The following is a 72089-nucleotide window of genomic DNA, read 5'->3' as shown; positions in this document are numbered from 1 at the left end:
TAGATTGCATCACTTCAGCCTAGAGGAATACCCCATATCTCAGTGATAAACCTACTGAGATCGTAGGGGCCTGCTTAAGCAGGTTTGTGAGGTATTTTTTAGGAATGCTCAGTTTATGTCTATTTTATGTGGACTGAGCTTGAACCTCAGCCTGTTGGCCTGTGCAACAGAATGAGAACATAAGACACAAAAGTAGTGGGTGGGTGTGTGGTGAAGAGGAATTAGAGTGCTCAGTGGAGCGAGGAATCTCATTTCTTGGATTTAAATCCGTTTTTGTTATGTCAACTTGTCTGATATAATTGTCTAAGGAATAACAAAGGCTGTGAGAAAGTAAGAGCTCTGCAGGACACAGGCAGGTCTCATGAGGTAATCATGGCATCTGTTGAGTCCCCGGGTATCAAGTACACCCTCCTCCCCGGATACCTCAAAATGGGGAAAAGTGTGAGGTCAGGCCTATAGTATACATGGCATCTACAAACAGGTCTCATTGATTGCTACTTCAAAATCAGGAAAAATAGCAGTCCAAAAGTTATGAAGATGAATAGAAACTTGTTAGCATATAGATGCAAACTGCTGTTGCTGGACGATCAGCTTGGAAAAAAGGGTCTTTTTTTTTTTTTACTCTTCTTCAAAAGTTTGGATTAATTCCAAATTAATCCCTTCACTAACACATTCAGCTGACTGAAATACGTCTTGTGTCTATTTTTGATGGAAAACAAAGATGAGCCAGATCTTCTCAAAAGCTAATTTCAGGAATTTATAGATAATTGGCTCAGTATGTACAAACTAAGCACCATGCAAAAGCAAATAACATAAATGGGAGCTTTACACCTGCAGATTTGGAGATACAACCTGCATAAACTTTTCACCCTTCCTCACCTGAGAGATTTATTTTCCTGCCGGGAAGACACTGGTGAAGCACCAGTACTGGAAACAGCTCTTGGTTCTTGACATGAGGGGCTAGCCTTAATTTTCACCTTGGCTTTCTGCTGTCACACTGAAGGCACTTTACTCTGAAGATTAATCAGCTCACCCTACACATTCACTGCTAATTTTGGCATCTACTTCTGACCAGGCAGAAATTGTTCTCCAACAGGAAAAGGAACAATAAACATTTGCTTTCTCCTTCCCTCACTTCCAGACTGAGTAATATGACATTACATGTGGGAGTAAGTTTAGAGAAGTGGTAGCAGGCAATAACATCACAGTTTAGCATACACGCTCTTCTGAAACATCCCTTACACAGGGGGTAATTTCTCAAGGTATCAGTTATCACCAATATGTTATTACCTGCTGCCACCAAGGACACAGGTTCATTGCACTCTTCAAGGATAACTTTTAACTCATAACAAGTGTATGTTTAGTTTGGCTTTTTGTGGTTTATTTCTTTCCGATTTGGGTGGTACTTATGCTGCCTAAGCATTTATACAGCTCCCCTTGTTGCTAAAAGGAATACATTACCATTGCAACTGTATGAGCTCCATCATTCACATTAAAGAGGTATTTAAAAACCCTAAAGGCTTCACCGAGCAAAGGCCTCTACGCATACATGCTCATGGGAAAATTGGTGCCTTTTAAAAATGCCCATACAATCTCCATTCTGTAAAGGTGACAGAGTCAAGAAAAGTAGCTGTACCATCACAAAAGAAGTTAAATGCAGGTAGAGTTGAGAATGCACAACTGCAGGTTGATCTTCTCCCAAGATTCCTCCTTATTGACTCACTAAATAGATAGCCCGTGCATAGTCCCAAGCCTTGTATCTAGCACGCTACCCAGCCTTTGCACCAGGTGCAAGTTTCTGAAGATTTTATGAACCTTTTACTACAGCATCTCAGTGCTTTTCTTCTCAATAACTCTAAGCTGAGCAGACACCATTATCCTATTTCACAGTGAATATGTGAAGCAGAGGAAGATGGAAGCCAAAACTGCTGACAGTACATCAACTTTTAGATTCCTGCCCAAAGATCCTGAGCGTCTCATTTGTCAGTGAATTTTGAACTTGGTAGAGCATTTGCATGTTCAAAATATACATCCCAGCAACTGCAGTGCTTTCTGTGAGCACCCAACATCCCTGTAATGTGGGTTTAAATCAGGACATTCAGAAACAGTTTGGTTTTGAGACTGTTGCCCAGGATTATACAATTGCAGTTGCATAATGACAATTACATGGCATACTCAGAAATACTAAAACCAGATCTTCTAATTTAGCTCTTCCTATTGTGAAAACAGACACTGATTTGACAGATTCTGCCTGCAGCCTGGGCAATGTGCTGTAACTGTGCTGCCAGACCTCACTTGCCATGAGCCTACAACCATCTCTGCTCTCCACCACCCCGTCTTCCTCATGGAGATAGCAGCAAGAGTCCTAGTAGACAGGACAGCAGGCAGAAAGCTAAAGGCTGTCAATGCACACACTGCTTTGTAGCAATGATGCGAACAGCTCTTTGTAGCTTATTCTGGGAAGTTGGATGAAAGTCTGACCTCAGCATTTTAAATTTGTTTTTGCATCTTCTAAAATACAGAACCAGATCTCCCAGAAGTGCTTTGGCATAAATAAAGTTGGGGGGTGTGTGTGTGTGTGTGTGTGTATTTATTTTATTAGTTTTGTTCCCCTGAGATATCTCATTTTAAACATAAGTATGAGTAAAGCTAACAAAACAAATCACTATTATAACCTAATAGGAAAATAAAACATGGCTCTATGCTATGATGAACATGCGAGGTTGCTCTGGTTGCAAAAGTCAGCACAAAGGTGCATCTAACCAGTATCTTCTCTCCTTAAGCATTAGCTTAAGTGTAGAACAACACAAGAACATATTGTACTTCTATCAGTATTTTCTGTCTCCAGCCATTTTCAGGGACTTCTTGGGTGGATGTGGCCTCTTTGTACTAGTAGCCCCTAACAGATTTCCATGAACTTGTCCTGTCTGCTCCTAAGCTACAGGGGCCTTTAGCAGTCACAACATCCTTTAGGCAAAGAGTCCAACCACTCCATTAACCATGGTATGAGAATCCACTTCATTTTGTTATTTATTGGTTTCAGCCTGACTCCTGCTAGCTTCACTTGACATCCCACAGTTTTTTAATGAAAAGAGACAGTGAAGTCTCTTTTCCATTTCCACACCATTCACAGCTGTGACCTTTATCATGTTCTCCTCTGCTCCCACCTCTTCCTTAATTTCTGTCTGCAAAGCTGTCCTTCCCACTTAAGAGCCATGGGCAAGTACAATATGATGGCTCTTTGCCACAACAAAGCTTGGTTGGGCAGGTTTTCAAAGAGTGGCTACGCTGCGTCTGGCACAGCGGGTGTCACTTTTCCTTTAGCTGCCTCATCCTAATTGCATTATTCCATTAGCTCAAAGAACAGAGCTTTATCTTGCAGTAATTGATGCACCAACAGCCTGAGCCTGACTTTAACCTGCGAGGAACAGGTTACGTCTGTCAGCCTTGTGTTGTCTTCCTAGACATCCAACCTTCATGACCAAAGTCAATCACAATAAGACCCCTCTGCTTACAACATCCTGGGTAATTCATTTCCCACAGCTGCTCCTGGGTCTTGGTCAAACCCTCAATATTTGCAAATTCAGGACAGAGAAATTGCAAGGTCTTTTCCTGACAAATTTTGGGCCCAGCCTTGTTTTCCGCTCATAGCACTCCTCACGGCCAAGCTCCAAGCACAGCATTCACCTACATAAATGTAGGTATCTATGTGTAACCTCATCACTCAAAATTCCTCTCGCAGGTGGTACAGATCCAGTCAATAGCATCAAAAGCATCTCTGGAGCATTTCTTCTCTGAAAGGAGCCAGAGTAGCTCAGAGGAAACTACAAAGTACCTACTTTTTGCTATTCACTGTAGAAAAACAGATGATGAGTATCTCAGGTGCAACCATTTATACTGCATACTTCTAAAATATAACAGCTCATAACATCAAAAAGGATTATATATGCTGTTAAAATAATGGAAATTTTATCCAGATAAAAGGATATATTAATTTAACAAATACAGATTTTAACAATTCCTACACACTGAGTTTCAAAGTTGTTATTAAATGTAAAAAAGCTTATGATTATATACTGCCTACTCAGTGAAACAAAACCTAAATCATTAAACCAGAAGCCCTGTGCTTTCAGTAGAGCTTTAGAAAACAACTGAGTGCTATAAACCAACTGCAACTATTCTGCCGCTCATTTAGAAAGACACAAACAAGTGTAATTTTATTTATGACAAATAATCTAATTTCTTTTTGATCTTGTATTTAATATCTGCAAAGGAAAAAGAACAAAGCTCCTCGAAGCTCTGTGGATGTTCTGCCCTAGACTCTCAGTCAAAAGAAATTATAAATCATAGAATATCAGGTTGGAAGGGAGCTCAACAATCATCTGATGGAAACATCCTAAGAAGTAAAGATGCTCGGGAGTTGCCACCATGCTCCAAGCCAGCAGCAGGTACCTGGCAGAGCAAGGTCATTCATACTGCGGTATCTCGTAGATTTTTCTTATCAAATCTTTGCGATTTGCCTAATAAGTTTTTGGATTAAAGCCCGTAGGTCAAATTCTCTCATCTCCTTACGTGCGTCTGTTTGCTAATGAGAATGCATAACAACCTGGCCTGGCAAATCTAATGGTATTCATTGTGCCATTCAGCTCCACGCTACCTGTTTTCACTTTAGCTCCTCTCACACAGGTTTTAACTTTCTCATGTAATTTTATGCATGTTTATTTCATTAGGTCTTCTGAGTATAATCACTGGCCTCAGCCCCATGAACTAGATGCAATTTACCCATAATTAAAGTCATTCCTCACCTGTAAGGTTCTATACAGGGCAGTGTAAATGAGGTTAACATTAATTGGAACAAGCTGAAACGTAAACTCTGTGCTATCCCATCTGGTATTCTCAGACAGCTTTACGTAACTTCAGCAATCCAGTTTCCTACTGGGTGGCCTACTGCTATCACATGTTAACATTTTGCTGAAATGGGATGCAGGTGCCACTGAAGAGCTGCTAAACACGAGAAGTTTGAACATGAGGTTGCACTCCTTAAGATTTTTTAATCTATTTCTAAAAGTTTGCACTAATGTTAGCACTGACTAGACTCTAGCGAAGACGCAGGTACCACTATCTCTTGGTAGCGCTACATGCATGCACGCACAGCAGGCCAGCGCAAGCAAACAAGATAAATGAGAGGGTATCCTAATTCAAGGGGATCCATAGCACATGGGTGCAACTGTAGATGAAAAAGCGTGTCTGGGTGGAAAGGCTGAGAAGTTCCGTGGATGAGGGGTGGGAAGAAGAAATGAGCATGAAGTTTCTTAAGCACCTGAAGGGAGAAAGACAACCAGTGACTAGAGAGGGGGAGTACAAGGAGGTGCGGGGTAGCTGGTATCAGCAGTGCAGTGGAAGGAGAAAGCAGCCAATGCATTCATGCTCAGCTCACGCAGAGACCTACAAGGAGTCCTGAAATATTTGCTTTGTTACAGCTTCCAGCTAACATCAAATACAGCATCCAACTAGAACAGGCTGTTCCCTTGCCAGTTCTCTGTGCCACCCCAGTCTAAGACTTTGCTGGTTTCATGTGTATGTTTTTGTTTTAATAATCATGTAAGAGGATTTCAGATATTTTTCCCCTGGTGCTTTCACTTTATTTAGCATTGTAAAATCTCTGCTTTGTAGTTCAGCTCTGCCTAGGGTTTGTGTTTTGCACACTCTGATTGAATTGATTGAACTAATCCAGCAGTGGGGTTGCTCAGGAAAATTTGTTCAAAACCTTTGCCACATGTTATCAAGGAAGAAAATTAAAATCTCTGCTTCTTACAGAGATGGGGATTGACTTTATTAGGCCAAGGTTTATTCAACATTAAAGTACCATATTGCCAAGCTAAACCAAACAGTAACAAAAACTGTGATCCTAAAAGTTCATACATAGAAGCACCATACTTATTTTGATTTCCAGACATTTCCAGATAGGTGGTGTCTCACCTGTGTGCGTGCTCAGAACTGCCTCACTCTCAACAGGGCTAAACAGCTCAGCACTGCAGCCTGAGCAGGCTCCAGAATCGCAAGTCCCCAGAGGGACTTGGTCTGAAGGGCTTTTCTCAGAGCACACAAGATAGGTGCCCTCTGAAGTGCACTGATGACAGATACTTCAATTTAAAATAGAACCAAAGGAAGGCAGCAGCCATCTCATCTAACCTTTTTACTTAATAGCCTGGTGGTTAGAACATACAGCCAGGAAGGAGAAGAACCAGGCTCTATTCCCTAAGCTTAGAAGTAATTCAAAGCAGCCTCTTAGGGGCACCTAACTAAAGGTTAACCTGGAAGTGAGCCCTCTCCACTCCTGCTACTTTGTGCTGGCGAGTATAAAGAAATTCAGGACTCCACCAGGCCAGACAGAAAGCACACCCATTTCTTGGCTCCTGCTCCCAGATGAGTTTCTATTTCCCCAGATCCACAGCACTGTCTACCATGCATGGTGTATGCATAAAATTGCTTAGTTCCACGTGTTCCTGGGTTTGAGGGACAAGGTTTCATTGCAGATTTGGCAGCCTTAGGTTTATAGTTGGACTCAATACCTTAAAGGTCATTTCTGACATAAATCATTCTATGATTTCTTCAAGGACTGTTTCAAGTGGAGCAAAAGACATTATCTGGGAGCCAAAGTGTGCATTCAGGCCTCCCCACTTCTGCACCAGTGACCAGCCCACCAAACCAGGATCTCTTCTTGGTTCTACTTCTGTACACATGTATCTTGAATTCCCATCAGCAGAAATAACTACCATTTAAAGAAGAGGGCAATCCACAGTTAAAACCTGTAACTAATAATTGTTCCAACACCATAATGTCTATTACCTAAAAGACCTGCATAATTAACTGGCCACAAGCTACTCCAGAACTTCTCAGCAATCTCTGCACTCCACTCCAGTTGGACCATGCTCTTCAATGTTTTGAAGAAGCAGAAATCTTTTTTTTTTATTAAGTTTGAAGAACACACGTCTTGACTAAATGGATTTTATATGTAATTAATTTCAAACATCGTAACTCTTGCTTTCTACTTCAGATCTCAAAGATTAATGTTCTATGAACTCAGATATTATCAGACAGCGTCAAAGTCAGGTTTCCTCTCCTTAGCAAAAACAAAACAAAAGACATTTGCAACATATACACTCATGTTCTATCTGAAAGTTCAATGATTAGGCCCCAACTTTAGATACAAAAAGCTCACAGTGCCATCAGAGGGTCACATTGCCTAACCATACTTATTTAATCTCTCCTTCACAGAAGCAAGAATCCTGCAGCTAAGTTGATTTGCCTTACCAAGCTGACACTGAAAATCACAGAGTCATTAGGGTTGGAAGGGACCTCTGGAGCTCACCTAGTCCAACCTGCTGCCAAGGCAAATGCTGCAAGCTATTTCAGCTAGTGTGCTGAAAATGCAGATGAATTTTTGAAGACAAGAAATCATAACATAAACGGTTACATTTTATAATTTTTCTCAGCACAAGGTTGTCCTATGTATTCCAACCAGATTGCTAGATCCAGACAATTAAAAATTATTTCTTAATATTTGTTTTTGCCATAAAAATAGGAAAAAGACTCCAAACCCATAAAGACATTAAAGAGAAAGCAAACAGCTTTGAGCCAGGAACCTCAAAACAATAAGGAGGCATTAAGCAGTACAGCACTAACCTCCTAATGACAGGATTTATTATATCTGTCTTCTATGTCCCACCTTCTCCCACCCATTATGATTTACTGCAGTGTGCTTCAAATGAAAAAGCAGGTATACGTTCACGGTCCATTCCTCTGCTTCAGGGCTTCTCCCATTCTGCCTGGTCCACTTGGGACTCATGTACAACACTAACCCATATCCACAGGTTTGGAAAGAAAGCCTTGTATCTGCAGCTGGAGCTGTCTTTGCTTTTGCTATTTCTAGCTTCTTCCCCAAATAAAGTTTAGATCCCACATTTCATTGACGCTCAGCACCCAAAACTGAGGAGTTTAAACAAGGGTTTAAAATCTCATACCATCAGATACTCCACACAAAACTCACGGGAAGAAGGTTTGGAGTTGAGAAAGCAGCTACTGGGAACTCAAGTAGTAGATTATGGGGAAATCAAACACACAGTTTCTAATTTGAAGTTGTGCTTACAAACTGCCCAGCTGAAGAGCTAGGTTAGAGGTTTTCTCCCACCCTAGACTGAATGCACCACACTTTGAAACACAGAAACTATTTCTGTACCACTAGCTCTGTGTCTGTCCCTCTATTTCATACACCCTTAAATCCCCAAACTGTATTTTCCCCCACCTTTTTAGAGCCCATCTACTGTAACAGTGATTTGACTGTTAAAACAACTTCACACCCGTCTTGTTTCCCAGTCCTTTTCTCTCCCTGTCTTGGCAAGTGAAGCGTCAATACTTTTCAAGAGCTGCCCTGCTCCCAAGCCTCCTCAGGATCAATGGTCACCTCCACCCAGGTGAATTCTAGTGGCAAAAGAAGGGTATATTTTTCTGCAAGATGTGGTATCCTTGCTCCGAAAAGGCATTTAGCTGAGATAAAAAGCATCTTCCCCTTTTTACCCTCCCACTCAAATTTGCTAAGCAGCTGCAGCTGTCCCAGCAGAAATGCATCCCAGGCAAGGTCCTAACTTTCAATCACACCCCTAAAATCATAACAGCATGGAATCAGATGGGTTATCTCTTCCCAGCTCCAAAGTGTGTATGCATAAGTTTCACTGATTCTTTATGAACTGTGCTCTCGAGGCTCTCCCTGTTGGACCCCACAGATAGTTCCCTTTTCTAAAGCATCTGCTAAATGCTGGCTCCACAATGAAGACTATTTCCTTTCCTAAAACGCACTGTTAAAACATACTGGATGCTGCTGCTGTGAGAAGCTGGCTTTGGGACCTGCTGAATCCTAGCAGGCAGGGGGAAACCACAGAGGACGTGGTGAGAGCAGGGAGGAGAGAGCCAGCGCCTCTGCCCAGCTCAGCTCCCGTAGCTACCTCTGCTGGCAGAAGGCTGCAGTGGGGCCTTTGCTGTAGAACAGGCTCATGCACCTAAAATGTCACCACACTACCAAAGGAGAAGCAGTGCATTTTAATTTCTTCATATTTGTCATCCCAGTATTTGACCTTTTCAGCTGAATATATTGTCACACCGTTCTGCTCTCCCCACGGTCACCAGGGCTGAAATGCCTCTAAGAGCAGCAGAGATCCCGCTGTAACAATACATTTTAAGGAAAGTACCCACGTTTCCACAGAGCTGTGATTAAATTAAGAGCAATGCTCCTGCAGAGCTAGCAGGGGAATCACATCATATGAGAGTGGCTCCAGGGAAGATGGCAGCCCACTAGCAGTACCTGCCCCAAGCAGGTTCGATAACTTTCTGCCGCCTTCCCGAAATATTCCCAATTAATTAACAATCCCACTGTGGGAAAATAAAACAGTGGATCTCCCCCTTCCATGCTGCAGCTTCTCTTAGAAATAGTGATTTTAGAGCAGTTGTTACTGAATGTAACTACATTACAACCTCTGAAAGTCTTCGTAGCCTCCAGCAGAGGATGAACTCAAAGACAGCCCATCACAGTTGCTTCCTCCATCACTGCAGATGATGTTTTGAAAAGAAGTTTGTGTTTATGTTGTCCACACTCTTAACTAGTATGTAGATAACTGGAGGTTTTCACAAGCATTTTATACATGCAAAAATGAATAAAATAACCCCCGAAGGATTTCTATGGACAAAAGAAGTTAATTCAAGATATTTTTCTCCAGTACATGAAACAGCAATTGATGGTTTGCAGTGCTCCGAAGGACTGGCATCAAAACTCTAGTCTGCATGGACAGGATTTGATGTGATTTTTAGCTTTATAATTGGTGTTAACACCAGCCACGGCCAATGGCAAACTCCTGCAGAAAACCTGGGTGTGTGTATGGCAAGAAAGAAGAGCTCGATGCAGTGAGATGTACAAGAACAGCTTCTGCAAAGAGAAACGACTTCATTGTGCCTGGAGCTCAGCCAGCCAACCACTATTACAGATGGGGAACAACCTGAAGGCCATTTTAGACAGCATATAAGGAAATTCAGGGAGATGCAAAGCCCCGAGTCCTGCACCAGCAGGACATACAATTTAAACATCCCAAAGAAAACCTCCAAAATAAACCTCTCGATAGCCCTAATTTTCCCAAGTCTGTATTTTATTTTAGAAAGGGACCTAGAAACCAATCAACCAAAAAAAGAAAAAAAAAAAGCATATCTGCATGTAGCATCCCCTTTACTTGATATTTTCATCTTTGTCATTGCATCATAGGACCCCTATAACCTGTTTTCCTGAGCTACCTCAGATAATACACTATTATGAACTTTATCCCATGTTTCTTGGCATTTTAATACACACGGTTTATGATCTTTGTCCCTATATTAGAATTAAGTCCACACATATCACACCCTCCTTTGCCACCCACAAATCCCCACGGCCACAGTGCGCCACCACTAGCAGGGTACCTACTGCCTGCCGTGTTCCCAACATTTCCTCCCCTGCGAGCAGGCGACAGCACTGCCTTTCCCTATGAACCGGCTGGCAAAGCAGGGCCTGTCCAGACACGTAGCCCTTACGCTCAGAGGAGCTGCACCAGGAAGGGAAAGAGCAGATATTCCAGCTCTGCCTGTCAAGTCTGCATTTCAAAGGTTGTGCCTGGGTGTGGGAAAGAATAAAGAGGGTCTGTGGGTCCACATGCAAAACCCCACACTTTTGCCCCAACTGCCAGGGTGCCGCTCAGGACCTGAATACATGTTCTTACTTGCCCTTTCCCACTAAGTTAACGTCCGTCTCACGCAGCGACACAAGCTCCATTTCTCTCCATTCTATCTGCCAACCCACATACGTGCCTTTTAAAATACACATTTTTAAAAACTAAATGCCTGGTCGCATGCTGGAGACATCCAGCACAGGCAAGGCTGCTGCCTTGAGGAAAGAGAGACAAAGAGCACCTAGTACAGTTTCTCCATTGCTTTACTCAGCAACGGATGACAGGTACTAATCTGTGGAGTCTTCTTAATGGACAGAGGTTTCTTGAGGCTAGAGTCTACTTTCATGCAGATGGAAGTTTTCCTTAGCCCAAAATGAGACAACTGCCAGTTCTCAACAGCAAGGTTACATCTTCCCAAATCTTTCACCAGCTGCAACAGGCGCATCTCTGATTCACAACCATGACTCAGATTTTAAGCAGCGCATGCTTTGTAGGTGTACATCTGTTCCTTTTTAGGGAAGAGATGCAGACCTACCTAATTTGAGGCTTCAGTGAGCCTTAGATACACCATTACCAGTACACTAAAACATGTGGCAGCAAACACCCACTCGGGGGAAGGGAGAGGAAAATTTCACTTGGAATCGCTGAGATGAGGCTACAGGTAAGGTTCACGTGACTCATTTTCGTGGCTTTAGATGGCAGTCAGGCAGAACGTACGTGCAGATTCTAAAATGTAGTCCTGAAAGCCTAATTTCCAAGTCTTTCTGAGTCTCCAGGTGGTGAGATGACCCCTAAACTTAAGTGCTCCCATACTCACTCATTACCTGTAACTAGATTACTAACTACCACTTAAGTCTATTATGGATGTCAATAAACGCAGAGGATGAAGTTTTCATTCAGAATTCTGGCCACTGCTGCTTTCCTCCTGCACTGAGAAAGCAGATGGCTCATCGTTAGTGTACCAACACACTGACTGGAACCCATACCCACAGCCACAGCTCCAGCTCCCACAGGAATACTTAATGACTAAGTTACACATCCCTTGTCCCAATTATCGGTTTTTACTTCCTTGAATATTGCAATGAAAAATACACAAAAGCCTTGGGAAGCAGGTAAGAGTTCATCCTTTTGACTTGATTTACCTTCAAGACAATTCAAGTTTGTGCACTTCCAAGAGAGGCAGTAGGCTGTGCTTGTCTTACTGGTTAAGACTAGGGCACTCTCCTGGTCAAGGAAAGAATGAAGACAGGCTCAAAGAGGCCAGGCCTCTTGTTTCTTGAATGCCCACTGGCATCAGTGCTTATGCCCTCTCTTTGAAACACAACAAACCCTAAAAAGAAGGTGTGATGTGCTAGAGCCTGTGCACACAGACACACTAGGTCAACTTCCAAAGCATAAGAGCCAGTAGATGATTCGTACCCTTCCACTGAGTGTCCTGATTAGTTCTAGGCAGCACCTCACTCCATGTACCTCACCACTCTGAAGGAGCCAAATGCCTGGCATTGCTTAAAACAAATCCCACAGAACATTCTGAACTGGCTTCAAATACCCAGATGACTACATAATATCAGTTTCAGATATACTTTTTTTTCTTTCAAACTCAAGTTTTGACAACCATGAATTCTATTAAGCTGGTGGCTGGAAAGAAGAAAGGAAAACGGACCCATGCATAGAGTTTTTAAGAAAGCAGCCCAAGTATATCTTACCAAACTGAACCAAAACTGTTCAGCATGATATGAAAAACTACCCAAGTATTACACTTGTTAGCATACATACCTATTAAGTTATTGATGATATACCCCACAACAAAAGACAGGCAACAGCAATTTGCCAAGGTTCAAAACCGTCCTCAAACCACTCATCTTTAATAACTGTTGGCAACTACTCTGCTACTGTTCACAGCTGCTGGAAAGAGTTTGATACACATCAGAACCACCAGCTTCCACGAAAAGGAGGTGATGCAGTGTTTACCTTTCAATGATTATGATAAGAACAGGCCTCTTTAAGATGAAAACACAGCTAACAATCTACTTATGCAGCTATTACTCCCGTAAACACTAATATATCAAACTTCTGGTTGAAGAACAGTCAGTCCGAAAGAATTGGTGCCTTGGCTATACAGACATTGAGAAATGTTTCATCCATCCTACTTTACTTTCTGACCCAAATTTGTAGTCCCAAATTACATTATCTTCTGTTGCTGGTATAGAACACTACATCAAAGAAGATTAGGAGAGCATTATTTACAGAAACACTAGTGTATGATTTATCTCAGTGGAAGAGTGGAAGGACACACAAAGTTAGTATAATGCTTCTCAATATAAAATACCAATGGAGATTGATGGCTAGACCAGAAGCTCTGGAAAGGATTCATCAACAGCAAGTTCACCAGTGGTTCACGTGTAAAGTTTTCACTTGATATTGTCATAGACTAGTAATATACACACCCATTGCTTTCGCCAGCTGAGCACTGCATTAACTCCACTTCTTGGGGAGTTAATTCAAGCTGTGCGTCACTCCAGCCAAAGCGATCAAGTGAGCGTTTCAGTTTTGCTTAAATCATTGATAGCTTTCAGTCACAGGGTCACAAAGAGGGTGTAGAAATGGACGGTGGGAGTAATTCCCTAAACTGCCGGAACTGTTTTAGAAGTGACTAACAATACCTTTTGACTTGCTTAGTACTACTCCTGAGGTTGAGAGTCCTTCACTTCTCAGAGGCGTGAGTAGATTTACTGGGCAGATTAGGGAGTTTTCATGCAGTCTTGTGCTGCATGCTCCTGGGAGTTTGGAGCACCACCAACACATGGGTATGTCAAATGCATTACTGCTTTGAATACTCCAGCACACTTCTTCCTCAAATGGGTGACAAGTAATCATCAACACTGAACTAAAGATTAATCTTGTTAATTAACACAAGAATGTTTAAACTATTCAAATATAAAGAACACAAAAATACCACTCCATTACTTCTCAAGGAAGACCAACTGGCATGCGCCCCTCTTTCCTTTTGTGGGCTGTTATTTTCTCCCCTTACTGATGCAATTGTGAATTCCACAGAAGCGAGACAGTAAAGAATCCATATCCAAGCTACATGTGCCTAGTTACTTTTACTGTCATACTTGTTTACCCCCCTTCTATAAAAATACACACACACATACTTGCATTTAGCAATCTCGCATTGTTTTAAAACTACTATATCCAAACAATGTTTCTGATTCTTCCTCTTTTGCCCAAAAACTTGCAAAACCTCTGCTTTGTTATTAGCTAGGAAGTGCGGTAGAACTTACCATAGGCAAGTAAGGATAACTTCAGATTTGTAATAAGAGAAAATTCTCAGTGCAAGAACAATTGCTTTGAAAAATATGCTTTTATAGATAATATAATAATATTATAATTAATAATATATTATTAATAATATAATTAATAATTATAATTAGTAATACCTTAGATTAATTAACTCTAGGTACTTACCATATTAGGAAAGCATGGACAGTCCTAATATATTTGCTCTAAAGTACAAAGAATTTATTCAGCTCAAGAATCAATGCTATGTTTCAAGATTTGCTTTTAAAATTGATTTTTTAAAGTTTAAGAAATAGCTTTCTAAGCATAAAGGTATCAGCTTATAAAATGTACTTTCCCTTTAGCCAATTTCTGTACTTTGCTCCACATTTGGAAAAGTGCCATACTCATTGAAAGGTTTCTTAAAAAGTAACGATTCTCTACGCTTTCAAGACTGTTTCTCATGGTATGGTGATTTGAGTACCTTTCCTAGCTCCAGCAGCCCTGTATATATGAACACACGTAAATAAAGGTACACATTTTTGTTTCCTAGAATAAGATAAGCAATCTGAAGACAAATTAAATCATCGTAGAAATACATTTTCAGTTAGCATAAGAATTATCAACAATACTAGAAGTAAAACGCATTTCAACATTATAAGTGTAGGAGATGTATGAAATCATTACGTTTCCAGGGTCAGCCCTGTGGCTCCCAGGAAACTAGTGGGTCGTACATGCCAACGGGCATATAAGGAATAAAACCATCTATACAATTATAGCAGTTTCTTCTAGTGAAAAATTAAAAATGCACAGCATTTTTGGATGTCTTCTCTTTCTGTAACTTGCCCCTCCTGGTAATACCCATTAGCACTTTGTATTTTAAAATGGTGCTTGTCAGATGTGTTGGCAGGCTGTAGCACTACACTATAAACTGCATCATTGTGTGCCAGCAATGACTTCAGTGACCTAACTCTGCTAGAGAAGGCTGAATCTCTGCACTACTTTTTTCCTTAGGGGGAAGGTGTGAGTTATAAAGGAGAATACAAAATGTTTCCCAGCTGTAGCCATGTTTCCCAAGAGGCATTGAAAAGTCTGAGTTTGTGTGTAATTATGAAAGACATTGTCTGGGTATGCCAACTGCACTGAAATATATGAATGTTTTTAACTCGCTAAACATGTCTCAACTCAGCAGCATGCTTATCTAAAAAGTAAAATAGTACTTTTGATGGTTTAGGTATGCAAAAATTCAGAGATAAGGTAATGCTAAAACCTTACACATTTGGGTTAGAGGAATAAAGTTTTTGTTCTGTCTATGAAGTGATTCTGAAACAAAATCTGTTAAGGACTGTTAAACCTCAGTCTTAAAATTTTGCTACTGCAATCTGTATTTAAATAAAGCTTTTATTAGCCCTTTTATGAAGAAACAAGCTTAAAATCTGTTGACTCATACACAAGTTACAAGATAAAACACATTTGTTTCCAAAAGCTTTGGTGTCACTCTTAGTTTGTTTTCTGGAGAAAGGATCTGACAATTCAATTTTCAGGCAAATATTTTTTTCTATTCTGTCACAGAATATTCTATCTTTTTTGCCATAAGAATTAATGAATTCCTTTTTTATAAAGCACAGAAATGTTTCACAGTGAAATAGATTAGAAGCCATTCCCATCAAAATCTATGCTAATGTGTCTCCTGTTTATTACACTTACACTATAAGCATCTTTGCTGTCTCCCAACACAACTCTGAACTACCTCTTTAGACAATGACTTACTGAACCATATTATGATCAGTTAAAAACCCCACTTCTTTAAGACATAAATCCATTTTAAAAATCCAGATCTTAGCATCATGGGATAAAATGGCATAAATATGGAAGAAACGTTTAGTGCCCTTCATTGTTTATTGCCCGTTATCTGCCCTCACCAAAAGCCACATAAGGAAAACACTACCACTTCTTGATGCATTTCCTTGATAAATACAGAAAGTTTACTGTACCTTCCAGATAACATATGAATGCCATGCCCATGCCACTTAAGAAATACGAGACAGCAACAGTGTGAGAGTCAGAGAGAAATCTTTATACAGTGAAAAGCTAGAAAAAGAAAGAAGGAAAAAGCTCCCACCAGAGGGCTATTTCCTGTAAAATTAGTTTGGGATCTCTGGCTTTTAGTAGGTGATGAAATATTACACAATCTAAAAAAATATTGCAAATGATATATATCTACATATATATATTTATATGCACACTAATAAAATCTGGCAAAAATAGAACATTTAAATCCTGTCAATGATAATTGCAGGCATAGCCACGAGGAAGCTGTTTTCTGCAGCAGGCATTCAGCGTGTTCACTTTCTTAACGCTCTTTAAACTCCAATTACTTCCAGTGGTAGAGTTAGTACCTTTTAGAGTGATATTTTGCCTATTTGAGAGTGAGTAGTCACCATGCAACCCATGATGAGAAACACAGGACATGGAACAGCCCATGAATTTGTCTGTCCAAATAGCTAGAAATACAACTGGGGCAGAGGAAAACAAAATACAATAAACACGACTATATGAGTCAGGAGTGGAAAAAAGGAAAAAAAACCCTAGTATAGGCTTAGGCAGAAACAAACATAGGTACCAATCCACACAGTGTTTCTGCCCAATGCATTAGTGAAACAACAGTTTTCAATTGACTGTCTGCTATACTTTTTCCCATTATCAGGGTGGTTTCACAAGCCACTGAACTTTATCTTTGATGTTCATGATAACCATTCTCAACTCTTTGTGCACTACACTACTGAAATCCCCCCAGATGCCTGTTTATTTTCTCTTGTAATGCACAGTGTGAGATTAACAGACACAGAGTAGGCCTTCAGGCACTCAGAATGCAAATTACCCTAATCTCAAGAAAACAAGATGTGCACTTCACCATAAATATTTTTTTTTATAATCACATCAAACAAAACAAACCTTGTATTCAGTTTTATATAAATTAGTTCTTACGTCAGATCTACTTCTGAGGTTATCCAAAACCCAAACACATAACATTATTTTCACTCGTCCAAGTCTGAATAATATTTACAGACATTAACGCTATATCCATTTCTACAATCATTCCAGACACATTATATAACTTTATTTTTTTATTTGACAAGCAGCAGTATCATGTTCGTCATTTTTTTTACATTTTAATGTAGATACAATTATTAGGTTATCTGTCATATTACAATATTTAGGTTTTTTTCTTTTTTTTTTAACTTTGTCTTAAGATACATTAAAAAACATCAACTGCAAACGTGAAAGGGGAGGGGGGGAAAAAAAAAAGCATGGTATCCAACCAATTTTCCACATTTCAGCAATACTTCACTCATTCTTTTAGTAAAGTTTAAGAAATGTCATAATGACATGAGCTTGAAATATCTATAGGCATTTTCATTGACGCTCATGACATGGCACTGGTGATGTTGTAAACAGCAGAAAAACAGGGGCTGCCAAGTGACCAATTATGGAGGCACAGGCCTGCCTCTTCCCACAGGAACACACCAAACAGTGACAGCAATGATCTCCTTACAGTCATACCTGCAGGATAGCAACATCATGCTACATAACTGTATTCGTCTGCAGAGGCCTGGCTTCGTTCTATGTACTGTTTGTCTATCAGAACTTCAATACACTTCTTAATCATGCTGATACTTGGGTTAAACCTAGCCCTCGATTGGCTAATTACCTGCAAGAGAAAGACACGGGGTTTCTGTTATTTTTATTTCCAACAGTTATAAATGCTACAGAAATATTCACTAAGGGTAAATTCCGTACAAACGTAGATAGATATTCAGGTTAAAAATTAATCAAATATTAACACACTTCTTCACTATTATCACAGCTCAAGCAAAGTGAAAATTTTGTAAAACTCTATGTTCCTTTCCATACTAGCCTTGGTAACTGATTTCCCTTCCTAGACTAGCTCCCTTTTACTTCTGTTTATGTATTTTCATTGTTCTGGAACAGTCCTAGACTTGCAAATTTTAGAATCATAGAATCACAGAATAGTTAGGGTTGGAAAGGACCTTAAGATCATCTAGTTCCAACCCCCCTGCCATGGGCAGGGACACCTCACACTATACTGTATCACCCAAGGCCTCGTCCAACCTGGTCTTGAACACTGCCAGGGATGGAGCGTTTTGAGTTACAGTAGTCTTATTTGGAAATGTAATGCCTGGAGAATGTGTTAATCTTAGTTTTTATAATAATTTATAAAATTCTGAATGGTTAAATTTCATTTGATTGTATTTTTCAAAACTACCTCTAAAGTTGAACACAATTATCTCCTCATCCATCACCACTTTTTTATCATAAAAAGAGATGACATTTTCACTTAATAAAGATTTGTGAAACCTGTGTTTTCTTTTTATCATTAAAAAGTCATGTTTAGGAGAACATATAAGCAGGTACATAGCAAATTACCCCAAAATCTGACCATGTTATAAAAGCTTATCCATTCCTGAATAGCACGGTTTAAAGATATTAAAAATGCAGCCTATTCTCTGAGATTCTACTGCACTAGACAATCAAATCTGCAAGAAAAAAAGAATAACACTTTATCAAGCAATTTGCTGAAAAGCCCTAGATGACACTTTTCATCACAGAAGACACAGCTCAAGTAGTAATCATTTTTGTAAAATTACACTATTTCATTGCTGCTGCAGCTGTCAGGATATGAGATGTGAGCTGGATTTGCTGTGTTTTGTTGAAGTTCCAGCCAATGTAGTGCTGGTCCTGGAAGGCACCTGAACTGCTCAGCTGCCCAGAAGGTGTAAATAGAGTTCCCTACCACTGAGCTCCTTTCCTAGGCAATTTGAGACAATCAAGATGAACTTCTTTTTGTTCACTGAAGCCAGACCTATGATTTGGTGAGGTTCATCTGGTTGGAACTTTGTAATACATACAGTAAAAAGTTATTTACTGGGGAAAAAAATAAATAAATCTACATATGCATCGTGGAAGAAACTGCCACTGCAGGCAATACTTCAGATGTCTCTTAATACTTCTCAGTTTTGCCCATTCTCTTGTAGAGAAGAGGAGGAAATGATGCGTAGTTAACAGAATATGCATTTCTATTAACTTAGACAATTTTTCAAACCAAAGATCTTGCTAATCAAGTGTCACAATATATTTTGCCTGTAGTTTCTCATTTGTTCTGTAAAGGAAGTAAGTTTTATTTCAGCTGGATTGCACATTTTCTTTACCACTTTTCAAGGCTTGCTTTGTCCCAGCTGTAGAGCATGCTGGAGCCCTCTATGGGCCAATAGCACTCGCCAGGTAGAGCTCACCCAACAAAGCAAACAATAAGCTCAAACAAGTGAGTTTTGCTGGGCTAGCAGCCAAGGGTCTGGTATGTTCCACAGCAGTACAAATGAGAAGAAACTTGCTGCTAACAAGCTAATAGATCTGCTCAGATTTCACCTAACTTCAGCCCTACATTCATACTGATTGTCATCATCATACTTCATGTATTTACTTAGGAAAGAGAGAACAAAAGATACAATTTTGTATTGGTAAGGTTTTGCTTTATCAAAGATAATACAAATAAGAAAGATGATACAAATACCTGATGGTCAGAATAAAAAAATATCCTGGGAATGACTGCATTCCCAGAAATGACTTTTGCCCTCCACTTCTCCCACTGACCTCGCTCATCTTAAGGGAAAAGCTACCTTGTCCTGCAAAATACTACAGCATGGAGCTAAAAGTAAAACTAACAGGGCATATCTAACACAAGTAACAATTCAGCAAAGACAACAGGCTTACATACACAGGTCTACCGAGAGCCTTGAGTATTTTCCTGGACACCTCAGCCTAAATGAAATGTGTGGTTCTGTAGTCTAACTGCTAGAATTAGAGCTAATTATATTAAGGCAAGGAGTCTCTCAATCATATCTCTAAAAACAGTATACTCCTGCACTTATATCTCAGAAAAACACAATGGGGTGAGAAAATATTAACCATTCATAGTAAACAGACTTCCTTTCAAGTGATTCATTCTTACTCCTAAAGAAATAAGACTAGAAATTTTAAGTGAATACATTACATGTAAGTATATAAACATCATAATAAAAGTAACAATGTGACCATAATTAGTAACAATATCACTAATAGCCACTAAGAAATAAAAAGGCTCTTGACAGTAAATCAAATCTTACTACAAGGTTAACAGGGGAGAAAAAGGAAGTGATAGTAAGTGATTTTTTTTAATAAAGGTCAGTCTAGTGAGAAAGCTGAGCGTGTTCAATTCAGAACCACACGGCAGTTTGGCCTTATTCCTACAACATGAAGCAAAACAAGTCGCTGAGCTAAGTGCAGACATAAATTTCCACTTAACATGAGATTTTCATCTTTGCATTCAAGCAATAACTATATAAAAACTTGTATCCCCACAATTTGCTCTAAAATCTGGCAATAATTTCTGAAATGGCTAAAAAGTACATCTGTATCATAGACTATAGAGAAGACATTTAACATTTTAAAGGTTCCAGCAGCAGTTTAACTGAGGCAGCATGAAAATCGGTACAAATTAATTCAGAGTGCAAAAAAAAGGGAAAAATTACTGCTATTGGATTTTGGTACTGCTTCTCCTTATTGCTTGAGGTTTCACAACTGATCATGTGAGGCTACATCAAGGTCCCGACACTACAGAATAGATATCAATTATTCAGAAGCCTAGCCTTCAGTTTTAAATTCTCTAAACCATCTAAGATACAAGTAGTATTCAAAATTGAGAGCTAAAGACTAAATGATAAAGGACATGATTTTTCAAAAGTGTTAGAAATTTAGTTAAAAGCAAAGGTAAAAAAAAATTCATATAGGTGGATGTGGCTGGTAATAGACAAATAAAGCACCAGCTTTAATTTCTACTCAGTTTTTAACCAAGTAACAACCAAAATGTCCACCTTTCCTGCAAGACATCAAAAAGCTCCTGATGTTAACAGACTATACTGTTCTGCAAGAGAAAAATGCAGTAGAGGCATGTCAGACAGTGCCCCTTGAGTTAAACAAAGGAACTAGTAACCAGAAAAGATTTTTTGTTTCCAAAACAAAAAAATTTGTCATCTATTCCACCCTTATAAACTGATCTCAAGCAAAATACACTTTGAAAACATTTTCTAAGAATTTGAGAGTAGGGAAAAAAAAAATATTTTCAAAGATGGAACAGGGCTTGCCTACCATTTGCTAGCTGTAAATTCTTACAGGACTTCATCATAATCGCATGGATGATTTAAGTAACAGGAAACCAAAATAACCAAAGATTTTGAGAATAACTGGAACCTGCACTGCCTCATCTTTTAGATATTCAACATCAGATTTCTTAAATTAAGCTTTCAGAGTATCTGTGTACAAGAACTATTTCAATATCCAAACCCCTTAAGATGCCTCACATTGCAAGTTCTGGGCTTAGCTCTCTGCAGCTGCCTTTTTCTTAGCAAATAAAAATTAAGTGGTGGGTGTGGTAAACTGTTTCCTCCATCACCACAAGACAGAAGGCACACAGCAGATCTCAAAATGACTGAATGCTTCTCCACCCACATGCTCAAAATGGTTGAATACAGCAGGAATCTTTATTCCCTCTCTCACCAGTCCACTCTGAGGCTCTCCAAGCAAGGCTCAGGAGACACAAGAAATAATTAAACTGGAGAATGAATGCCTTGGACTGCTGAGGAAACTAAAACTGGGAACTGGTTGGCAGGAGCAAAGGTTAAGTTGGAATAAGAAATACAGTTAGGCAGGCAACTAGCACAGATGGGAAAGTGGGAGAAAACTGAAAGAAATAGCACTTCCTTCCCAGCCTGTTCACAGATCATTATCCTAGAATCTAAAAAACCTAGATAACCCTACTGCTTAATGGAAAAGGGAGATTAAGAAGTGCATGTCTCCATATTCAGACAACTTTAAAAATTATGAATTAGAAAAAAAAAAAATCACAATTAGAGCTCAAAATTGCCTATGCTCTTCTGTGGAAATTCCATACTTAGATTATACATACTCAGGTTTTCAACTGAACCTACAGCTCTGGCAAGGATTCTTACAGAACAGAACATCTGTCGGCAAAGAACCAGCCAATGGAAAAGAGCAAGCATAGGGGCACTTAATGCTTTAGTGCTAAGACACATTTACAAGACTGAGGGATCACAGTGCTCCAGTTCAAAGTAGACTCCAATAAAATTCTCACTAATTTCACTGGGGGACCAGTTCTGACATGGGGATGCTTTCTGGTCAGATGTTTTACCCCACAATCCTGAAGATTTTACTGACATCATACAAAAAACATTTTGTCTTACCTCCTGAATAAGAGCATTATGCCGCAACACTTTACGTGCTTTCATGATACGGACTATAGCAGCTTGAAGATACATTTTTCTGTCTTCATCTACAGCACTTCTGGTCTGCTCCATCTCCTGCAATACGGGAAGAACAGTAATGCTTAAAATATAGCAAGATCAATAAATGCTTCATAAAAATACCCTGAATGCATACTTTCTACTTTATTAAAAGTGGCGAATTAATAAAAAAACAAATCTAGGTGAAGTTCAATTCCAGGCAAAGTACTTCCATATATCAAGAATAGCAGGTTTCATGAAAGTTAGGGAGGTAGGAGAGACACATCCAAACCAGTGTTTTCGCTAGGGAGAAAGGCAGGCAGAATTTATTATAAAGTATTGAGTTTGGCAGCATGTACACCTCTTGTACAAAATCCTACGTTTTAGGAGATACAGAAGGAACATGGATTATCAAAACTGGAGTTAATTTTAGTTACCAAAGGACATAAAACCATAGGAAAACAGACTTCATTGGTTCTGCTGCTCCTGGAATAAATTGCTTTTATAAACACCACCAACAAAAAAAGTCTCATTAGCTAAGACAAGCTAAATGTCAATCCCCCTTAGCACCAGAAGACCAGTTCTTGTTTATATTTTTCTTCCACTTTCTTATTCCCTATTCTATCTTCTCCTGCCTATATTTTAAGTACAAAAACCCAACCACTGCTTAAGCTTTAAATTTAAATCTTACACAGGAACTCTTACATCTGCTTACACCAAGTGAATACAATAAATTCAATATTAGAACAATAACCTTCCTAGTCTGTTCAAGCTTCAAACACCAAAGAATACTTGCCTGTGGTGTGTCTTTCTGCATTGATGTAGTAATTTTAAATTTTGTTCGTTTACTGCTGAAGCTCATATTTAATGAAAACGTAGACTCTGCCTCTATGTCTTCCTGCAATAAAGAACCTTTTTAAAAATCAGGAATGGAACCAGAAAATGACTAACAACTTACTTTGAAAAAATTCACAGTTAGGGGCTTGCATACACACAAACAATTTCAGGTTTGTAGCTGGAATTCTAAAATGCCACTTGAACCAGGTCAATTTTTTAAGCAACGGTTTAACTAACCTAGAAATCAAGTCTATTTTAGAAAACACTATGAAGAACTCTGACATACATGAATTTTATTAAATAAGTTAATATGATTAAAGTAATTTCTGATTTAATACTTCAACAGCGTAGTTGCAAACAGTCTCCATTTAAACTCATTTTTCCCTGCAAGGAAAGTAGGATTTGCATTTATTTACAGCAGAAGCTCAAGAGAGAACTGTTGCTTTCATAACTATTACTGATGTTGCCTTCCAGAATGTACAGAAAAACATCTAAGCATTTTGTTATGTTATAGAAGAAAAAGTTGACAAACTGCAACTTGTACGGTTCCACATCTATGTGTACATTTCTGATTTTTTCCTATCAGAATCTCAACTCTATTCCACATGTAAAAGTCCAATTCTTTCAATAAATGGCAACTATTCCCTGCAGCCCAAACACCTTTATATTCAACTGATCTTTGTAGTTTCCAGGCAAAAGCCTGTACAAGTGTCTTGGTTTCAGCTGTAAGAGTTATTTTTTTCCTCCTTTCTAGCAGCTGGTACAGTGCTGTTTCAGCTTTAGTCTGAGAGCAACGCTGATAACACACCAGTGTTTTAGTTGCTGCTAAGTAATGCTTACCCTGATCATGGACTTTTTCAGTCTTGTGCTCTGCCAGTGAGGAGGGGCACAAGAAGCCAGGAGGAAGCAGACAGGACACCTGACCCAAGCTAGCCAAAGAGGTATTCCATACCACAGCATGTCATGCCCAGTATATAAACACGGGGCAGTTACCTGGAAGGCCCAGATTGCTGCTCGGGTTGGGCTGGACATTGGTCAATGGCTGGTGAGCAACTGTACTGTGCATCACTTGTGTTTACTGGGTTTTTTCCTCTCCCCTTTTAGTTTTATACTCTCTCCCCTTGTTGTTTCCCTTATCATTAGTGGTAGCAGCAGTTTTATATTATACTTTAGTTACTGGACCATTCTTATTTCAACTCGTGGGGTTTTACATTCTTTCACTTTTCCCCATCCTGCCTAGGGTGGGGAGGGAAGGGAGAGTTTGAGCAAGTGGCTGAGTGGTGCTGAGTTACCCACTGGCCCTAAACCGTGACAAGAAGTATTACCAATTTCCAGCAGAATAAAGGTACTGGGCTTCTGAGACTTTGGAATCTTGTCAAAACTCAAGTGCAAATACTTAAGTGAACACAGTCAATATTTATCTAAATTTATATCCAAACCAATATTAATTTTAATTTTATATTCTGCATTATATTTTATAATATCCAAGAATGGTATAGAAAATTCAACAAAGGACAAAGATCAAAAGCTTTAAAAAAATATAAACTAACACTAATTTTAGCATTATTCTGCTGACATGGTTGAATATAAACCAAAATAAATTGTGTTGTGCATGAACTCAAAAAGCATGACTCCAATGTTTTCTTTTGTTTTCCTTCTATCAAAAAAAAAACAACAAAACCCAAACAAACCCAAAACAACTAAACAAAAGCAAACTACAACAAAACTGTAAACTGTACATAAACTGTACTTTTCTATATGGCTCAGATACAGGTAAAGAGAAGTTAGTGTATTTAATTTCACTGCTTAAGCCACTGAAGTTCACTGGCTTATTCAATAAGTAAGCTGATAGGTTGTCTACAGATCTCCTTTCACATTGCTGAATGGAGTGCAAAGCAAACAGAATTAGCAGAGATGTTTGAATACAATAGCCTGGAAGTTAAAGAACCAGAAAATGCAGTGGCAAATACTAAAAGGTAAAAGGGTTGGAAAGCCATGCCATTCACGCTTCAATGACGTAAGCTTAAAGAAACTTATACAACAGACACAAATAAATGCAAATCCTTTAAATAATGGGCAACTTTCTAAGATTATGAAAAAATCTCACTGTTTTCTGTAATAGCTCCCAGTGCTACATTTCACCCATGGTTTAACAGACATCTTCCCAGTCACTGTTCCAACCTGAGCTCATTTCTAGATATTGGAAGCATCTCCTATGCTTCAGCCAAGCATCAGATCTTCCTTGTGATCTCACTTTCCATTTTCTAATATTTTCCTGGTTAAAAAAAAAAGCAGCTATCAGAGCAGCTTTGGATTCTTTTTCTCATAAGTGAACAGCTTATCTCAGTTTCTCCCGCCTGATACTGTCTGAGTAACAGGCATTCTTGGCTAGCTGGAAACTCACGCTAAAGTTTGTGTGGCATGTGCAGGCACTTCTGCAGTGTTTCTTACATGACAGACATCTGTGCCCTCTGCTGTACAGGAAAAGGGTAACTGGTTTCATGTAAGTCATACAGAAGCATGAGGCAGAGTCAAAAACAGAACCTCTATCAGCTATTGCCTTAACCACAAACAAAGTTTTGTTTACAGTTGTACAGCATGTACAATTGTGTACAGTTCTGATGTCCTCAACATAAAAAGGACATGGAACTGTTGGAACAAGTCCAGAGAAGGGCCACGAGGATGATCAGGGGACTGGAGCACCTCCCATATGAAGATAGGCTGAGAAAGTTGGGCCCGTTCAGTCTGGAGAAGAGAAGGCAGCATGGAGACCTCATAGCAGCCTTCCAGTATCTGAAGGGGGCCTATAGGGATGCTGGGGAGGGACTCTTCATTAGGGACTGCAGTGACAGGACAAGGGGTAATGGGTTAAAACTTAAACAGGGGAAGTTTAGATTAGATATAAGGAGGAAATTCTTTCCTGTTAGGGTGGTGAGGCACTGGAATAGGTTGCCAAGGGACGTTGTGAATGCTCCGTCCCTGGCAGTGTTCAAGACCAGGTTGGACGAAGCCTTGGGTGACATGGTTTAGTGTGAGGTGTCCCTGCCCATGGCAGGGAGGTTGGAACTAGATGATCTTAAGGCCCTTTCCAACCCTAACAATTCTATGATTCTAACATGGTTGCCATCACTTTCAGTCTCCTAATACCACAGTATTTTCCTTTTTTTTTTTTTTTTTTTTAGAATGTCTCTAAGACTCTCTAGTTTACTACTCTGGCTCCTTTCCAGGATCCAGTACAACTCTGAAAATGGTGTAGTCAAAGAGTATTTTCCCCAACAGCAGTGAGTCTAAAGCCATACGGATGAAATGCAACAGAAACAATAAACAATTATTACCTTTTCAGCATACTATGCTGTTACAGGCACAGAGAACCTACATGACACAGATAAGTCTGCTTCCTCCTTATAAATACAGATTTCTAATTGTTCACAAGGGTCAATAATACAGTTTATGAAAAAAAGAAAAAGCAAACAGTGGATTCTTTTATATCAAAAACCCTCCACCAAACCCACAAGTATTAGAATCACAAGTCTGAAAAGATTAAACTCTTTTATATTATTATTGCATTACCTTGTCTGAGTCATGGTTGATCATTTTAACATCAAGCAAGGATTTGATGGTTTTTGTCAGTTCCTTCTCGTTCATTTGTGTACTATCCTGAAGCTCCTTGTAACTGACAGTTTCACTGTTGTTGAAGGCAAGCAACACTGCCATTTGGTATGTTGTGACCATGGCTACATAAGGTTTGCACAAATAATTCATTTTTACTTCACCTGTAATGATACAAGTAGTATTTTATAAACCAATGGAATGTGCTGAAAAGTCACCTGAAGCCTAACTATTAGAGCTCCTCCTACATTTCCAGACAGTCAACTCACACCTAAGTATGCATTTAACACTTTGAATGGGAAGATGCAAACTGATGTTTTTATTCTATAGAATGTGGTCTGCAACAGAAAAGCCCTCTTTTTTTATGAATACTTGAGCAACCGCGTTTTCAATTACAAAAGGAAGCCTACACTGTTGAGTTTGGATAATATAATATAATTTATAGTAAGAAAAAAAAATTAAAAAAGGAAGTTCCAAATAGCCTCAAGACATCAACTCCAATTAGTAAGAGCTTACACAGAATGACAGAATAATGATTACATGAAAGTTGTTTCAAGGTAAGATTTAAAAACAAAAGACTTGTCCATTACTTCTTTTTTTTCCTCCACAATATTAATATTAAAAAAAAAAAAAGAGAAGAGGGAAGAGAGAAAAAAAGAGAAAAGAAAGCAAAGAGAAAATAGTAACAGCAGGAGGAGAAGAGCAGGAGAAGAGCAGGAGAAGAGCAGGAGAAGAGCAGGAGAAGAGCAGGAGAAGAGCAGGAGAAGAGCAGGAGAAGAGCAGGAGAAGAGCAGGAGAAGAGCAGGAGAAGAGCAGGAGAAGAGCAGGAGAAGAGCAGGAGAAGAGCAGGAGAAGAGCAGGAGAAGAGCAGGAGAAGAGCAGGAGAAGAGCAGGAGAAGAGCAGGAGAAGAGCAGGAGAAGAGCAGGAGAAGAGCAGGAGAAGAGCAGGAGAAGAGCAGGAGAAGAGCAGGAGAAGAGCAGGAGAAGAGCAGGAGAAGAGCAGGAGAAGAGCAGGAGAAGAGCAGGAGAAGAGCAGGAGAAGAGCAGGAGAAGAGCAGGAGAAGAGCAGGAGAGGTTGCCCAGGGGGGTTGTGGAGTCTCCTACATTGGAGATATTCAAGGGCCGCCTGGACAAGTTCCTGTGTGATGTACTGTAGGTTACCCTGCTCTTGCAGGGCGGTTGGACTAGATGATCTTTTGAGGTCCCTTCCAACCCTTGGGATTCTGTGATTCTGGGGGAGGGGAAGGGAAGGGAAGAGAAAAAGCAAAAAGCTCTGAAGAAATCTGCCTGAAAGCAGATTTATATTTTCTGTGTGAAGGTAAGTGTGAATGAATGGCAAACTTCTATTATCAGACCTAAATTTTCATGACATTATATGGTTGTATGCTAGTCTGGTTTTCACCTCCATGTAGTATGTTGTGGTGCTCAGTAATTAAAACCTGATACTGAAAGCACCTGAAATGAAATACAATTGACTGATACTTACTAAACTAAACAACAATTTTATATACTAAGATGTTTTTTAACACATATTTCTATACAGTAAATAAAAACATAACTATAAATACTTCACTTAAATATCCGAATAAAATATTATCACAGCATTATTTATTATTCAACTAAAGGACGTCTAATGCTACAGAAACAATTCCAGGGCAATTATTTTTAACTCTGCAGTTTTGCAGTACTGTTTTGTAGTTAATAATGTATAATTCTAGTTTTACTTGGAACTAGTAGATCACAGATAACATATGCAAGTTTACAAAACAAATGATGGAAATACTAAGCAGCAAATAATTATTTATAATTCAAAATAAGTCAGTTGACTTTACAGGCAACATAATGTTCCAACTCCAATGTCTGCTGCCATTTGAAAAGAACTTTTAACAAACAATTGTTGGTTGTATAGAGCATACGTTTAGCAAAGCACTTATTTTTACCTGTACAAAGATAATGTAACCAAGTAAGCTTCCTTCCACTAAAATGTTGACTGTAAAATAATTCAAACTGCAAAACAAAATGAAATTCAGTTAGTCTCACATATAACTACTTACAATAGCTTATTATCACACTACCACCCCAGAGAAGAAATACTGGCTTTATGCACACCATATTGGATGCAAACATTGCAGACCAATTCTTGACAGAATTTCCTTTAGAAGATGGGTGATGACTAAACATCAGCCATTTACCAAAACACTTGAATATATTAACATATCACTTGATGATTAAATCAAAAAGATTGTTGACACACTCATGCTCTCAAAGTATAAAATACTGTAGTTGAACAATGTTGCAGGAAGTATCAACTCTACTGAACTTAATTTCTAGGAGGTTTTAGCAACCAATCTTGTGAGGTTTTATTATTCTGTTCCTACCAATTCCATATAAAAACAACTGTATTTTTATTTTTTCACATTGGTGAAATCATTCTGTATTCCATGGCTTTGATATCTTATTTAAAATCAATCCAGAAATTCCTGTGTACACATCAATTTGGTTTACTCTGATTTGGTCTGGCAACTTGAACATTAAAGAAAAATCCAAAAAGGGGGACTTGAAAATTCAGGTGTTTCTCCACCCACAAGCTTACATAGTATGAAAACTAGTATTTGTATACCTTCAAATAAATCTATATTTACAGGAAGCTCCAGAAGGCTTGGAGCCTGAAAAAGCTGCTGAACAATTTGCCCAGATACAGAGGTGCTTTCCAGTGCAGCTACAGAATGGTTTTTCTTCTTTCTATATCCTGGCCAGAATACTGAGAGAACTATCTTTTGATGGATCAATGATCAAATTTGACAGCAAAGACAGACATTGTCCATTTTTCAAAGACTCCCCAAGGTTATGCTCTGTTTCCTCAAGGAATAAGAAGTATAATTTAGAGCATTAATTCTAGACAGGCAACACATGAATTGCTCCTTTAAACAAACTTCAATAGTGAAGTTAGGCACACAACCCAGACTCTGAGCTGCTTCTCATATGCAAATCCGTAACAATTTTCCAACTCAGGCATGACTGACAATGCTCCTACTTCAAGCTCACAAAGAACAGCAAAATGCCATCAATCACCTTCTGTGGATCCCATAGCATGGGCTGGAAATTGTTACACTGCTAAAACCAAGCGCCACTTAATACATTGGAAATAAAAGCAGAATAAATAGTTCTAATATTTCGTAGCAATACACTGAAAAGCTCCTTCACGGCAGACACGGAAATTTCCCATTATAATTTAAATCAATTTAAGATATAAGAACTGCTTTAAAAAAATCTGTTGTATCAAATAATGTAATTTTTAATTACCTAAAATGTACTTCAACATTAAATACACTTCAGCAAAGATCAACACATATATTCTGTATTTTAACACAAACACTGCAGAGGTAACATTTAGAGCACCATAATATAATGAAAAGTAATAAAATATTTGACCTCCACAAAGCAGAAATCATCACATAAAAAGAGAACATTTGGCCAAAGTAAAACCTTTACTGCCTTAAGAATTTGTAAAATTAGCTTTAAAGAAGTTTCGTGCAAAGCTCAATTTTGAATGGCTCCTACGAACTACAGGACAAGAAACCTGTATCTACATTTTCATCCACTATTAAATCTGATCCAATTTAATATTAGAAACAAAACCCTTTTTTATCTAAATATGAAGAATTGGTTTCAAAGGTTACATCAAGCCAGTTCATTTGACTGTATTTAGTAGTATCCCCTTCATCAATCATGAAAAGTAGAAGACATGCAAAAAATAAAAGCTATGCAAATACATATATAAATTCAGTGTATCATTTAGGTGACCTCTCCAACTTTAATATGGACTGGAAACAAGATAGCCATGATTTACAAACAAAATGAAGCAGTTCAGGTTTTTCTCTGTTAGACTGATGATCTTTTATCTGGAGTTATTTTACATTTTCCATGTTTACAAGAAGTCTCCTACTAACCTACCATCTGTACACTTTTTTCCAGTTCCTGAGGAATTGCAAACGTAGAAGAAGGAGCCTGAGTTAGAGGCCATGCACCAGCCTAAAGGTACCAGGAAAAATAAAAGTATTAATATTTTCATGCAACATATACACTACAAAAAACCCCACTCTATTAGACAGCTCTATATGTTATGCCATAAGACTAGCAATATCCACCAGAATTTTTACTGCTCATTATGCATGCCCCACTGAGGTATTAATTCAAGACAAGAAACACAAGGCATTTTATGTCATTACTCTTTACTGTAACATTAGGTTAATTCTAATAAGAAACACTAGGAAAATTAATTATTCCACAAAAATCTCAAAGTGTTAGTTTCCATATGAGAACTATTCATGGAAAATGGCTCAAAATGTTATCAAAATATAAAAATTAAGTACAAATAACTCAATAGTAATAAACATACATTAGTACCTGTAGAACATATATCTGAAAACTAATTCCCAAATCTATAATCGTGTCCTGGTTTTTGATAAAGTTGTTGAATTTATTGTTGAGATCAGCACTAACACTCATGTCTGTATACATTCGATGGAGCTTGCTGGTAAATTCATAACCACAGGCTTGCTGTGAAGAAACATTGTAACAGGTTTTACAGTGAAAACAGTACTTACTCACATTCACTACTAATATGTGGAAAAAATAGTTTGCAAAAGCATTGTTATAAAATTTACGAAGAACACTAGCTACAATAGAAAACAAACACTAAAACCCAAGATTTACTTCAGTTTGACTTTCTATAGACTTACATGAACAACATTGTTTTATAAAACTGAAAGATAGTTTATGAAGGTCCTTGGTACTTTTTTAAATGCAAATATCAATTATTTGAATGTCCTTAATAAAAATACCCAAAACCTCATAAAAATCTCAAATGCGTTGGTGCTACTTAGCTGTGTATCTTTCACAGACTACTAAGAAATTAGTTTTTCCTTTCAGCTACTGGAAACAAGATCAATTAACTGCTCAATTATCTCTGGCACCATCTGCTGCTTCCTCTCAACATTACATACTGCTAGGTCTGCTTATTCTGCATTAGAATATTACATTACCTTTAGTTTGTTAATCATGGCTTCTTCAGAATCCATAGACATAGACAAACCATGAATTAATCTTTTTGCCAACATTCTGGCATAGAACTAGATAAAAAGAAATAAGACATGAAGATTTTTAAAACCATAACCACATTTAAGTTAAACATTAAAGTTTATTGAGTATCAAAAGTTACCTTTTGGAATACATCTTTGTCATCAATGTATTTGAAAACAGTAATGAAACTTGTAAGTTTGTCTTCCACTTCATTCTCTGTCATTCCCTTTGCTGATTTCTTCAACAAGTTGTCACAGTACTTGGCCAGCTCAAGTTAAAAAAAGGAAAAACAAACACAAACCTACTTGTCAAGCTTGAGAATAAATGTATGCCAAGGTAGACCAAACTTCTACACAAGAGTTGAAGCATGAAGTAAGTCACAGTCTACAGCCTCATTTTCTATTACAAGGGCTGTATTCATCAGAGAACAATACATATATTTACAGAGAATACAAAATCTGTATAAAAACTGCATCAAAACCAACCCACAAAATGTGCACGCAGGTTAAGTTATTCCTTACTACTGAAAAACGCCACTGCGATTAATTAGTGCAAGAAATCATCTGTGTGATGGACTCCCTGCCAATCCATTTGACAGTATTAAAAAATAGTACTTTCTGTGTATCACTTACCAACTCAGGTGCTTTGCAGATTGACTTCGGCTCCCTATAGTTAACTACTGATGTCAAAGCCTACATAGGAAGACAGAGCAAAGAGAAAAAATGTAAATTGCTTAGAACTTCTTATTTCATAAAATTTGAAGAAATTTAAAAAAAAAAAAGTTCAGACCCTATAAAACTGAACTACACAAAAGGGAATCAAAGAGAAACAATTAATAAAAGGGTTTGAATTACTGTTCTGTAAGAATGTGCGTGTTGAATGTTTCTAAGTGGAAAAAGCAGAGGAACAGAAATTAATTACAGAAAGCAGCAGAACCAATTAAGTTCTGGTTAAAAACTTAAACCTAGAAGTATGAAGATTTTGGTGCACACCACTACGTATGGTCCCAAAGAAAGGAACCAAGGAATAATTGCAGATAAAGGAGATTTGAGCAGCAGCACATCAAGAGCAGCTTACATGAACAGCATGTATCTTGAGCTCAAAAACATACACGGTGTGCTCACAACAGTAAGAATGGAAAGATCTTTTGGTTTTTGGAGTTTTTGGTATACAAAAGAGGAGAAAAAATATTGTTGAAAGTGGAAATTCAAAGCAATGCAGTACAAAAAGTATGGTAGGTGAAGAAAATCAGGATACGATGAAAAAGAAGCAGATAATGGAAGTTTAGAACTGGAAATTGTAAACAACGATATCAGAATCATCAAGGTTAGTTTCTAAACTACATATCACATTTAAATTAGCGTTTTAAACCAATACTGAAACAAAAATACTGTATGACCATAGATCCTAGGAATTATAGTTCCTTTATAGTAACAAACATTATTTTTGTTATTATAAAGAAAAACTGTTAAGCAGCTTTTGTACAATGCCTCAACATTCCAATATTTGATAATAGGTCCCTAGAATCCCTGTGAGAAACGAATGCATGACTTGATAAGAAATAGCAAACTCTTTGATGTTTTGACCACTCTTTTGCAATACTACTAAAGACCACAGTAGCAGTTTTGACATCCACCATGAAAAACTGACAGCAAATTAAGATTTCAAATATTTATTGTAACAAAATCACTGAAATGAAGAGTTGATGTATTTAAGGGAAAAGTACATTGCATATGTGCCAGCAAATATAGCTGGCAATCTCGTATTACTCCACCTTCTGGTACATGACATTAACTGCAACTGAGACAGAAATGTATTAGGGTACTAAAATAAGTATTTCTTTTAAAATAATAAACAATTATTTTCTCAAAAGCACAAATACAGATGGATAACTACTATTGATATTATTACTGATGTATTCATCACCGTGTCTTTCCAGATTAATGTTGGCTGAAAATTATCAAATCTTAGACTATGACCTTACCTCCAAACTGTAATTACTGTAAACACAAGAGAACAACGAAATGTATGCATGCATCCTTAGACAGGAAATTATAAATAGGATTTTAAACATTATGGCAGCAAGCAAATCAAAGTTCAAATGCACAGAAGCATTATCAAGCTACCCAAAACCACTCCATTTATCTATTTATTACTGGCACTTAGATTTACATTAAAAGGGTCAGCTCCATTTTTGTGTTTGAATTACAATGAAAAAAAGGTATTTTGTTCAGAACGGATTTACGTATTAAAGTGGTCTCCTTCGTACGTATCTTTTCTCTAAACACTGGATCGTCTTTTGTTTGATTACATATCTAAACTAGAAAAACTGCGTAAGAACGCCATCCCTGAACATGTGCTGATGTCCTGAAGAATTTTGGTAAGCCTGAAACAGGGCCTCACATTTTGTTTTCCAATGCTTTTTTTTATTTAAGTTACCTTGTCAAGGGCACTCATAAAGTGTTGATCACCATTCAAAACAGTGTTGATGAGCTGAACAAATTTACTATGTACTTCCAAAACTGACTCCACAAACTGAGTTGGCATCTGAAAAAAGCAGATAAAACAGAAAGCAAGTTAATGAGAAAAATATTATCTACACACAAATATATCTACATTAGTTGTACATTTTTTCCTAATTATTCTTTCCGGTAAAAGTTAAAATCGCAGTGATTACGTGTTTGAGAGGATTAATCCTGCATTGCTGTCCTCTTACACTACTCTGATTGAGTATGTTTTGGAAAGAAGACTGTATGGCTACATTTACAGACATTTGAGTCTATACTGCTCTCATGCTGTCTACACTTTGCCGTCATACCCAAAAATCTTGACGCTAACCCTAAAATAATGATACTGTGATTCTGTGAAATACAGCAATCAAGCCAAAAAGCTACTGAAATAAGTGAACTGCTGCTTCTCCTACACACTGACTTCAGAGACAGAAAATCTGGATGAACCCTTTGAATTTTCTTATGTAGGATAGTTATCAATCTAATTTAGTGCACCACATTTCAGTACACTTTTTGTACAGAAATGACCAATATGACTTAGAGGAGTCCCTATACAGACAAACAGGTAGGCAGCAATGCAACAGTGTGCAATGCACTGGCTGTATCACATGATAGCCTAAGTGCATTCTCAGATCACACGTGAAAAATGTTTTGATGACAAAGTACTTAATCCACACAGTGCAGCAAGTATTTCACATTTTGAATTTATCTACATACGGCTATGAAGCTGCATCACCCTTATGGCTCTGCATTCATTTCCCTATGTAGACACTTAGTTTGAAAGAATAAACTCAATAAATGTACAAACAATCTCAAAGCAAAATATACTACTGAAGACTTTAGCCCATTTTCAGTATGCACACAGGAGTCACAGGAGAGTAAGAACTCTTGTGCAGTCAATAAAAGAGTGAATTTACAACAGTTTGTATCTATATATTATTACAGACAGAAACACTGGGTGGATAAGTCAGCATCTGAAAGTGATCACAGATCTAGACAGCAAGATGTACACATGCACAAAAATAATGCCAGATGAAAGCTTGTTTGTTTCTGAACAGCAATGCTGGAGGAACGAAAAATGGAACAGAGTAATCTAAATACACATGAACAGAAAAAAGCGTAACACACTTTAGTAAAATAATTTAGCTACAGTATTTTCAGAAATTACACAAAAATATGAGACCAAAAAGCTATTAGTGAAAAACACCACACTGAAATGAGGACATGATGTCAAGCCTTTACAAATAACATGTAATAACTAAATGGAATCATTGGTTCCTTAGGTGCAAGAACAGCAAATGCCACTGACTTAGAGAAATTCAGGAAAAAAAAAATACATACACAGAACAAAAGGACCTACTTGCCATGACAGCATTAAACAAACGAGAAATTTCTAGCTGTAGTTGTTTCTGGGTTAGATCACAACAACCAACTCTCAGGATAGGTATGTGTCGCACAGCTAAGTGTGCTGATCAGAAGTTACAATTTATCCATAATGTTCCAAACTAATTTCATACAGGCAAAATTAGAAAAAAAAACAACCCAAAACAGAACAGACTAAAAAGAAAAGGGTAAACATTTCATCTGGAAAGTTAATCAAACAGGTAACTTCAGCTGCCTGTGGAAACTCACATTTTCCTGAGAAAGATTGCTGGTTGCTCTAAGGCCCTCATCATGGATATGGTTTTGTAGTTCCTGAATCATATGAGGTAAACCACTTGACACAGCACGAAGCAGAGTATACATATTAGCCATGTCTGTAATAGAGATACATTTTTATAGAATATGCTTAGAAACACTAAAAATCAACACTTAATATAGTACTACCATTTTACACAGAACTTTCCAAGGACTGAAACTTGACCAACTGTTCTGAAAAAAAATAATAAAAAATTAACATACACTGGATCGCTGACAAAAGCAAAAAGAGAAATAGTAGGGCTACTATCAGTATTTACTGAGTGTTGCCATTGTGACAAAGTCACTCTCCCAGTACTGTTTATTTAGGAGAAACTCCAAGAGGAGATGTGTGCTACTATGGAAAAGTATTGTGCCAGCTTATTTTTATCCTTGGCTTCACTAAATCTCCCTTAGCAGCAGCTCAGTAAAATTAATTAGGTATCTACTTGACATGGTGGTGGCTTAAAATTTTTCTCAAGTTAGAATAGCTGTAAATAAGCAACTGTTTGCGTGTGGTTTTTTTTTAAATGAGTTTTGTTTTTTCTTTCTTAAGTAACAAAGCTCTGATCAAATTGGCCAAACTCTTTGGAAATTGAACACTACTACTGGATACAATGTGAGTTTGACTGTGAAAAATAATTTGTTTCACAGAAGGGATACCATCTTCCATGAAAGAATAAGCATTCTTTCAAGGGTAAATGGCATGTAGTCATCAAGAAGCAAGTTTCTTTTAGTCAGGCAGGGAATACAACTATAAGAGCATCTCCCCTTATAAAAAGAATCTCAGATGAAAGGTCACAAAAGATTCAGGACAATAAAAAGTGGCTATGAAAAGAAGCCAAAGTATTTTATAATCCTAACTCATTATGATGATGAAGAATCTGTAAAGACAGAGTCATTGGTTTACAAATGAAGACACAAGCATAAAATATGATCAATTCTACAGGACACAGGACTTCAATGTGTTTTTAAGGCAACTAAGACAAAGAAAGAGAAAGAGTATTGGTCAAAAAAAGGGCTGTTAACAGTAAAAGAATGCTTTGACTAGATATTTAGAAGAATAAGAATGTATTACATGGTAAAAGAAAAATGTCATTCAAGCTTTAATTGGGCTTTCTAGGTAACAGTACTAGTACTAGCTGAAAATGCTTAAGCACATCGAAGGTCACTAAATAAAGACAGCAAACGGCAATGCTAAAAGAAGAAAACAAAAACGATTTCCACTTTCTGTGGCCACTGAGACTTACCACTTCTTTTCTCCTGTCTGATAATATTGTGACATTCTGCATGTAGAAACTGCAAGTGATCAGCTACCATTCTCTGTTGGCATTCATGAATTACTTTGCCATATGAGCTGGGATGCAAATATTTCCGACACCGCATTTCTTCATCTTTTAATCTACCCAAAACCTACAAACAAGTTTGGAAACTGAGAGCTGATGAAATACTAACAACCAGTATAGAACCACGAATATACAGCAATTTATGTATGTAGAATGAGACACACAAATAAGTAACGCACTTTAAAAAAGAACTTGTCCAGGATGATGAAAAATTAAATTTGCTCTTTTGAATCAGGCTGACTAACAGCAGTCAGTAGTTGTCAAAACTTCTTCTTCCCTTCAACTTTGTCCTTCCCAGTTTCTCCTACTTCACTTTCTACTCCTCCGGAGAAAGTTTTACCACACCACCTACTTATATGATTGTAAGAGTCACTTCACTGTTCCAAACTCACATGCTTGTATGTAAACATCTACTCAAAAGGTATAGGAGTACACCTGAGCTATCAATAAAAACTTTCTTTATAACTTTAATGAAGGAAATAGGCATTATTATAAAATAAGTCATAGGAATACTGACATAAAAGTAATTATATCTGGTGAAGGTGAGGGAAGCCTAAGGAGAGAAGGGCAGCTGTAGGCTGCTAATGACAGACGAACTGAATCTGCATTTCTTTTGGTTTCCCTGAAGTCTTAGCCTGTTCCCGAATTTCACCTCAGGTGTGCAACCATTAGCTTTTGTTCCTTGTGGTTGAAAGCAATCTCACAGCCTTCTCAACTTATCTTGTTAGTGTGGACAGCACACCACTGAGGACTGACTCCTAGTCTTGTATTAATCTTTGCTTTCATGAGCAAGGTATAAGAATTACAAGCAATTTAACCACAACCTGACTTCATGCACCACAAGGCAAAACAAAAGAAAATTCACTCAGAGTATATAATTTTTAACAATGCTCTGTAACACCTCTATCATATAACCTTCTCTAACCATTATGTTGCTAGAACTCATGCTACTACAAACAGAAGGAAAATATGGAAGTGAGGAAGCAATACTCATCAACTCGATACATGAATTGGGCTTTGCCTTCTTTTTTGTTTTCCTTTTTTTACTTTTAATGAAATTGAGTTATAATTTATTACAAAATATTTTAAAACTGACAGTCCATCCATGGGCAAAGTTTGTAGTTTATACTCAGGTTAACCATGACACTAAAAAGTACAGTATGCACAAAAGCATACAACAAAGATTTATGGAAGCTGTACAGGAAAAGATGTATAATCAGTAAGTTGATAACATCAGATTTCAGTTATTGCATATGTACAGAAGAGTCTCTTACCTTCTCCATGTATTGTGAGCAATTTGACTCTTGCAATAAATTTGAAGCTTCTTGTTTATAATACTCCCCTGTTTCACTCAGAAAAGGACACTCAAAAATTTCCTGATAAAACTAAAAGGGAGATTTTTTTTTAAAGGACAAACAATGCATACACTAGGTTAATTAAAAAATTTAAAAAGTCAGAAACGTGTATCTACCTTTAGGGGGAATTTTTTCTTATACTGTTCAACATGAACAAAGGAGTTAATAACCCCATGGATTACTTTCTGGTTTGGGTCTTCTCCACAGCGATCACTGAAATAGGCAAAGCGAACACTCATGAGAATGTAGGTATCTAGTGCAACTTCTCTGATAGCCAAATGAAATAAAATTGGATGAAAGCATTTTCCAGTTAATTCCTCTGCTTAAATTGGCAAAACTGCGGATTAATCTCAAAAGAAGAAAACGCACTCTTCTTTCTCTCCTATACATTTAAATTGTTGAGATAACAACTCATAAACTGTTCAAAAGCATTTGCAGGTCATGAAATTTCCAAGTCTTTGCTAAGGATACAAGTATTCCAAATTACATACTCTAAACAAGTACTTTAAAAGTTGCATTAAGTTCTATCTTGCATTCGTAGCATTTATTAAATAGACTACCTTTACACTCCTGCCCCTGCCAAAAAACAAAAACAAAAAAAAAACCCCAGTAATAATTTTTGTCAGCATGACAGCAAGCAGCATGCTATTTTCTTTTCTGTATATCTACTACTCAACACACAGTTGTCAAGTGGAACAAATAAAATACTTGAAGCATCATCACAATTGTTAATCATACATTTGAAAAGGAAACCTTACATTTTTCAGCCAAGTTCTTAGCTTCAAATGAGCGAGTTCAAGTGAAGAAAATATTATCTTTAGTCTCATTCAGTTGAAAACAAAAGTAATCAAAACAAGTGCTTTGCATGCTAAAACCATTAGTGTTCATTCCTTTGCAAAGACAGGAAATAATGGACCCAGACTTAGAGCAGCAGCAGCAGCAGCAGCAGCAACTTACTTAAAACATCAACTGTTCTGAAAAAGACCACCTTTTACATACACTTTACAAAGACGTAAAAAGCATTCCTTAGCTCCTCAGGTATTAAGTAATACTAAAATATGATTTACAAAGGTGTATTTACACTTAAGCATCAGCCATTATAATTGCACAGGTTTTAATTTTCAAATGTACACACACATACATGTATATAGAACTTTTAATTTTACCCAGACTGCACTGAAAAGATAAAATGAGTTATCTGCTAGAAATCTATGCCGATATAGGAAAGTCATTAATATGATTTTAAAAAATTGAAAGAAAAAAAAAAGAAGTAAAGCCAGCAAAAATGCTTCACACCCAAGCATTACCATACACCCATCTAGGCTGGGGTGGAATAGGGGAGAAATAATTTTGCAAATTTTATTCATTTTGGTTTGAAATTGATAAAACTTCTAGAGAATGCCCAAGAGCATAAGCTGCAGAGGTTTACCAGGACAACCACAGCAGCATACATACACCTGAACACAGTCACATGTTCACAACACTGTTAATAATGTACATTGCTTTTAAATACTACCATATACCCATGATGGGTGGAAAAAACTAGTGCTCTAACAAATCACAAGCAGTTACTGTATGGTTTACACAGCTTGGTCACCTGTTACAAATGAGCTGACCTCCTGGGTAACTGTTTTAGAGGGGACGGTCTCATTTCCTCCAGGGGCACAGAAAGGTTTCCTGTGGTTCTGGTAGCTGAACTAATGGAATAAACCTGTGTTTAGGTACATATAATCATACCCTGCATTCTTGCCGAAGTCCCTCTGCTGGGCCTGGTTATACAATGGCAGAGGCAGAAACATACCACAGAAGGGAAGAACTGATGCACCAGAGCAGGGCCTGGACCCAGGTCCACCCTGGGAGGTCCAGGAGCATGGCCTGCTGCAGGATTCATGCAGTTTATGAACATAGCAGGATGTCCTTGAGAGTGGAAAGCTAAGTAACTAGAAGTTCAGCATATTACAAAGTAGGGCTCTGTCAAGAGACAGGCCAGTGCACCTGGGGTTGGGGTACATGTATATGGGGGTTTTGGATACAGAAAGATACCAGTGACACAAACACACAAAGAATTACTGTAGTAACAGATGAAGACTCATCTCCCCGCTACCTGGTTCACAGGCCACTACACAGACTTCCCCCCTGCAGATGCAGGAGGAAAGGGGGCAGAAAAGGTAAGTCCCAGGGGATTCAAAGGTCAATGTATCATTAGGAAAAAGCTTTAAAAGTGCAGGGGGTAGATGCTCCATGGACGAGTAGCAAGGGGCCAGACAGGCTTTCCAAGCAGAGGTCTAATAGCATGATGGCAAAAAATGAAAAGAAACACAGTACAGAATGAGTTTTGCCTGCTCCGGCAGCATCTTCATGGTTTGGGTTTTGTTGTTGTTTGTTTATTTTTTTTTTTTTTACACCAATGGTCTCTGAATTTGTAACGCAAATGACTAGTGCCAACAAAATTTGAAGGAATTTTTGAGAGTAATTTTCATTAAAGTTGTAGCAGTAAAAGCATCCACTAAACCAAAATGAATCCCACCAAGGCGGAGGTCTATTAAATGTGTATTTTCTTTCTTGGCAGTAGTGAGCAGGCAATTTGGATGCATACAACTAGAGAGCAGCTGCATGAAATTTGAGGCAGCGATGTCACAGGACATCTTGGAGGGCAGAAGGGAGAGATAAGATTTGGTGCAGAACCCGGACAAAAAGATTAAACGCTAAAAATGCAAATTCCACTAGTTGGATATTGATGAGCTTCTTTCAAAAGAAATGAAGAAAGCTACAAAACACAAAGTCAAGGAAGTTGTACTGGTTTATATTAACTCCACTTTGTTCCTATCTTAAGAATGAAGCTAACAGTGGAAGTTTAACATGTACTGCAGTGTACTGCTACAGCCCCCACAGAACCTATTTAAAGGTACAATAATAAATACTGTACTCATTAAAAGAAGGTTCCACTATTGAAAAGAACTGCTCTGCTGTGTCAGACCAATGGCCTATTGAGAACAACTAACTATAGAATTCACTGTGAATTGAATAGCCTGTTTTGAACACTATTAAAAAGTTCCAATAGCTTTCCTTTCAAACAAATAGTGTAAATAATGTATCAGCTTAGACAGGAATAGGTTCAGTTAGTTAGGAAGTGTTAGTTTATCTTTAGTAGAGAAGCCTCTCCTGGTTAGTCTGTACTAAGCACTCACGTCATTTGAGATAGCACCTGAACAATTTCCAAATTATTTCTATTTAAGAATTTCATAATTGAATTTTCTCACAATTCAAGATCTTGACGGCTTCCTGTTGTGTTGAAACAAAAATGCGTAAGTTGAGATTCAGCTTGCCTTGTAGGAGGAGTGCTTGGGCTAGAGGGAGGGGGAAGAAAGTGTGTTACATTCAAAACTCTGTATTAAGAGTGCAGTCACACAAGACAGGCTTAAATGATTTAACAGTTCTCTGCTGTACAAAGGGGCTAATTCTGCTCCCTTTTGCTCAGTCAGAGCCCTCTCTCTCTTGCACTGCTCTAGCATTCATCCAGTTCTTTGCTCAACTAACTCACCATGCCAATCTGGGAGAAATAATAGCCAAGGCAGTTTCCAGTCATATTAGCAGTTGAGCTGGTTCACTAAGGGACTAGATGAGCACCAAGTTCAGCACAAGAAAGGCAGAAGAGCACAGTTTGCTCTTTTTTGGCATCATCAAACTCTTAGACCAGCTTAGCCATCTTGTTCACCTGAACCACAAGTCACTACTTGTATTTACTTATTTTTATGCACCAAAAAAGTTTGATTTATTTTATTTTATTGTAATGTATAGTGTATTTCACATTTTTATAGCTTCTAAAAAGTTGATATGCTCAAGATTTGTCAGAAGTTGTCTTTTTAAAATTCTTATGAAATATATAAATAAACCCCAAAGCAAAATTTATGGCTCTGCTCTCCCTACCTTTTCCAGTACAGTAATAAACATACTTTTATATGCAACCAGTTGACTACAATGTTGGTTATCAATTCTACATATCATTACATACTATGAAAAATGTGGTTATAAGGAGTTCAACTGTCCCATCTATTTAAGTTTGGGTTTGGTTTTTTCCTGTAAAACATTTTTACAAACTACACCATGCACACACTTAAGTACTACACTTCAGAAGGCATCTAACAGAGAAGTTTAAGTATATATATTAGTAATTTTATTATTTTAATTAATATTCTTCCCATGCATATTCTTGCACCTCTGCCAGATGCAACTTCTCAATACCCATCTCTTCAAAGATGCTGTTTAATCCCTGACTTGCTGAACTCAATGCTAAAATACATCTAACAGTCACTTGCAGCAGTGTCTTCAAAACCGCCTCTTACAAACTGTACTGACCAGTAGAATTATAGCAAAGAACAGCAACAAGCCCATATGCCCATTACATAGAAAGGCCATCCTCAGAATACTCATAGCAAGCCCTACATTTCATGATACTAGGAAGAACAGCTATAATAAGTTCTGTCCCATCTAGCTCACTACATGACACGCAGATCACGCTGGCTAGAACTTAATATGAATTGTTAGATGTGTATTTTGAGAAACCGAGTTGAATTAACTTCTTTGAGATCACATCAAAGAATCCTTAATTACCAAGGGGAAAAAAAAAAAAAATCCAGACTCATGTTTTATTTAAAACTTTCCAAATGGTTTAATAACAAATAATGTAAATTTCTTACAGTCTCAAAATCTTATGTTGCACAAGCCAGTAAGTCTTGATCTAAATATCCTGAGATCTGTCGCCAGCCTCAAGGTAAATATTTTAAGAGGCATCAGATGTCTGTTGAAAAAGGTTTTAACAGATTTCTACTCCTACCCACCAATGAAATACACAGATTGACTAAAATGCATCTTCCATGTCGCTGTACTTGATGTACCAGAGCAGCATTTTCTTCACCATGTATTAGAGAATCTTCATCTAGCATAAATAAACTGTTACAGTAAACATATGGATAAAGCAGCATTAACACTGGTTACAAAGTAAACATGAGTCAACAACTACAAGTAAATGCTTTCTGGCTTCAGAAATACCAGACAGAGGTATCATGTCAGTTACTTAGTTGCCAAAAATTTGATTCAGGAAGGAAAAATAAAATTGTAGTAATAAAATCAGTTCTTGAATGTCTTATAAATACAGCTTTCTTCTGACCAAGTGCTTGTCCAAGGAACCTCAGTCAGCCAAATTGTCTCACTCAATTTACCTACACTAGTCTGGTCACTTGAGTCAGGCATGCAACCACTTAAAAGGACCCCAGCCTAGAGCTACCCTGAACAGCAGTAAAAGCGTAGAAACTGATGGAATTTACAAATACACATAAGGCCTGTAGTGTATTTCAGAACTTCTGTTTACTCATAAATAAAAAGATTCATTAGGAGTCAAAGAGTAAAAAAGTTTTAAATCAAAGCTTAAAAAGTCCCAAGCACTGTAACTACCAGGGTCTTTGTTTTAGAGTAACAAAAGTATTCAGAAATAAAATAGGAAGTTCCCTCAAAGTGCAAAAAAATTTATTTCAATTTCATTCCAGTAAAGTACCAATAATGTTAAGTGAAGTCACTCATCCAAACAACAGAAAAACAGAAGCTTAAGTCTCCCTGGCAGATATGCAAGAATCATTTTGGGTCCCATGCAAAGCAACATAGCTTTTCTAGCTTTGGCAAATGTTTCTGTAAGTCCTGGTCCTTCAGTTTACTGACAGCACAAAATCCATTAACAGTCAGCATCAGATGGAGAAAAAGGCAAAAGGCATCCTATGAGACCTGAAGAATTATTCTAACTGCTCCCCAGTTCCATTCATTAGAAGGGTTACATTACCAAAACATTAAAGATCACTACCCTCAGATTGCAGCAAATTAATTATTTTCAGAGTCTTTTTTTACACATGCAAATCACAGATATGCAGCTATAATGAGAAAAGCTGATAGAACACCATCATCAACAGGTAATGAGCTATCATCGAAAAACAAAAAACATAAAAGAATTTGTTCAAAGTCCCAAGGCTTTTTAAAGTAAAAAAGTGCAATACCCCCACACACTGGGTAAAAGTGAAAAACAGACAAGCACTCACTTTTTTATTTCTCGGAGGAGCATCCGGATAAGGATAGCCTGCAGTGGCTCAATCATTAATTTTCTCCACATATCAAGAGCTAGCTGTCAGAAGACAATGCAAGCTTACGTCAACAAGAAATGCCAATAAAACACCCCCAAAACACCCAAAACAAAGATGACACAGTTCCCATTCAGGATATCAAAAATTAAATTGTTAGATACCCTCTTCTTTCTCCTTTCTTAATTATTTTGTTTGCCTCACACACACACAATTTGTCAATATGCTATTTTAGCATTTTTCTTCTAGAACATCTGATTGCATTTGGATAAAGATCACACAGATCTGTACACTAGCAATGTCAGACAGAATTTCTAGTCAGGCAATGTCTGAATACACACTTCCCAGTCTGCATTCTTTCTACGTATCTAATAGGACTGATTTACTTATTCCTTGATTCCACTCTACCAAGGATTATCAAATGAACATAAGGACCATAAGCAAATATCTTACAAGGACGGGTTTTGAGTGTAAACATAAACAAAACATCTGCACAGTAATAGGTAAGTAACATGCCTAACTGAAGTTTTTGAATGCGTGCAGACACCGCTATTTCTAAAAATTATAGCAAACTAAACCTCAGCTGCCAAAAAGGAATGTCTCTTAGCCAATTTGTTAGAGGTCAAAGATCCAGAACCCTTACATCAAATACACAGACCGCATCTCCAAGCTAAGATGCATGCAGCTTAGGCAAAGTGTTGCAAGCTAATACTTGACTTGAATGGAATTTAAATCACTTTCATATTAGGGATAGGTCACCCTACCAATCAAATGGACCAAAATATCTCAAACTTTTGTGGCTGAAGTAATTGCTTCCAAAACATACCATTTTTGAAAATACAACTGCAATCATTCAAAGGAGTTTGTACACTTAAGTTAAAATCAAATTTAAAACCCAAAGGAGATACTGAGATCCCTCATATGGGAGGAATACCCACGCATGTCTGAGACTTATAAAAGACACCTACCACTGAATAGCAGACTGTGAAAAAATGAAATTACCAAGATCAGTAAGGACAGAGGGAATATTACCGCTAAGAAAGCTTTGACACAACTAACAGTACCTCAGCTGTAAAAATTAAAATATTGACCAGGTATGCATGAACTTAAAGTAGGCATCTACCTATCAACTAGGTATCCAGTCTGATCCACCTTGTGGAACGAATCTTTCTTTTAAAGAGCAGACAAATGAACTTGCTGTCTATCATAGCTATCATCCAGCACCCTTGCTGTAATACAGGGTAAAGAAGTCTGGGAGGTAAAGCTGACCCAACTGCAGCAGCAGGTTCAAAGAAGAGCTAAAGGTTTGCTTATAAATCAAAAGAGAAGTGATTTTCACTGCCTCGACCTTGTGGACAGTACAATTGCACAGTTAGAGGAAAACAGTTTCCCTCAGACAGGAACTCATCCAGACAATGCTGAAATAAAACAGCTCTGGAGAAAAAACAAACCAACAAACATAAACAAGAAAACCACCAAACCAAACCAACACACCACTGAACAAACAAAAAAGGACTGACATGTTTTGTGAGTATGAGGTAAAGGGGACTGCCTCAGGTAACTCTATTCTGCAATGTAGTCTCTGAAATGCAGTCTCTAGCATCATGGTCCCTCTCATAAGTGAGAGGGACTCCCTCTCATAAGTGAGAGGGACCAATCTGAAACAGCTTCAAGCTGCCAACTGGAATTTTCTTGTCAAATAAACTACAGACAGGTCAATACAGCAACTTGATGTACTAGTTCAAGAGAGTTTTTCTCTTGGAAGACAGGGACTGATCTTGCTTGTCAACCTAGATTGACAATACAGAACATGGCAGTTTCTTCCATTTTCCAGAATCTGGTTTGGGAAGTTGGAGAGGGTAGTGGTGTGGGAACAGAAGGCACATCTTAACTAGCTTCTAGCTCAGGGCTCTCAGAATCATTGAAAACTCAGGAGTCCAAAAACAGTGATAGGAGCCCAACTCAGAAAAGCAGTATCCTTCACCATGCATTCATTAACAGAGACAGAAAAAAATTTCAATCTCTTGCAGGCACTGCCACACTACTTTCATCAACTGATCTCATCCTGTATTTTTCCTAGTACAACAATTACTGAGTGTCTGCAATGCTTATCAGGATGATAAACTGTTTGAAGCCATGCCCATACACATCACATACACAACTCAGGTGTCTTATACGTACCTACCATTACATACCCGAGAAGAACTAAGCAAGCATGTACTTGTGTAAGATTACTGAAAATCTCACAAAGTTTTATTAACACACAGGAGTGATGCTGGGACAGAAACTTCAGTACATAGAGAGTACAGTTCTGTTTCTACAAACACTGGGCATTATTTCTTGCTGAAATAACTTCATGCTGAGACTGAAGAGAATTACATATAAAAGAAACATGTTTGCTCTTGGGTAGATAAAGGACAAATCATCTCAGTCATCTAAAGAGGAATAAATGATAATTCCTTCCATTATTTCAACTGTTGATCTCTTTATAAAGACCTTTATCAAAGCCACTAGTGCAATCCAAAGAATAAAACATAGAAACCTACACAGAGACCATAATGAAGGAGAAAATGCCTTCAAAAAAAGACTTGATAAACTTGGTGAATGCCTTGCAGGTTAAGAAATGTGAACTAGTTTATTTCTGGGGCAATGAATTCACCAAAACCAGTGCTGCAATTCAATGCATTAACCTACTTGAGTGTAGGGCTCAAGCCTCCATTCCTTTTCTGGGCAAAGGAGTAACTGCCATAAACCTAATCCTACACTAGTAATGAAGACACATTATCTTTACTGCCTCAAGATCCAAAATTCACCTCCCACTACCACCAATTACAAAGACAGTATTTGTTAAAGGGCAAGGGAGTCTTAGGGAGTGAGATAATGAAAAACTCATTAGTAGAATTTCAGACATCATCATCTGAACATCTTCATCAAAAAAAAAAAGGCTGCCAGCTATAGGTTGAGAATCTTGATCCTCCCTATAACCTGCCCAAGTGATGAGCTAGGGACGTACCATCCTAGGAATGACTGCTGAAAAGCCTGAAGAAAAGTGTGAGTTGTTATCCTTCCTTAAGATTCCATCAACATAAGGAAAACAAAATACTCAGAAAAAAGGTGAATTATTTTGTTCTTCATTGGTAAACATATCATAGGGCAGAAAACTATGGACAAAGGCAGCCACTACCATCCTTCAGGTGATACCTCAGAATGGCATAGAATATGGAAACAGGAAGAATTCATTAATACAACAGCATCACACAACACCAAGCACAAGCCTAGACCTATTCCCAGCCCCCAAAGCAGCTGAACTAACAGATTCACACAGAGCTAAAAACTACCTTTGACAACTGTGGGAACAGACTTGGCTAAAACTCAGTCTGAGGAAATAAGGAATAACATTTATGCCATTTTGAGATATCACAAACAGTGCAGCAATATGTACTTCCAAGCTCTGATAAGCCTTTACAGACACCACTGATTAGCAAGCTTTGGAGAGAGCACAGGTAGCTGAGAGAATTTTCAGTCCTGAACTGCCTTGACTTAAAGTACATCGTGTGTTTCCGGTGGTTTTCTTCAGTCCAGCCCCAGCCTGTCAGCCTTTTTAAGTCTGGTTTTTCTTTCAAAATCTCTACCCAAGTTGCTAGAACAGAAGTACAAAACAGCTTGCCCTAGAAAATAAGAGGTACAGAAGACTAACCTCAGAAAAAGCTGTTACATTTTGTGACATCAAGAAATAGAAGCCTAAAAGTCGTACTTCAAGGGTTTCCAAAAACAAAAGCTGTGCTTTTTCAATTATTTTCCAGATAGTAGCATCACTTAATGAAACAATTTTTTTCTGCAAAGTGGTATCTATTATCATATTTTAAACTGAAGCTCTCCAGTAGTTTTCATATTTGCCCCCATCACTATATTTTTCTACATCAAAACTGTAACCTCATTTTACAAAGGGTTCAGTGCTTATACCTTCTACTGTATTAACTATTCAGATTCTGTGACCCAGAAAAATCAAATTTAAAAGGACACAGCCAGACAGATAGCACTTCTGAATACAGCTTATATCCACTCCCACTTTCAGAGATACTTACCTCTCCTATTTCCATCAATGGTTCATTCATATCCACCCCTCCATAACCATACTGAAGATCGGCTTCAGTCAATTTGTTCTTCTTAATAAACTGTGTGTTGAGGTACCTATAGAAATAAAGATATTCTAATCAAAACAGGCAAAAATTAAGCTTGTGGGGTTTTATTTTTTTAATAAATTTGGAATCATGGAATTTGTTCCACATCACAAAAGATAACCTCTTGTAACCAATGCCACTGCTATATGTGGGAAATTCTTAAAACACAAATTGCTTCCATTTCAAAGACCTTACATCATATTAAAACAACAGTTTTAGTAATTGAGATACCCAACAGCAGCATGAGAGATCACTGTCACCACCTTCTTGGTGTGCAATATATTTATGTAAGAATTCAACTTTTCAACATACACTATCATATTATTCATACACATATATGCAAACTAACTGCTAAATTCTGGACAGTTGACTAGTACTAGAGTAATAGTAATTTGTTTAGTTTTAATGATAGAAAAACATTCCTGAACATCAGCTATTTTTAGGTAAACATGTATTTACTTCTACCTGTAATGTTTGTTATTTTTCACTTCTCTCACGCTAAAGACGCAAAAATAGTGTAAATTTTTACAGAGCCAATATTTGTCAGTTAGGATCCCTTACTCAGGTCATGATAACTAGCAAAAGCTGTATTGCAAACTTTAAAGAGAAGAATTTGGAGAAATTATTTTAACTAACAGCTATAAAAAATGTTATAAACGCTTTTCTTTAATTTAGTATTTACTATTGTATGTATAGTTTTCATAAAGAACAGAACATGATTTCTGCGCAAGACCTGATAAAACATCCCTCTTAATTCTCAGTATTCCCTTAAAGGAAATAAAATGATTCAGTTTAAAAATGAACAGAGTCCAACTAAGGAAGACCTGTGTAGTGGTGACAAGCTGGAATACTAGCCTAGCCTTGTAGATGCAAGTCTGCGGAGAAGATTATAGGCCTACCATTTCATATACAACTTGCGCGGACATCCAAATAGCTGGAAAAGAGCCTTAGGCATGCTCCTTAATGATACTCATCACCCCCCACCCCACCAGCGAACAAAGGCAGCAGCCACCATTCTGCTTTTCCCTGTTAAGCTTATTGAAAAGCCCTATGCTCTCCACATTCACACCCTCTTCCATCAGTACATGTCTTCTCAGCAAATCCAGATCAGGCAACTGATTCATCTTAAAAACTAACATAGCCAGAAGTGAATAAACAAATCTAACCTAGATAAGGTAGCCCAAGCAAAAAGGGGATGGCAAGAAACAGGCAGGCAGAAACACTCCTGGCAAGAGCCTCACCACACTGTGCCTCAAAACCAAATTTGCCTACATTTCCTCTCTCCTTCCCCTACTTTTACCATCAACTTCCAGAATCAAACATAAGCAAATAACTGCAAAACATATGCAAACAGTATAATCTGAAATCAAGTACTCCAATGAAGTCATTAACCATTTTTAATCTTGAATAACTACATCAAATACTTCATCTGTATTTCTTACTTTTAGAAGACAATCCATAATGTTCATCTGTAACTTACTGTGAAGACAAGAGTTGATCCCGGATTGATAATATCAGAAATTGCCCACTGACTCTTGCTAATATTCAGGCAAAAATTTGAAATGCCTGATTATACAGCTCAGGCCCAGTTACTTGAGAGTGCACCTGTGTGGGCTTATGCTTTATTATCTGATGAGGAAAATGGCAACAAGATGAGAAAACTGAGGCTTGCATCCTTTCATGGTATTAGCAAAGCAATATACCTTTCAGTACCCACACCTCAAAACACATCCACCAAGCTTCCACTCCAGAAAAAAAAGTTTAAAAGTTTGGAATGTAGAAGACTGTCACAAGACTCATTCAAAACAAATACCTACTTTACAGCAGAATACTGAAAGATGGTGCTCCATCTAAACTAGCAGTATCAGGAAAATGTCTGGTACATGAATATTTTTGTGGGCCATTTATTTCAAGGATAAGGGACTCGGTAATACAGCAAATTAAAATAAATTAGGTATTTAGCAAAGAAAAAAAAACCTGCAAAAAATTATTAAGAATTAGAAGGGTAGCTAATTATTTGGGACAGGTTGCTTGGTAACTTTCAAGTATTTGGTACTTTCAGATCAACCAAGAACAAAACTGTAACCACAGGTTACTGCTCTAGACACAGTGACCACACTCCCAAAGCAATGTTACACAACTCAATAGCCCACTATGTCCTTGAGGGGTCAGATTTCAAAAGCCTTGTCAGATGGACTAGACTTTATTTCTTGTAATGTTTTATTTGTTTTTAGTAGTTTGAATTACACACTCCTGGATAAGAAACCAATATTAGCGTTGGCAAAATAGACATTGTGAAATTCGGCTTGAATCTAATAAACCTAAGAGAGTACCTATCTCAAGTCAGCTCCTGGTTATTTTCTTATGTGCCCCATGATAAAGCCAAAAGAATCCACCTCCTTTAAGTCTTTGTGCACCCATAATATGACACCACAAAACAACACGCATCTATCTGTATGTCTAGAAGTACCATATTTCTTTAACCAAAAAGGATCAACACCCTGTATTCAATTTTTTTCCTCCTCTGAAAGCTCTCCAAAGATAAACTTCTGTATAGCCACCCTTTTTGGTGTCCATGTCTGTCCATAGTCAGACTGCTATACTGGTCCCCAAATTGGCATGTGGGTCTAGCAGAACAGTATACAGGAATAAACCTAAACTGAAATGCTAAGGAAATTGCTTTCGGAAAATTGCACCGAGAGAATGCTGCTAATGATTTTGGCACTCCACTGCAAGTGGTCATGGACAAAGAAATGGATAAACCTTATGTGGCAATATCATCCACTCTACTGATGTACAGGAGGCAATTCTTTAAAAGTAACTAATTAGCTAAGACTATTACAGTTTGTTTTCAGAAGCGTTCAGTTTGGTTTTTAAGATTTTCTTCAACCTAGCACTTGCACAATTAAACTGCTTTGCAAGCTACAGAAAGCATATGCAACCGCATAAAGAGATAAATAGGTACATTACAGTGCAGAGCATGAGACATACATAAGATGAAGATAAATTCAGAGGAGCACAGAGAAAAGACAAGACGTAATGGACACAAGCTGCAGCACAACAAATTCCAAACAGACACACAGGGAAATTCTTAGAATGAGTAATCAAGCACTAAAATAGGCTACTCACAAAGGCACCAAAATTTCTGTCCTTGGAGGAGTTCAGAATTTGACTCAACAAAAACCTAAGCAACCTGGTTCAACTTTTGAAGCTAGCCCTACTCTGAGCACAAAGTTCAAACGGATGCCCTTCAGAGGTTTAGTCACACCTACTTTTTTTTTTTTTTGCTAATGTTTCAATGAAAACATGCACTGGCGACTTCACAAGAGCTATATTAAAAGCACCAGAACCACTGTGCTTTATGCAAGCAGAATGCTTTGATGTGTCTAGTAGCATGCACATACAATAATCCAGTATCTGTTCTGATTCACTCTTAAAACAGATTACTCACTGGTTTACAGATCGGTAAAACAGGGTTAAAGTAATTTACCACAATTTGAAGATTGGCTAATAAATGAAAGCCATTTCATTACAAAGCACTGCAGACACTAAAATCTTATTAACCCAACAGCTGTATCAAAATGATGAGACCAATAATAAATAGCTGATATGGAAATAAATCTCCCACAGCTACCAAATGCTCTAGGCAAAAATGAAGACAGTTCTGCCAATGGAAGAAGTTTCAGTAGAAAAATATCATTAATATTGGGACTCAAATGTTGATGGCACTTCTTGTTTAAATCTTCCCCACATTTATTGTTACATAATTAGCAAACAAGATTAAGACCTGCAGCTTCTTAACACTTAGAAGAAAGGGGACTGGAGAAGAGGCCTGGAGCTATTAGCAGTTTGAATTATGTTACAGTTTACTGTTGATACTATTGAATCAGAATACAATTTACTCCTATCATGACAAAACTGGCTAAAGTTTAATCCTGAAAGAGAAGGAAGATGTCTCATGTAAAAAGCACAAAAATACATGGAACTAAAATTCGCCAACCGGACTAAAAATTACTATACATTGATATGTTAGTATTATTACAAGTGCTTGGAGAAAAGAAAAAAAAACAACACAAAATGGAACAAAGCAAAAGTTGTACTACGTGTGCTTACTTTTCAGGATTTTATTATGAGAAGATTTTAAAATTTCAACTGTTAAAGAAATACAATAAAACTCTCCAGGTTACTTGAAATAAAGGTAAACAAACCAGATGTTTTACAAGTACAATTACCCAGTAAAACAGTTACACCACTAAGACACTGATAAGCTCCCATGTCCTGCATTGTTTTTATCCATCACGTTTACCATCAGAACTTACAAAAACAACTGAAGAAGTTCATTTAATATGGAGTGTTCCTTATTCCACCAGTTTTATCACCTTTGTTTAGTCATGCACGTATAGGATTTCAGTTTTCAAAATGAATCCGAATTTTTTTCCTAGTAAAATGCAATCAGAGGGGTAGGTAAAAAAAACCCAAACCAAAATCAACACCAAAGAAAGAAAACATTAACTCTAGTGCCAGTCATATGATTGGTCTTGAATTTTATAAATTTTGCTCAAAAGGAAAGTGTAGCATTTAGTAGCATTGCAATATTTACCTGTAAGGGTAGAAGCACAGATGCGAGTCTATTGAAATTTTAAAGGAATCTATTTAAAAAACAACACTAAGATTACCAGCTGTAAAGACTAATCAGTTTTCATTGTTGGAAGAATTATACAAATTAGATCCTGGGATGCAACAGAGTCCACTAATTTATGGTACTTTCTTGAGAGCAGGTGTGCAAGTAAGAAAAGAACTACAACTGCTTTATAAAAAACAGCCTTCAGAAGTACTTTCACCCGAAACATTCCCTCAGAAAACAATAAAATTGACGTAACACTTAATGAAGTGTGTCCAGTGCATTATGACCCTACGAATCAAGCACTGGATTATTTCTTACTTTCATGTGAGAGGGTCTTTTCCCATTACAATGTAAATTTTATTACAGAAAAATCATACTTTCACAAAGTCATGACCTTTGGAGACTTTTAAAAGATGGTATATGACAAAATTCAGAATTTCAACACAAAGAAAAAACATATAGTATTGAAGTAAAATTATTTCCAACAGAACACCTAACAAGTACATTTTCTGGACCAAAACACAATATGCATAGCAGGAATAAGAGTTAGAATGGGCAGAGCTGGCATGAAATAACTTCAGTGTTTAAGAGCTTGGCTTCATGTGTATATGAATGCCACTCTTTTGAGCTTATATCTACATACAGGTTAGTTCATGTGCATAATAACTGTCTGGGGGAAAAAAATGCCCTAGTTTGCTTAAAAATAAAACAAAAAGTCAAGGTCGCTCTGCTGGAGAAATATTTTAATTTGCTGGTTTATGACCAGAAGCACTCAAGCACTCAGAAAAACTGTTGCAGAAAGCAGAATCAGCAAGACTTATACACATTAAATAGGATTCTTCTTTTCCCCCTGTATCAGCTTCCGAGTTCAGTCAGTGACACACTATGGAACTAAAGTCTGCAAGGCCAGGATGGATTCCATCACATTTGTTCCCAGTCTGTTAGTGATAATTCAATACGATTCTACAAGACCACACATACATATCCCTAGCATAATAGTAAAGGTCTTCAAATCCTTTGTAAATCCTCACATCATGCCATCAAATAAGTACCATATTAACAGTGCCTTGTAAGTTATATTTACCTACTCGGTATCACATGCATAATGGGCACTAGAATGTTCCAATTACAGCCAGAGTGGAATTAAAATTCAAATCCTAGCAAATCTGAAGCTATCTCAATACACTTATCATTCTAGCAGCTCCTGAATAAGTAAGTTTCATCTGCTTAAGCTATTACTAGTGGTAACAAAACGTATTTGTGATGAAGGAAACAGCAGAAGTACAAAAATAACACAGTTTAGTTATGTTTTTATTTATAGACTTGGTTCTAATTGTCTAAAAACAAACAAAAAACCCAAACCAAACAATGTGTAAAACTGATTGCCTGTAAAAGTCTATTAGTTTATGAAGTTCGCAGAAAAGAAATAAGGAGTAATTTTTACACCCTCTGCAATCCCTGTGGTCCAAACATTCACCTGAAAAGAAAGGACCCAAAGAGCACATAACCTTGTCTGAAAGGCTCTTCTAGGAGGGAAATCTGTGTTTTTGCCAAGGTACAGGGCTAAGCTTTGAAACAAACCATGCTGGTTCAACTGGACACTTCAGTACAATGCCATCCTTGTAGAACACCTAGGATTATGAGCTACTTCACTGCAGGCTGATTAGCACCAACATATTTGGCACTACAACAGAGTGCCAACAACAGAGGCAGAATATACTCGTAATGGAAGAACAGTAAGAATCATCTTACATAATTACTTCAGTGGCAAGGTGCAGTGCACAGAAAAACCTGTTGAGGCATTATTCCTCTTTTTCTTGTGTTCCATCACCATAACTACATTCTCTCCAAAACTGACTCTGGGCACATTCAGCTACTGCTCTCTAATCAACATTCTTCCACTTGAACTGCAGATCGTGTAGTAATTTGAATAGCTTAACTCATTTGAAAAGCTTACCTGTATAAACAGTCCATATAGTCTGCCCCTTTGCTATACTCCTCCCAGTATCTGTGATACATAACCAGTACTTGTTCTTCAGCTTCCAGAACTCTCTGTGAAGGAAGGCACACACCCCTCACTAAAATCAGTATGAAAATAGCATACATACATAGACAGTTGTAATAGGATTATCATTTTAGAACAACAAACACATATTCAAAATTAAAATCACACCTGAGCTTTAAGCAGCCTAAAAATAACATTGTGGCAATGACCAGGAAACAACAAGTCTTCATACTACAAATTTTGTAGTATGAAGCACCACGTACAGAAGTTCTGGTAAGCCAGCCACAACAGCTTTATTTTACATTTAAAAAGAACAAACACGATAATGTACTGTTTTCTATTTATCTTTGCAGAAGTAGCTGCTTGAATAAGCATGGTTCATACTTTCATGCTGGTGGGATAATTCAAATAGCTATCCCCCACTGACACAGATCAATTTAAATTCATGCAGCCACCTGTACTCTGGAGGAGTTGCCTAACTGTAACCACTTAAAGTCAGACTTACTGGTTAGACAAGCCCTTATACTTACCAAGAATCCTGGAATAAAATAAGTTTAACAAAGCAGATATGTACAAACTTATCTTAAGTTCTGTAAATCTAGGCCCAAATCCTTTGGAATTTAAGCAAATCATCATCTAAAAAGTTGCTGATGTTCTCAAATTATACTTACGCTTCAAGGAAGTAAGTCTGACAACTTAAGAACTATTTGTGAAGGAGGATGAGATCCTAGGAATTCAACTAGAATTCTCTCTAGAGTTTGCTCAGGCTCAAGCAGCAAAGAATCTTACGCAAAAAATAATGTAGAAGAGGAAATCTAGCAGACAACACAGTCAGGAGTGCTTTCCTCCGCAGTGAGAATTTTGGAAAGGTTTTCAAAATCACTTCAAAGACAAATGGTAGATAGTCAATTAAAAAAAAAAAAAAAAGAAAAAGAAGAAGAATGTATGGATGTATGCTTTCTGCTACTTCCCCCAGTTTCTACTGCGCTGACATCTGCCTAATCATCATAAGTGAGCTCGTTTCAGCTCACTAAATAAATGAGGAAGAAGATTTTTTGGCCAACCTGTCATTTTAGCGTATTGATTTAGTCTACCAAAATGTCAGAGGTATCCTTTTTGCAACCAGTGGAACTAAACATTAAAAAACCCAGTCTATCTTGTCAAATACAGAGATAACTAAGCTCAAAACATAGCATAAAGACATTAAGCAGTACTATCCACAGTCTGCAATTCTTCATTCCCTATAGAGACACCAGAGAGAGGTGGACATCTTGTTTATATCTACTTCTCTTTTTACTGAAATACAAGGTGACACTGCTCATCCATCTTATATACTCCAGATAATGAATCATAATTCTGTTGAAATTGGCTGGTTTAGCTGATGAGACAGAAGTTAATTCACAGCTACACAGGTATACAAGTATTGTTATTTGTCATAATACCGTAATTTGACATTACATCCTTCCCTCGCAAGCATTTTTGTCATTTTATTTCCCACATATTTCAAAAGTTTTCTTTGGTAGACTACATACAACTGGTATCTACTACAGAAGATACTTCTACATTGTAACAGACGAACTATAGCACATTTGGAAAATGAGGATATTCCTGTAACTTGATTCGTTATAAGCATTCAAAAGAAAAGAAAGAACTTAACTCTTCAAGCCAATTAATATTTTGCATAAACCATAATTATTGGCTTAAAAAGAAAGTTCTTTCATGTAGCATATAGACATTGTCTACATTGCGTCGTGTGATGTGTGTTGATATATCAGATACATATATATTCTGTCTCTGGAACTCTGTCATCTGTAATTTAATCTCGTAAAATCTGCATACCTTCATACATACAAAACAAACAAACCCCCTTACTAAAGTCAAAAGAGAACAAACAATACCTACATGTACCACAAGTGTAGTCATTACCTTGTGCAAATGGCGTACATGATTTTCCAAAAAAATTTTAGTCTCAGTATAAAGTCTCTCTCCAAGAGGCTCAGGATAGGCCACACACAAAGCATAAATGTCTCTGGGCTCAGAGTCAAGGTTTGTATCTGCTTGAAGTATGAAAACTGATCAACAAAATTTAAGACATATAGAATCTTTTTTCCCTTCAACACGCTCATTTTAGATTTTTTGAATTTTTTTAACATTTGAGCACAAAGGATAAAATGGATTGTTTTCTGAAATTAGTGTAAATCCTGATCTTTGAAGAATCTAAGTTCCTAAGTTTTCAGCATCAATAATAACTCTTAAGTAGTGGAAGGCAAAGGAATGTTAGAGCTAGAATCCTGGAACTTCTGTCAGCCCCACGTTGACATGGCTTCTACGACTTATTTGCCATCTATGAATAAGATTATCTCAAAGTGAAAAAAACAGTTTTCATCCAAAAATTCTTCCTCTGAATATGCAGCCAGCTTGAAACTGAGACTCTTCGGATAATGGAAAGAAGCACTCATTAGGTCAAGAGTGTGATTAGTCAACTATGGAGCAGAACAAACCTGAAGTGAAATTGACTTCAGGTTTTCCTCCCCCAAGTCTAAAACATTTTATTGTTCCTGCATTTTCCCCCCTGCTCCACAGGTAAAACAATTTTGTGGGACACTGGAAATTAAGTCATCACAATGCTAGTGTGGATGTAAAACCTTTGTTTTATTTTTAACCATTATTACCTTTTCAGTAATCCTGTTTAGATCACAGCCATGAAAAACAGTTGTACTTCCTCACTTAATTAGGTAGCAGCTTTAGCCTTTAAGGTAGTTTTGTACTATCTTGCAGAGCTACACCTTTGGTTTGTAAGGCTTATATCAAGTTTTAAAAAAGTTACTTGATACTTTGCCAGGAAAAGAATTTACGATTAAGAACTTTGCTTTCAGAAAAGTCAAGCAAGGATTAAGTCAAGCTTGAGGTAAACAACTGTGGGAAATAAACTAGTTCTGCAAAAATCAGTTAAAAACTAATTCTGAGCACTTTATAAAACCAGCCATGCTGGAAATAATGATTTAGTATGGTTTACTTTTTAAGGTAAGCTCTTTAATTAAGGGAACACACAAGATCTGCTTTCCTCTAGTCTACCTTAAAAAAGCATATAGCTGTGCAAAAGGAGATAGAATACATAAGGACAGTTAACAAGTCACCTGCTTCATCTACAGAATAGCGTCAAGCTTTCATCAGACAGTTTTCCCAAGAGCATGTTCCATTTTTTATACAGAAGTACTACTCAAAACAGTGAAGATACTGATGCAGGACAACTAAATCAAAAAAAGCCTTTATATGGCAACTGGAATCTCAGAGAGCCTAAGCACAGTCTAATTTTGAGTACATTTTTTTCATCCTTATAGATCATCTGTACACATGTTCTCCTTGGAATGGCAAGAAGCATTAAATGGAAATCCCAACAAATAAACCAGGCAATAGTCACTGCTTTGTAACAGTGGCTAGCATGACATTATATCAACTTACAAAGTTATGACCAATATAATAGTAAAACAAACTCTTACATTACTAGTGAAGAATTAAAAGTTTTCTTAAACAGATTGTAAAGAACAATTGTTTTTCACACTTTCCCCCCCTCAAATGAATGTTGTCATTCTAAGGAAGGTCTCTAGTTGAACACATCATCAGTATCATTCAGACTGCAAGCCTCTTCACTATGCAAATAAGATCTTTCTGAGAAATGAAATTTCAAAATTAGAATTTTTTTTAATATATATATACTCACAAGCAAAGGGGACATGACTCTTTTTTTCCTTTTTTAGATCTACAACTACACAATCTGAATCACCAAAACTATTACAGATCTCTGCTATAAGAGCAACTTCCTTCAGAGGTAACAAACAGTCTTCATCACAATGGCACAAGAAAATAATAACGGCAGCTAATCTGATAAAAGCAGCAAACAAACATCTGAGTTTATCTAGTCTTCAATTAGGAGTACAGATGACTCGACTGTTGCAAATTAGTTTTAGTTGCAATAAATCTATTTAAGAATGAAAATAGTCTCTCTACTCCTCCATGAAGATGTGTATCTTCTAAACTTGCCTTTCCTTACTCTAGAGAACAGTCAAGCTTTCTTGCAAATGAAGAAAGCCTAATCTAGTATTTTTCCTTGACATATGACACCCAGTTTCCACACCTGCTGAAATTAAACTAACAGCTTAATCACAGAAGCACTTCCACAGGCACCTGACACATTTTCCTGTATCAAATTATAAAAATCAACACCAGACTACTTGCTAGGTACTAAGTGTCTCTGGATTCTCTACAAAAAGCAGCTATCGTGACTCTCAAAAACACATTACAAAGTAGCTTTGCTACAAAAAGTTCACATTCTTGCTCAATCTGTACTAGTTTGTTAATCTAACAGCATCTTTTGGCCTGGAATCCAAATTTAAGTGCAGTGTTCAAAATGCTGTAAATCTCTTAACAAAAAGTCGTTGAGGGGAGATGAATTTATCCAGTGATGAATTAAACATCACTGGTATTTCAGTCCATAAACTTAAAGCACATTTTTTTCTTTGCTGCTGCCCCTTAATAAGATCAGGAAGAAGCCTTTATTGCTCATTATTTTATCTTTAATGGTGAAAGCCACCTGTCCTTCCAGTTTAGCACATAGTTTTGCAGGGTGATAAAGGTCAAGGGAAGCTGAAGAAAAACTGCTGATTAGGGGCCTTCACTCTGTCTTGAGAGCTTCAAAAGCCTTGTGTGATATAAGTGCTTCAGTAGTTGCTACATGAGGGGCATTACCCAGCAGTAAGAAACTTAAGCGATTCCAAACTAAGAACAAAAAACCACCCCAAAACAACAAATTACCATCAATGACAAAATACTGTTTCCAAGCCATAAAAGCTCAGAAATATTGTCCTCAGGGTTAAAACAAAATAAATAATCTAGTTAAGACTCTATATCTACAGAACATCTACTCAAAACTTTCTGTTAAGAGCCTAAAATAGAGCTTTTGTATAATTTATGTGATTGTTACTCTTCCTCTGTAACAGAATAAAAATTCACAGAGCACTTGAGGACTCATAGTCAGAAAGAATTTCAACTATATGAACTTGATTTACTCTTCCTTCTCTTTGGGCTAGTTCTTACATTAAAGATACATGTTTATAAGTTTCTGTTTCCTCATTGGATCCTTGTAAAATGGAGAGTTAGAGGAGGGAGAACAAACATTCAGAAAAATGGAAAAAGCAGCAGGTGAAATGTTTCATACTTTAAACATAATTTCAGTTTGCAGTATGGCTACCTTCCTCCCTGGGTACTGTTTATCTTATTTATTTGGTTGGTGGAAAACCCAAGACAATAACAGGAAGATCCTGGTGCTCTACCTGTTCAAAAAAGTTCTGCTGCTAAAAGGTAGTTATCAAAGTACAGCTGAACTACCACTCTGCAATCAAGCTTCATTAGCCTCTTAAAGAGCACTCCCTAGCCTAATGAATATTTAGAGGCAATGCCTTGAAAGTTACACAAAGCACTCATAACAACCAAATTATTGTAAATAGTATCTCAAATAGAGAGACATAACTGTCACTTGTTTACCAGACAATGAAACAACTCCAGAAACATTTTTTTCTTTGCAGAGACACTTAAAGGAAATCTGAAGGACAAAGGTGGTTCAAGATGACTCACAGTTTAAATAAAGTGACATATGGTCTTCCAAGTGATCTTTTGCAGATTTTAACTCTTACACAGTTGTGGTTCCCAGCTCACTGCCATTCTAGCATTTCAAGTTTGAGATATAAGCTATATTTAACAATAAAATTACCATCAGAATAACAAAGAAAACACTATTACAGACAAGTTCTGGGGAAGTAGTGAGGCAAAAAATAGTTCTAGAAGTGGTACATACGCAGTACAAGCCTCTCACTCCTAAAATTCTATTAGTTTCCATACACCATATGATCTCAGCTATCTCAAGCAGCACAAGAGAAAGCAAACGTTTTGCAGAATACATTGCTGCAGACTGAAATAATGATTCTTATCCCTTGTTTCCACACCACTGTTTCAACTAGAGAGACTACAAAGATCACATGGTTCTATAAATTAAATAACCCATATGAATTTCATTAACACAGTTCAAATAATTTATCGCCTTTTTATGCTGCTTATTAAGCAGCAAGAAAAACAGAGTTCGTATGACATCTCTTTAAAATCCCTGTAGTGTTAGGAAACTGATTACTTTGATTAAATTGAATCTAACAGAGACTAGAAAGCTAACAAAGAACAAGATAATGTATTTTTTTAAATGCCGCATCTTCCTAAAATATATCATTTTATTTTTTTAAGCTGGTAAAAGCTTTCACACCTGCTCTATAGAGCTGCCAGTTTCACAAAGTTACTGAATACTCAGTGAATAGTTTGTGTTACAATTTAGATTTGGTTACAGGTAGCAGAAGTACTAAACAATCAACATTCAAGCTGCGAGTTACAAGTCACACAAGCTCCTCAAGCCATTCAGCCACAAATAATAAGCCAAAAGGCTCTTGCCAGCGCTATATCAGGCACAGATAGTGCCACTTTCCAAGAACATAATTAAGAGATGATGGCAAGTAAGGTCTTATGAAGTACATTCCAAATGATTCTTCCAAGACTGCTTCCTGAGTCTGCTATTGACAAGTACTCCTTTTCTGATGTTCAATTAACTGGAGTAAACCTGAGAAGAGGCTCAACAGCAGACTTGTGTACAAGACCTCCATGTAAAAATTTCTAAGTGAAATAGTGTGACAAGAGGAATCAATCCAACATCCCATTCAGTTATTGAGATTTAAATCTACTTTATGTGTCCTTCATGAAAGGTTTAGAGCTTTAAGCTCTAAAGTTAACCACTTATTAACACATGTTGCACAGTCCAATTGCTCACCTCCCACTGTCCAATGCCCAGTAATCTGGGCCTTCCAGGTAACTCCCCCCAGTTTGCGTATTAAGCACGACTTGCTGTGGTATGGAATACCCCTTTGGCTAGTGTGGGTCAGGTGTCCTGTCTCTGTTTCCTCCTGGCTTCTTGTGCCCCTCCTCACTGGCAGAGCACAAGACTGAAAAAGTCCTTGATCAGGGTAAGCATTACTGAACAACAACTAAAAACATCGGTGTGTTATCAGTGCTGTTCTCAGACTAAAGCCAAAACACAGCCCTGCATGAGCTACTAAGAAGGGTTAATATAACTGTTACAGCTGAACCCAGGACAAATAGTTACACTTCTTTTAAAATAAGTAGTTCACCGAAACTCAAATCTTGCAAAAAATTACAAGTCCATTTTATATGTAAAAGAAAAGCCTTTCACTACAACAACAGAGGTACAGCTCTCACCTGAACGGCAAGAACATATGATCACAGCTAGAAAGAGTAGTAATTTTTAAACACAGGTTAGCTCTCAGGAATAGGAGTAATAGCAGTGGAGGGAAAGGAAGGTTTTTTATAAACCCTTTCTACAGAAATGGCTAATATGGTACAGTACATTTGGAAGTCCAGAGAGAGACATCTTTAAACAGAACCTCACCAACCCCACATCCCCAAATTCAAAGGTGTGCATTCTCTGTCTCACATGCTTCCCCTCCTAAGCATACACTTCAGCATACAAGAAAAAAATCATTATCGGAACTGGGGAAATTCAATCCATGTACTTACATGAACAGCTATAGCAAAAGCTAAGGTTTAGAGCTACTAAAAGTGAGTAAAACTCAGACTGATTTACGTTTTACTACCAGCGTGATTTTCACATAGAATACTTCCCAAACATACATCATTTCCCATCTCTTTCAACGTATTCACTGACCCACAAGCTTAGTAACAGATAGAACCTTACAAAGAGCTTCTGATTAAGACCATTGAAATTGATAATAACGCAAGCCTACTCCATGCTAAACATATCACGTAAACACATTAAGCCAGATCTTCACTTAAAGGATACGAGAAGCGATCATTCCACGTTGCTCTTTCAACATAGTCCAACATAACAACAGCTTTAATTGTTGTTAGAAGTTTGTTCCATGTTTCATCAAAGTCAACTACTCGTGGTTTCAAGGACATTGTGGGGCTTTAGTGTTAACCTGTAGAAGAATTAAACATGTCAAACACCACTATACAATAATTTAGAAAGAAAAAAAAAAAATCTTCCCTTTGAAATTTTCAATTTAAACTTTGCACACTTTTGCACCACCATGATACAGCAACATGAAGAACACCCACCTCCGCTTCCTCACCATCCAAAATCAAGCTCACAAGCCCTTACTTTAAACAATATGGAATGGAACATTAATGTTGCATGAATAGCCTATAAGGTAACACTGACTAATCTAACAACATTGTGCCTCAAAGTTCATTACCTTAACAAGCTGCCCATTTAAGAGTGTCATTTGAAGAAAACAACTTTCCTGTAGATTTTAGTTTGTTCACTTTTATACAAAGATACTTTTAGCTGTATCCAAGAAAATTTTGCGCAGGAACACACTGAGCATGTTACCAGAGTATGTGAATTTACCACTGTCAGTTTGTAGCCTACGTTTACCTCAAGCTTTCATGAGACATTTTTGGTGTTATACTTAAAAAGCCACAAAACCCAAAAGCTTTGACCAGGATGACGGAAAGAAAACACATCTAAACACAGAGCATTATGCTGAGCTTATTGCACTGCAGCTTACTGCACTTTGCAGCAGGACAAATGGTGAATTCTTTCAAAGAAGAAAGAAAATACAGAATATTTTGAATAAATACATCAATATTTTCAAATAAGAAAGAAAATATGGCTTGAAAATACAGAAACCATACAGTAATTTCATATAAAAGATGTACTGAAGGAAAAACATTAAATTACTGAACTAAAACTAGAGTAAAAGGTACTTTAAAAAGAGAGTTCCCAAGAGACAACTGTGGAGGCTTCTTCTTTGTTTCTATTTTTCTGTCCTATAAACCTAATCTGGAAGGGACATGGTGTGACATTCCATGCACAACACAAGTCTAGTTCCTGCTCAGACACATGACATTTTAAGCATAAAATAAAGAACTGAAAGAATACTTATATTTCCATTTTAAATAGATGGGCAAATGACATCTATCTTGTTTTCCCAAGTTTCCAAGGTCAGAAGGGAAAAAACAGACAGCTAGTGACAAACTTGAGGCACAAGAGGTACACCTCTACAAGGGAAAGGATCAAGTGTCATGCTAAAAAGCTATTTAGCAATCAGCTCACTACATTAACCACTACTGGCTTTTAATTTTCTTGGGCAGATTAGTTTTCTCAAACTGCAGGATATAGAGCTTCTCAGTAAAATAAAAAAAAAAAAAAAACTCCCAAAAAACATCAGGTGTAACTTTTACACTGTGGGCATACTAAATGCCACCTGACCAAGCTCTTCAACTGCTATGAATTCAGGAACCATGGAGGGTTGTTTTCTTCTACCTGCAACTCCACAATTTCTGTTTAAAATGTAATCAATGTATCACCCAAGGGACACTCACTTTGATTTCATAAAGAAACTGAGTAGCAACTAACTAGTATCAAGGAAGTGGTATTATCCCAGGTTTTATGAACAGGAAACTTCTTAAAGAAAAACCGAAGCTCAGAAAGTGGTACACAAACATTTACGGTTCAGTAGGAACATTTGTTATGTTTGCAACATGGTTATTACCACTTTTGGAAATAAAAGAAATCTTCAATCCATGTCAGTATGTCAGCAGCAGCTTACTACACAGAAAATCAGTAAGAACTGACAAATCCATAGATACCTGTCAAAAAGTAAGCTGAAAAACACAAACTGATTTATGTTTCAAAGAAACATGAACCTCGGTAGAAGTAAACAACAGTAGGGCTCACTTCCAGGATGGGAAAAAGCAAGCAGTTGTCTTCCAAAAGCTCTAATATTATTCTTCTTCTGGAAAATACAGAAGTATTTGCAGCTGACCCCAAGAAGAAAATAATCATGGTCCACAAAAACTGTAAGAATCCTAGTAAATTCTTGTGGTAACAAAGTTATACTTCTTTGAGCATTAAGTTATAGGCTGTTCTCTCCAAAACACACCTGGTACCTCCAAGGTAAAAGAGCCATTCCGTCACTGATAAGCAAATCTCAGGGAAGGAAGCAAGGGTGAAGAAAAAGTCCTCCCCAGCATATATCACACAGAATCAGTAATACCGTGTTTAGTATCATCAGAACCTGTTAATATGTGAAGTATTATGCACCCATATACTCGCAAAGGTATTTTGGAGTTAAATAAAGACAGAACAGGTTGCTATTTTGGCATTCTCTTACAGCTTTCACACCAAAATGAACTTAAATGTGTTTTATATATAAATTACCAAACACATTATAATTTTTTCTGCAAGACACCGAGGTTTTGAGGTTGCTGTGCTTCAACATGTGTCGTGCACAAGCTCACCAGCTTACAACATTAAATGTTTTCTACTGATGCAAGCAACTGCCATGATAAAAATTACAGTAGAGCAGACTATCTACCCCTATTTAGGGTTTACACCATTCAGCGGGAGGAAAACCATGCCACTCTGACAAGCCCTACAGTAACCTGACATTGTTGAAACATATTTACAAGAGACTATCGAGAGGTGTTGCTTCCATCACCTCATCCTTTAAAACATACCACTGTCATACTGAACACATTTGCTCACACAAATAAATGCAGAGCTTTGGCGAGCACCAAAACACTCCCCGAATTTCCAGCCTATTTAGACATCTCGACAAATATTACAAGCCAGTGATGCGCGAACAGTCCAGGGCAGGATCGCCCATACCAGACATGTCAACAGCGCTGCCTGCCCCACCCCTTGCCCCCCAGCTCCCAGTCCACCCAGCAGCAGCGGAAGCATCCCACTCCCCACGGCCCCCCGCAAGCCGCGGGCAGGGCACGTGCGCTCCCTCCTTCCCTCCCCACCAAAACAAAAGCGAAACTGGCCGAGGGCGCAACGAGGAGGGACGACCGGCCCCACCGGAGAGGCCGCACCACGCCCTCCCCGCCGGGCCAGGGCACGACCCGGGGCAGGGCCCGGCCCGCGCCCAGCCGCGGAAGGAGGGCGCTGCAGCGGCACCAGCACCGCCGAAGGACGGGTGCTCGGGGCGGATCGGTGGACCCCAGCGGGGACGACCTCGCGGGCCGGCAGGCTGGGGGCCAGTAAACAGGGCCGCCGAGCCTCATGCACACCCGGCCCAGCAGCCCGCAGCGCACGGGGACCATCTCCTCCCCTTGGGCGGGGGTCTCGTTCCCCTTGGTCCGGCGCCGCTCCCGGCCGGGCTGGATACGGAAGGTTACCTGGCGGCAAGGGGCCCGAGTCCGCGACGCCTGCCCCCCCGGCCGGCCTGCCTCGCTCCCTGCCCTGCGGCCGCGGTCCCTGCCCCGTACTGTCCTCACAGCGCTGCCATTACCCAAGCCACTCGCCCCTCGCGCCCCGCCTCTCCGCCGGCACCGCCACTGCCGGGGGCAGGGTGCGGTGCGGCGGAAGCGGGAAGGATGCGGGGCCTCGCCGCTTCCTCACCCGCCGCGCTGCTGCGCTGCGCACCGCCGTCCCCGGGGCCTCCCCGCCGGCGACGCGATGGACGTGGGGCGACAGGCCCCGACGCGCTGTCAGTGTCCGACCCCCGCTCCCCCGCCTGAGGAGAGGGGCTTGGTACAGCCCACACTACGGCAAGCACGGGCGGCCGCAATTCCCAGCAGCGGATCACCCCGCGACCGCATGGCGCATGTCCCAGCGCACGCGTTGCTTCCCTGCTGGTGACGGTTCCCCCTCCGGCACATGCGCACTGCCGTCTTTCTTGGGCGGGGAGCGCAGAAGCTACTGTGCTGTGTGAAATGGAGTTGCGGTCCCTTGGTGGGCAGTTACTTGCAGGCGTCGGGAGGCTGGGCCTTGTATGGGACATCCCTCCCGGGTGCGGGGTGCCTCTGCCCCCAGGGGGGCTCTTGAGGAGATCCCGGTTCCACAGAAGATGGATGTGTTCTTGTCCTGCCGCGCAGAGGAAGCGGGCGGTCGCCTGCCGCTGGGTCTCCGTGGGGACTTCCGACCGCAATTAACCCACTTCCATCACCTGCTCGAGTGGAAAAGTCCTTTTGCAATGCCGGCGCTATGCGGGGCCAGCTTGTCCCGTCCCGGGCCGTTCACCTTTCTCAGCGGCGCTCTCGCCCGCCGCTGTCGTTATCGTCCCGTCAGTACCTTGGCTGAAAACAGCAACAAGTTTTTAACTAGAAATAATTTAAGTAAAATCACTGTGGAGAGGAAGTAGTTTAGTGTCTTCGCGTGCCCTGGGCACCCGTGGTTTCCGTTCCAGAAGTGGCCTAGATCTGATGATGCAGACACCTTTGGGACTTGCACCAACACACGACTAACCGATCTGCTGCTCAGAGAGCGCGCCCGATTCCGTCTCTTCTCGCTTCTTACTCGCAGTAACTAGTCTACTTCCTTCCATTTTGCGGGAAAATGTGGGCCTTTTTCCTGAGCCTTTTCCCAGAGATAAAAACTGTGTGCTTTAAAGCTGTCTTTAATTTTCATGAGAGAAAGACTGGGGGGCAGACAGATGAGGAATAGTTCCAAAGTACATCAGAAACCAAACATGTAAAACCAAAATGTTAATGGCAAAAGTGTATCAATATTGTTGATTTACCATGGCTCTGCAAGCTGTTTGGCACAGGGGTACCCATTGTAATTCCTAAGAGCAGGGGAACCATCTGATTCCCGAAGTCTGTTTCTTCTCCCCATCTCCAGATGAATGATAGGTTCATCTGAAATGCTACTGAAACTCACACTTGAATTGTCTTGTGGCAGCTTCCTGCATCTTCCCCTGAAATCCAGATTTCATCTTCTAATGCTCCTGAACTCATCCATTCTTAAACACTGGAACAACTTTTTAATAACTGTATCCCTTCTGTGGGTAAGAAAAATTGCTATTCAGAGGTCTTCCAACAGACATCTACTGGATTGCAAAGGAATATGTGATATCTCCTTAGGGTATTATATAATCTCCTTGCTGTTTTTTCCCCTTATGTTCATGAGTATAGTTATATCACACAAACTGCTTGTAAGTACATGCTTTTTATTTCCTTCATAAGGTATCCATTTCCAGAAAATTCTTAAAAACAGCTCACTATAAATTTAGCTATTTAAATTTGTTTTTCTTTTAGGAAGTTCAGATGTGTGAGGGAAAGGAAGACAATATGAAAATTAACTGTCACTCAAAATACATCAAATTCAGTATAGTTATTACTAATATAATTGCTGCGTTACTCAAAATATAACACATTTATAATTCTAATTTCTTTTTTTCCCTGTTATTTGGATGTTTTCTGCCAGAGGGAAGTCTCTGTTTGATTTCAGCCCACATGTTTGTTTGTTTAATTATGGAAATGCCACACAGCTGCACTTACAATGCAAGAATTTTCATGCCTCTGTGCTCCTTTACATGCTATTCACATACACCTTTTTTCCCTTTCCAACTGAAAATAGCAACACTGCAACTCTACAGCTGGTACAGTTAGGTTTTGTTCTGAAAAGTGACTCAAAATTCTTTTAGAGTTCCCCTGTAATTTCCACAACAAACTTCTTCAGGCCTGGATGATAGCCAGAGATCTATTTCTACATGTTCATATATAAAGCCACTGACTTCAAATGTTTAACTACCTTTTTGATGCATATTTCTGTATCTTTAAAAAACTGTATCAAGTTTACAGAATTAGGGTACTCCAAATTATCTTAATTTGATGTCTATTAAAAATGTATCACATCTAATTGACTTTAATTTTGACAAAAATAAGAATATTTGAGGCTCTCAATTTGGCAGTGGTCTCCACATGGACAGTTGTCCAAAATTATGTAATAATCAGGCAATTACATCAGCAGGTCATCCAGCCAATCAGCTGTTACTGTTCATGAGATCACAAGTCTGAAGTAAACCTCTGAAAATCATGTAGTGTGGATATCAAGTCCTTAAGACTAACAGTTGTTTTTAGCCAAAGAGCATCAAAATGGAAAAATATGTGATAAACACCCAGAGTGTTTTCTCAAAATCTTTCGCATACATTCACTGCAGAGGTGGTTCAGTATTCTTGCCTTCAAGTAGTGAGCAATATTATGGTGACATCATACTTTTTTTTTTTTTCAGTATTTATTTGCAGTAAGGACATTCTAAAATAGGCTAATTCTGCATCTACAAAGTAGCTTTCTAGAGCTGAGCTATCCAGTTTGGATCCCCCTTTTATATCGAGAGAAGCAGGCACGTCATTTACCTCATTTTAGATTTCTACATTAGGATGGGATAAATAGAGTCTGTTATAAAGGAAACCTAGTGAGACTGGTTCAAATAAACTGCACCTTAAGTGTCTTGTTTTAAAACATAGAATCATAGAATAGTTAGGGTTGGAAAGGACCTTAAGATCATCGAGTTCCAACATGGATAGTATCAACTTTAAATATGGCTACAGATGGCTGCTGTGAATATATTTCTTAATACTGGGCAGACTTTAGGACACTCTAGTACCTGCTGCTAAATATAGCTGGTCCAACTTCATTCCAGTCAAAGTGGAATAGAATCTTATATTTCATCTGCATTTCAAATTAAAAATGTATTTGGGACAGGTTTTCTGGAAGTGCCTAAGTGACACAGAAAAACTAATCAGGGCCAATGAAATGTCAAGGATACACAGGCTTCTGCAGCATTTCACTGAAAAATTAAAGCATGTTTATGTGAAAGGTATTGCATAAACCCTATGTATATTAAGGAGGTTGTCCAGAAACTTCTCTGCGTCAATATTTATGTTTTATTAAAACTAAAAAAAAGGGATCCATTTAGAGTATATAGTTTAAGTATCTATAGAGACACGGTTTTCTGGAAAACAGGCATTTATTTGGGGAAGCTCTCAATTTTTCAGATTACTCAAAACTCGTATCAAAGTAACTGTTTTTCCAAACCCTTGCCCATTTAATTTCCAGCGCTTTCACTTTTTCTTTAAGACTTAATAATTTTCTCTGGGTTTTAATTAGTTTTATTAACTAGTTCTAGACATTTTAAACACCATTTCAGCTGCCTCTGTTTTCAATGAAAAAACTTTTTCTGTTTTGCTGGTTGTAACTCTCTTCTGTTTGCAGGGTCTGTGTGTCTGTAAGTTTCAGGTTTTGATTGCTTGTTATTTTCTGCAAGAAGTGTTAGATTGTATCTGTGGCACTTCTTTTTGTAGGACTGAAAGCTCTTTTTAGTGATAGCATTAGCAAGAAGCTTGCAAAATTAAGCTCTTAGAACTTAAGATACATGCTGGCACTATTAAGTTACATTATTTAGTCCTGCTGTGCAAATGTATGAATTGTACAAAACTCTATCAGATACCAGAAGTATTGGTACAGTCAAGTATTGGAAAGAGTGAATATCCACGGTTTCCACAGACTTTACATTAGATACCAAATCCTTACCTCTTCTGCACACTCTGTTCTAGAAGACTGCAGTTAAGGAGCCACGATTAAGGAAACAATTAGGAAGAATATGAACATTCATTATTGCTTTTTACATAAGGCATTTAAAAATTGTTGTCTGATTTAAATGTATTGAGGAAAGAACAATTTCTAAGTCCCCAAATTTTGTAAAACCTGCACAGGCTTTTCATCAAGTTTCTTTGACAAGGCTGGCTGGAGAATTACCACCTGAAAATACACAATGGGGTATTGCAGGAGCTGGAAATGAGCAAACTGTGAGTTCTGCTGTGTGTGCTGCAGAAGTCAGCCTGTTCCTCCCACACCACTGACTCCATATCCAAAAGAACAGAGAGGTTCTCTTACAGTCCATTAAGAAATAATTCTGATGCATCTGCTCAGATCGTTAGAGCATGTGCACCAATGCTTTACTTGAGTGGATACATGATTTATGCATAGGTTTAATTCAGTGCTGGCTATACAGTGGGCCTGCTTTTGCTTGATGAAACACAGATGTTGATGTGGTGAATTAAGGCTGCTGTGCAGAGAGGCCCAAAAAATACCAGCCAAGAAAGTTGCCATTTGACAGAGTTTAATCAATTAATGGAGTGTTCAGCAACCTTAGCCATGTCTTGCCACGTTTCTTGATGACATCAACTGTCCAGACCTACTTTAAATCCTGCTTAACCTGGGCTTAGTGTTACCTGTTGGCAAGCTGTTACCTTGGCTAAGGGAGCTAAGGTGGGTGTAACAGGTGCAAACTCTAGAAGCTGTTGTAGGATGGTCTTATGGTGAAGTAAATTCACTATGGTGAAGTGATTTAACTTCTCAGTAAATTCCTATTGATTCATTGTCAGGTGTTAACTACAGGAATGAGCTACACAGGTTCATTTGCAGTATATTCATATGACACCTTAAAACTCTGCCACCATGAATACAAATCTAACATTTCTATGCTACATC

The 72089-nt window shown here is 38.1% G+C and overlaps 1 protein-coding gene across 2 annotated transcripts; it reads right to left on the bottom strand.

Moving 5' to 3' along the window:
• Positions 1–17137: 17137 nt before the first annotated feature.
• Positions 17138–67482, bottom strand: CUL2 (cullin 2). Of its 2 annotated transcripts, XM_061468065.1 has the most exons (22): positions 66992–67150; positions 63642–63780; positions 57659–57761; positions 55685–55779; positions 49008–49113; positions 44884–44966; positions 42061–42147; positions 38917–39013; positions 38720–38830; positions 37350–37512; positions 36055–36179; positions 34352–34459; positions 32545–32604; positions 32052–32180; positions 31876–31962; positions 31238–31390; positions 30785–30862; positions 28771–28837; positions 26792–26994; positions 23181–23282; positions 22346–22462; positions 17138–17739 (listed from the first exon to the last, which is right to left on the bottom strand). In XM_061468065.1, exons 2-22 carry the CDS (start codon positions 63758–63760, stop codon positions 17608–17610), a joined length of 2325 nt encoding a protein of 774 aa, XP_061324049.1. In that variant the 5' UTR covers positions 63761–63780; positions 66992–67150; the 3' UTR covers positions 17138–17607. The 2 variants fall into 2 exon arrangements, 1 of the variants encoding a protein (XP_061324049.1); XR_009746041.1 differs by lacking the exon at positions 66992–67150 and adding an exon at positions 67215–67482 and having other exon boundaries at positions 22346–23282.
• Positions 67483–72089: the final 4607 nt, after the last annotated feature.

Source organism: Pezoporus flaviventris, unplaced genomic scaffold, assembly GCF_033815535.1.
Source record: "Pezoporus flaviventris isolate CSIRO_AGI_PZ_B2104156 unplaced genomic scaffold, CSIRO_AGI_Pfla_v1 ptg000047l, whole genome shotgun sequence".
Classification (NCBI taxonomy): domain Eukaryota; kingdom Metazoa; phylum Chordata; class Aves; order Psittaciformes; family Psittacidae; genus Pezoporus; species Pezoporus flaviventris.
Note: the sequence above shows the minus strand (reverse complement) of the source record. Positions and strands in the feature narration are given on the sequence as shown.

Bases quoted from the DNA above. Each gene is read 5' to 3' on its own strand.
- CUL2 (XM_061468065.1), bottom strand. From the start codon at position 63,760: ATGTCCTTGAAACCACGAGTAGTTGACTTTGATGAAACATGGAACAAA. The intron at 38,831-38,916 runs GTAGATACACGT...TCTCCCTTTTAG, and splicing joins AGAAAAAATTCCCCCTAAAG to TTTTATCAGGAAATTTTTGA. The intron at 36,180-37,349 runs GTAAGTCTCAGT...TCTCTATTACAG, and splicing joins CAGACAGGAGAAAAGAAGTG to ACATGGCTAATATGTATACT.